Here is a 72,089-nt window from a genome sequence, read left to right as displayed (position 1 = left end):
TCGGAAGTAACTCGAATGTAATGTTTTTTTTTTAAATGTTCCAAAATGAAATAGCTTTGCCCATTCTTCAAATTTAAATAATGAATTTTAATATTTGTAGACCTATGGATTTGAAGCTATTTTAAAAAAAATGCTGCTATCTATATTAGTTTCCTATTGATGTTTAAACAAATTACCACAAATTTAGTGACTTAAATGACACACATTTATTATTTTATACAAATTTATTATCTTCTGGTGATCAGAAGTCCAAAATGAGTCTTAAAGAGCCAAATCAAAGTATTGGCAGGGCTGCATTCCTGTCAGAGGTCTCTAGGAGAGAATCTGTTTTCTCGTCTTTTCCACAGTGGACCCCTTCCAGCAGTTGCATCACTCTGAGTTTTGTTTCTGTCATCACATCTCCTGTATAGCAGCACGTGTGCACACCTTTTCTAGAGTGTACACACGGAGTCCAACACCTGTCTGTCAGTTTGTCATACTGTAGTGACTTGTGTGTTGCTATAATGCTGGAAGCTATGCCACTGGTATTTCAAATACTAGGGGGGTCATTGTGGTGGACAGGTTTTAGCAGAGCTTCCAGACTAAGCAGAGTAGGAAGAAAAACCCGGAAAGCTAGTTTGGAAAATTAGCCAATGAAAACCTTATGGATCACAACAGATGGTTATCTGATTCACTTGCTTTGCATACAAAATCAGGAGAGCTCAACTGCTAGAGGAGGACATTGTGTTTGGTGAAGTGGAGGGCCAATGAGGGTGAGGGAGATCCTCAGTGAGATGGACTGACACAATAGCTGCAATGATGGACTTGAATATACCAGCAGTCATGGAGACAATGCGGGACCGGGCAATACTTTGGTCTGTTGTACATAAGGCCACCATGAGTCAGCATCGACTCAATCGTATCTCTCTCTCTCTGTCTAGTTGTGAATAGTCATACAATTATCTCTATATTTAAGGTAGACGTGTTATGACAATATGGTATATTGATAAGTGTAAATGTTTACATCTGCGTTTGGATTGTTTCTATGAGTACATTAATTTATCTCTGTAAATTGTAATTTTCTAGTCTATTCCCCTCTCTGGTTGATTCTGGGAGATTAGATAATAGAAAAAAGAAACTAGCACATAGTGTATTCTCTCTGAGTTGTATTCTTCCTTTCAAATTTTCTACAGTGTTTGTATTTTTAATATACTTGCTATTTATTAAAGGTCCCTGGGTAGCAAATGGTTTCCGCTGGACTACCAACCTGAAGGTTAATGTTCAAACCCAACCAGCAGCACCAAGGAAGAAAAGTCCTAGAGATCTGCTTCCAGGAAGATTACAGCCAAGAAAACCCTGTGCAGCAGTTCTACTCTGTAACATGTGGGGCTGCCACGAGTTGGAACTGACTCAGCAGCATCGGGTTTTATTTATTAAAACATACAGTATTAGGTAGGGAACTAAGTTATATTTTCTATATATCAATATCCAAATTTGAGTAATAGTCATTAAATATGATTTTTTCCTCACTGTTTGCTAATTTAGTTCATAACACATTAATTTCTGACAATTTTGTACCTGTGTTTGAAATTTTGTTCTATTTCATTTCTTTTATATACCTTATATGTTATTTATTCTTTTTTCATTGTGGTCTAGGTGAAAGTTTACAGAGCAAATTAGTTTCTCATTAAACAATTAATACACGTACTGTTTTGTGACATTGGTTGCCAATCCCACAGCCTATCAACCTCTCCCCTTCTTGATCTTGGCTTCCCCATTTCCATTCGTCCAGCTTTCCTGCCCCCTCCTGCCTTCTCGTCCTTGCCCCTGGGCTGATGTGCCCATTTAGTCTCATATACATGGCTGAGCTGTGTGTGTTATTGTTTGTTTTATAGGTCTGTCTAATCTTTGTCTGAAGGGTGAACCTCAGGAGTGACTTCTGTACTGCGTTAATAGGGTGTCCAGGGGGCCATACTCTTGGGGTTTCTCCAGTCTCTGTCAGATCAGTAAGTCTGGTCTTTTCTTTATTTTATGAGTTTGAATTTTGTTCTACATTTTTCTCCAGCTCTGTCCAGGACCCTCTAGTGTGATCCCTGTCAGAATATTTGGTGATGGTAGCCGGGCACCATATAGTTGTGCTAGACTCAGTCTGTTGGAGGCTGTGGTGGTTGTGGCCCATTAGTCCTTTGGACTAATCTTTCCCTTGTGTTTTTTGTTTTCTTCATTCTCTCTTGCTCCAGACATGGTGGGACCAGTAGATGTATCTTAGATGACTGCTCACAAGGTTTTAAGATCCTAGACGCAACTCACCAAAGTAGGATGTAGAACATTTTCTTTGTAAACTATATTATGCCAATTGAGCTAGATGTTCCCTGAGCCCATGGTCCCCACAGCCCTCAGCCCAGCAATTTGGTCCCTCAGGGAGTTTGGATGTGTCTATCAAGCTTTCACGACCTTGTCTTGGACAAGCTGTGCTGACTTTTCTAATATTGTATATTGCCTCACCCTTCACTGAAGTTACCACTTGTGTGTTGTCTAGGTCTAATGTCTAAAATTTGTAGGAAAAACCAACACCTCTACAACCAAAAGACAAATAATCTAATTAAAAAATGGCAAATGATGTGAACAGACACTTCACCAAAGGAGACATTCGGGCAGCTAATAGACACATGAGAAATGCTTGTGATCACTAGCCATTACAGAAATGCAAATTCAAAACCACAATGAGACACGATCTCACCCCTACACTACTGGCACTGAAAAAAAAGAACAAGTGTTGGAGAGGCTGTGGGGAGATTGTAACTCTTATGCACTACTGATGGGAATGCAAAACAGTACAACCATTTTGGAAAACGATATGGCACTTCCTTGAAAAGCTAAAAATAGAAATACCATACAATCCAGCAATCCCACTCATAGGAACATATCTTACAGAAAATAAGAGCTGTCACACAAATAGACATATGCACACCCATGTTCCTTGTAGCATTATTCACAATATCAGAAAAATGAAGACAACCTAGGTGTTCATCAACAGATGGATGGATAAACAAACTGTGATGCATACACACAGTAGAATACCGTGCAACAATAAAGAACAATGATGAATCTGCAAAACTTCTCACAACATGAATGGATCCAGAGGGCATTATGCTGAGTGAAGTAAGTCAATCACAAAAGAACAAATACTATATGAGACCACTATTATAAAACTCATGAAAAGATTTACGCACAGAAAGAAACAATCTTTGATGGTCACTACGGAGGGAGGGGTAGAGAGGGAAAAACACTATTTCATTGTTAAAAAACAAAAATCCTTATTTTGATTTTGTTAATATATCCTTTAAAAATAAAGTTCATTATCTTTTCTTCACACACACACACACACACAAATGTTGTAGAAGGAAGGCTTTTAGTCTGTTAATGGTAAGAAAAGAATGTTGCAAAGAAGTCCTTGCAGATAGTCACTCAATGGGACCTATTAATTACCTCATTTGGCTTGAGTTTCCCCTTTGAAGTGTTTACATCCTAGTATTCCAGGCTCACAGTAATTTTTGTCCTTATATTGAACACAGATTAGTTTTCTTGGTGATGAATTCTCAATCATCAAGTTTATGAGATGATACAAGTAGAATCTTAGTTCGTTAATTTTCAGTGGGGAATAGCTCTTTCCATTGGGGGTAACTGTAAAGTTTGTGTACCTGGTCCAAAAAAATGTCCTCTGCTTGCCCCAACAATCAAGGTACCAATAACAAAATTGTTTATTGGTCATGAATAGAGAAGAAAGATGGGTAGATATTTTGACATGACCTTCATCTAAGTTCCAGGGGTACCTACTACTACTGTTCACTCTCCCAGGGAACAGCATGTGGAAGGTCCGGAACTTTGTATATATTTGATTTAATTTATCAGGTGATCTTTTATGTATTATCTTTATTTGCCAATCTAACAGAGACCTGGGAGCACTTTTCTATTGCTGCTATGATCTTTATCATGTTAAGAAAGCCACATCCTTGCTCTAATTTTAGAGTCCTTTTTTTGGTCTTTGGATGTCTTAAATATTTGGAAAACGTATATTTTTTATTTGAAAATAAACCATTTTTCTTCATTTTGCCCTTTAGTTCTAACTAGATACTAGTCAAGTCAAAAATTTTACATATCCAGTCTTTTCCCATAACATATTGAAGGCAACTAGTCAAGACATTTTACAGCCTAACAAAATTAAATTATATTGTCCCTCAGTTGAAAGAGGCATCATCACTCGAAACAACAATTCAGAAAAAGCACTTTTATCAGCAGTGGTGAGAATTTGACAAGTGATGTGATGTAATCTGGGAGCTCAGTTTTCATATAAACTGTAAGTGCAAGGTTAGGTAGATTTTAGAATAACTTAATTAGTGAACAGACTGCATTTATTCATGTGTTTAGTAAATAATTGTCTGCTGTCATTGTACTGAGCTCTGTACATCAAACATTAATTCAAAATTTATTATCTAATTACATCCATATCCAACTAGTGATAATATAATTTTTTGTTGTGCCTTTTTAAATAAATTAGGTGCCAGAACATGTCTAGGAGACTGAGTAAATCAGCCTATGCTAAAGATAAACTATTAAAATGTTGAAGCTATGTCTACAAAAAATGATAGCTTTAATTGACTCATAACCTTTCTTTCTAGCTGTAAATAGGTATCAAGACCAATTATCAATTAGTGTCACTCCTAGTTTGTAACAGTAAATCCAAGTCATGTGTGATAGAATGTCTATATGTCTAGATACTCTATGGGGCCAAGCATCTAATTAATACAAATAACATAAAACCATGAAGCTACCAATTAGAAGGAGCATGTGAGGATTTTCCTCTTCTACAACGCTAGGTTTTGTTACCTAATTTATCAATATATTAGTTTATGATTCATTCTTATTTATAGGGAAATGTTCAAGAGAAGCCTATAAAACCAGAAATTTCTGAAGGCTACAGAGTACTCTAATGGTTGTAACAGACCTTGCCGGTGCCCACTCCATATTTTGCCTTTATCACTTCAGTGCTCACTCACCTGATTTCCAATTGCCAGCTCCTGCATTTCTTCACTGAGGGTTTTCTCTGGTGCCAAAGCAACTTTTCCCACCTGTGCAGCAGGCTGCAAGTGTCAGGGAATTAAATGTAGTAAAGGCAGCCCTTAAGTATTAACTGATGATCCAAAATCAAAACCAAACCCATTGCCATCAAGTGGATTCTGACTCATAGCGACCCTGTGGGACAGAGTAGAACTGCCCCATAGGGTTTCCAAGGCTGTAATCTTTATGGAAGCAGATTGCTTCATCTTTCTCCCTTGGAGCAGCTGGTAGATTTGAACTGCTGACCTTAAGCATTAACAGTCGACCGCTTAACAACTGTACCACCAGGGCTTCCTAACTGATGGTACTAAAACTAAACCCATTGCTGTCAAGTTGATTCTAACTCATAGCAACCCTATAGGACAGAGTAAAACTGCCCTGTAAGATTTCCAAGGAGCAGCTGGTGGATTTGAACTGCTGACATTTTTGTTAGCAGCCATAGCTCTCAACCACTGTGCCACCAGACCTCCAACTGAAGTTAGCTGGTGTGTAAATATGCTATCTCTCTCATTTCTTGGATGGGTTAACTCTGAGGTGCATGTCCTACATTATGTATTCTCTAAGAGGACTGAGTTTCAATTTCCCATAGTGTTAACTGGTATGGAATAGGAATCTAGCATACTGAGATAGGAAATCTCCTAGAGAAGGAGGTAGGACTGCAGGGGAGCATTTGAAGTTAACTTGAGATTTGAAATTGAGAATTTAAAGTGAAAAAAGTCAACTCACTTGAATAATTGTTCAAATGTTTATGTGCAGACAGAGAGAAGGAAGGTGAGAGGTTTGGGGTATGAGAGAGGGAGAGCAGGACAAGATGGTTGAAAGTATTCATGAAGAAGTGACTACAGTGTTGGGTCCATGAAGCTAGAGTAGACAAGAAGAGAAGTGAAGCCAGCAAAAGGCTGACAGTGAGAACATGGTGGGAGTCAGTGACTTGGACGCCTTGATAAAGTGGAGGAATTGCAGCAGTAAGGACACTCAAGCCGGGGAGTTAGAAGGATAGGAGGAAGTAGTCAAAGATGTGAAGGTTGAAACAGAGGAATCCAGTGTATTGCCATGACAGAAAGTGGGAGGCTGAGATGGAGTAGAGAAAATGGAGATCTAGAAACTGAAATCCAGAGTGTCATGTGGCTTATCTATGTGAGTGTTTAAGTTACTGTAACTACTCTTTGGAGTTGAAGAAGATGGCTGTGAGGCAGGATCCAAAAGTTTGTGTTGTTTTTAAGCTGCCGTCAAGTCAGCCTGACTCATGGCTACCGCATGCACTCCAGGATAGGACCAATGTGATCCACAGGGTTTTTGTTGGCTAATTTTTCAGAATTATACTGCCAGGCCTTTCTTCTTAGTTCGTATTAGTCTGGAAGCTCCACTAAAACCTAATCAGCCTCATAGCAAGACACAAGCCTCCACCGACAGGTGGTTGGTGGCTGCACATGAGGTGCCTTGGCCTGGAATCAAACCCAGGTCTCCCATGTGGAAGGCAGGAAATGGCACAAGGAGAAGAGAGCAAGAGGATATAAGCAGATCACATGAGTCCCAAGGGAGAAAGGTTTTGTGTAAGACAAATAATGGTCTGAAAGTGGCATTGGAAAGCAAAGAGATGCACGCCAGTATGCATGCAAGGCTATGATTTTAAAAGCAAATATGAAAAATGGCTTCTTAAAAGAAATAAAATGCTAGTACAAGCAACTCTAAAGGTTAGATATGAATGGGAGGAAATTAAAAACATAAAAATGTTAAAAGCATCAAATAAAATTTTAAAATACAAGCTATTTATTTTCTGTTCATTTGTTCGAGGCTAGCCACCTGGTCAAGGCTTTGCCCTGACATTGTGAAGTAGTATGCTGGAGAGTAAACTCTTCAGTAAAAATGAAAAAAAAAAAAAAGAAAGAAATGGAAGAAAGTGGAGAATGAAAATATATTTCAGCAGTGAGAAAATAAAAATAAGTATTGTCCTCCCCATATGAGATAAAAATAATAATTAGATTTGATAACTTCTATTTATTTCTTACAGTCTAAAACCTTTTCCACCATACAGTTCCAAAAAGACAATGGAGATGAAATACCTAAGAATTTAAATCTAACTGGGGATGTAAAAGACTTATACAAGGAAAATTACAAAACACTACCGCAAGAAACTGAAAGAGACCTATATAAATGGAAAAACATACCATGCTCATGAATTAGAAGACTTAACATTGTGAAAGTGTCAATACTACCTAAAGCAATCTATAGATGTAATGTAATCTCAATCCAAATCCCAAAAACATTCTTAAATGAAATGGAAAAACTAACCAACTTTATATGGAAAGTAAAGAGACCCTGAATAGCTAAAGCATTATTGAAGTAGAACAAAGTAGGAGGCCTCACATTTCTGATCCCAGAAATTACTATACAGCCACAGTAGTCAAAACAGGCTGGTACTGGCACAATGACAGACACATAGACCAATGGAACAGAATTGAGAGCTCAGCAGTAAATCCAACCAGCTACGGACAGTTGATCTTTGACAAAGGGTTGAAGTCTGTCATGGACTGAATTGTGTCCTCCCCAAATATGTGTTTCAATATGGCTAGGCCATGATCCCCAGTATTGTAGATTTTCTACCATTTTGTCATCTGATAGTGAAGAGAAGGGGAATGCACAATTTGGGGGAAGGCGGCACAACATGACCAAGGTAAATGAAGACACTGGGAGGTAAGCTAGAAGAAAGGATAGCTGTGGTAAATGCTATAACATATACAATTCTGCAACAACAGTAATGACAACCGAAAATTTGTGAGTGGTTACCTAGGTAGATATGTATGCTATGTAGGTGTGGGAGGCCGTATGGCAGCACATGCACATGTAAGTGTAGGTATAGTGGTAGGCATTTGTATATTCATATTTGTATGTGTGGCACATATATTTATATATGTAATAGGGCACTTAGGGGGCAGAAATATGGAAATTTCTTAGACATATCCAAACATCTCGTGGGACTGAGTTACTGGGTTTGAAGGCTAAGAACCGTAGTCTCAGGGAACGTCTAGGTTAATTGTCATAACCTAGTTCATAAAGATAATGTTCTACATCATAGATTGGTGAGTAGTGTCTGGGGTCTTAAAAGGTTTTGAATGGTCATCTAAGATACAACTATTGGTCTCTTCCCCTTTGGAGCACAGGAGAGTAAAGGAAACCAAAGACTGAAGGAAACAATTAGTTCATGGGACTGACTAATGGCCTACGCAAACGACAGTCTCTTCTAGCCTGAGAACAGAAGAACTAGATGGTGCCCGGCTACCATTACCAACTAGTCTGACCAGGGACACAATAGAAGGTCCTGGTTAAAACAGAAGAAAAATGAGAGCAAAACTCAAATTCATAAAAAAAGACCAGACTTACTGGACTGATAGAGACTGGAGGAACCCTGAGACTATGGTCCTAAGACACTCTTTTAACCTGGACCTGAAGTCACTCCTGGAGGTCGCTTTTCAGCCAAATAATAGACTGGCCTATAAAAAATAAACAATAACACCCAGGAGGAACATGTTCCTTAGGACAATCAACTATAGGAGACCAAACGGGCCACATGTGCCCAGAAGCAAAGCTGAGATGGCAAGGAGGGCAGGGAAACTGGAAGGATGGAAACTGTGAAGGCAGGGTGGAAACGAGGAGAGTGCAGACACGTTGTGGGGATAGCAACGAATGTCTTAGAACAATTTGTGTATAAATTGTTGAATGGGAAACTAATTTGCTGTAAACTTTCACCTAAAACACAATAAAACATTTTTAAAAAAAGATAATAGAGATATATGCATCATTTTATTGCTGTAAACATAACTCTGGAACTTACAAACTGACTTAAAGTAGCATAGTAACCAAGCAAGGAAGATCACCCAAATAATCTAAACACTTTAGACTGAAACATCACCAAAAATGAATATTGGAGTTTAAAAATGCTTGTAAAACAGACAGCAAAAGAAAAATAAGTTAGACCAGAGACAGTTTGAAGATAAAGCGTATAATAATTCAAAAATAACCAAACGGGGCAAGTGTAGATCATTCAGTCATAGACTATTCATTGTTTTAAAGTTCTTTGATCCATTCAAGCTTTAGTCCTAAAATAAATTGAATAGTTCAGAACCGCAAGACAGGTTCTATTTCATTAGTTCTTAGAATTTACCATGGACTGGTACATGCTAGCGCAGTGCAACGCACAACTTAAAAACATAGAAACTCACAAAGAAGGTTGGAATTTATTAAATAAGCATAGAAAAATGTGGCAAAAGCTTTTTAAAGTTTGCTTTGGGTTTCAAAGATCCTTCCCAAAAAGCCGTGTCATTTTGGCCATGTTTGTAACTGACCGTTAAACCTCTACTAAAGTCAAAGAATGTCACATGTGTTATACCCTGGCCAACAGTCAAATTTTGGTATAACTTCAGAAATGAGTTGTGTACATAACTAAAAAAAAAAAAAAAATCATGAGCAGAAAGTGTAGTTTTTTTAACATATATAATTAAATTTCTTCCAGAACATTTCATTGAATGAAATTTATGATGCTAAAAGAATTATATACAAATGTTGAACAGGTGCCCAGGTGGAGGCATATAAATAATTCTAAATCGAGACTTTTAATGTAAATTGTTTTAGTGCAGATACAGTTACATCAGGCAACATGCATAGAAGTGAATAATATGTAGCAGATACATCTGGAAATTAATGTAAAAATTGGCTCAAGATGGCATTTTGGTTGAAATTAAACTATAAAGAAAACATTTTATGATGCATTTTTTGCCCCTAGGGACCACATCTTTAGAAAATAAGATATTCTTATAAACATTGAACACTTCATTTTAAAACCATATGTACATAAAATTAAATTACTATCCCTTCCTTATCCCTTTTGTATAAGAGCAAGCTGATCTGAGATTCAACTTGCAATACAGGTTTGAATTATGGCTATTCACTTATAAAATTGTTACCATGTTGTTTTTAGGCCTATGGGATGGTGCATAGGAGAGCAAATTATCAAAGGAGAAGAATGAAATTCTGCCCAAAGGCTGTTTATTGAAAAATACAACACGCCTGTTAGAATGGCTAATGTCTTAATAAGGTAATTTTAAAATTTAGGATTAAATAGCTGGAACATCAATGTGTAATCATAAGAATAACAATTTGATTTGAAAGCATTTTCCTAGTAAGATTGATGACTATCACTGCCGTGTTTTTCCCCCATATCTGCCATGATTTTATGTAACCAAAGGATCGTAATAACAATAGTTATTAAAGATGGCCACTCTGTCATTTGTTAGATAACCTAAAAAATACCTCTGAATGACATAAGTTATCTTAAGTTTTCTGATGATATGTCATATCAAAGTGACAAGTTCTCTATGATCAGATACCATTCTCTTCAATTAATTAGTTAATAATTATTTTTATTCCTTCAAACTCCTGGACACAGGCACATGCAAGAACGTTTCAATAAATACCTTTTGACTTTATTTCTGGAAGCACTAACCAAAACCAAACCAAACCCGTCGCCACTGGTCCCAGAATGGGAGAAAGACATTAAAAAAAAAAAAAAAAAAAAAAGACTCCCTTTAAATGACTTTATTTACACCTCTGCATTTTTTTTTCATCCTACAGACTATCAAAATTTTATGTATCCTCTAGAGTGAAAATAAGATGTGTATTGTGGCTTTTAAAATACTGACCTCACCTGCTACTACAGAGAGCAAACTAGTGTTAGGTAAAATAATTCACTCCCTGCCCCCTTTGACAAGTGTTGGAAATTAAATAACTAGCCTTAGATCTATCTCATAATACACTGGGAAATTTGAGTTATTAGGGGGAAATCATTAGAAGCTGTATTTTATTCACAAATTCAAGGCAAAAGTTTTTTTTTTTTTCCTAATTTTATTTTGTCATATTTGGTGTCACTTTAGTGATACCAGCTCATATTAACACTGAATTTTAAAAAGAAAGAACATTCTTCTACTATGTAGGAGTAAATTTACCTAGCTCTAAGAATGACCTGATTCTTTTTAGAGATTTTAACCAAGTAACACTATACAGTAAACACACAGAAATGATACATCAAAAATAGCACATTACTGAGTTTTAAAGATAGAAAAATATTTCATAATTTGGAAACTATAGATTGGAGTGCATATAAACCAAGTGTTTATTGACAATCAAGAATATAAACTGTATGCTGGTGAAAAAATTCAGCTAGAGGGTGGGATAGACTAAGAAAATGGGTTTGTCTAATACTATTTCATTCTTATCAGCACAAAATCGTTAACTGTTAAAAATTCCTGGTTGATCTCTTCAAAATGGGAGCAGAGGGCTGTTTAAAAAAAAAAAAAAAGTACTGAAGCTCAATTAAGGCTAATAATTAGAATGTTATCACTTTATCAAACAAGTCTTTCCTAACTTTCCCCATCAAACATTTAGTACATCTTCTAAAAACTTTTTTAAATCTCTTAAAAAAAATTCCTCAAAGCTTATCCACACTGCAAGCTTGTTTTCATAGCTCAGCTTAAATAAACCATTTTTAACTTAGAAGATAAGTACTACAGAGCTGGATAGAAATGAATAACACTTGCTAAAACCACCATCTCAAAATACAGTGCAGTTCCCATCTGCTTATTAACCCGTCGCCGTCAAGCTGGTTCCGACCCATAGTGACCCCCTAGGACAAAGTAAAACCACCCCATAGAGTTTCCAAGGAGTGCCTGGTGGATTGGAACTGCCAACCTTTTGGTTAGCAGCCATAGCGCTTAACCACTACACCACCAGGGTTTTCACCTGCTTATCAGGAAGGTAATTTACCGCTAGTTGTGACAACCATGTTGCTTGTTTCTATCTGAGAAATACACTTGACAGGGTTTCCGTTTGTAGATTGGAGCCACTGCGGTAAAAGAAAAAGAGTGTGATATCCTGCAACCTCACCAGTATTGCAGTATTCATCCATATTACATCTACCATGAAACACAAACTAGAATCAGAAAAGTTCTTGACTGCATAAGGAGATTTAGCTGAAGCCCCATCTAAAGAGTCAGGCTCAGACATTGCCAGTTTGCCCCAAATGAATCTCACCTATTGCCACTCTTAAGGAATTTCTCTCCCAGATAACATTTCCTAACGTGAAGTTTATTTTATCTAATGCAATTATAAGAAGCCCTGGTGGCACAATAGTTAAGCGCTCAGCTGCTAACTGAAACATTGGAAGTTCAAAATGTTGGAAGTTCAAACCCACCAGCAACACTGCGGGAGAAAAAACCTGGTGATCTGCTCCCGTAAAGGTTACAGCCTAGGATGCCCTACAGGGTAGTTCTACTCTGTGACATGGGGTCTCTCTGAGTTGAAACTGACTCAACGGCACCAAATGACAGTTCATTTATTAAAGAAAGGGTGTTTCGTAGATCGTGCCCTGGACTATGTAGTCAGACTTTTGTTTTAACTCTGGTCTGAATTTGGGGTTGGATTTTTATTTACATGGTCTGTGAAATTGATAGGGCACCTGGCACACATTTCGAATTCTTCCCACATATATGAGCACATCTTACAGTTTTAGTTCTTTTTGAATACTGCCCGAGCTATATGGCAAATCAAAACAAAGCAAGGAGAATAAGGAGATTTATGCCAATTGCAATCTTAAGGCTGGTGTTTGTATGTGACTGTGTTTTATTTATAAACTCCAGGCCACACAAATGCAAAGAAGACTCTACAGGTCACACAGGCACAAAGAAGACCTGCCTCAAGTTTTTAGTTCATGCTTCTCATTTCTTTAGTATTAATCTAAGAAAAAAATATTTGTAAATGCTAAGGAGACCTCTCCTTCTACAGCAATGTTTCTGTTTGTTTTTCTCAGTCTGCTTTCTCACTTTGTGCCACAATTTTCTTAGAACCTAGTTGTGCGTCATAAATGACATTATTAGTGTTTCGTGTGGTAGGAACTGAATCCAAATCACAATAACTGTGAAAAAGTTTGCCAGGGTTCTGACTACTTGGTATATTGCACTGTGCTGTACTTTGTGATCCTACTTCGAGCTGTGCCAGGGGAGGCGGATCCAAGGGTCTGACTAAAGTGATGGTCAGAGGAGTTCCTCACGTGGCCAATGGTGGCTGTCCCCCCCATGCTGCCACTCAGGCCCCCACCTCCACCCAGGCTGCTTAGCCCGATGCCACCACCACTCACTCCAGCTGCACTCAGACCCCCACCTCCAGCACTGCTTCCACTTATCCCAGCTGTGCCACTAATTCCAGCTATGCCAGAGCCAGAAACAACCCTCTCTGTCACGATCACATTGTGGGCATTTGATAACTCAGGGTGCATCCCCAGAGTGCCCGTCACGCCAGAGGTTGGTCTAATTACTCTTTCAGTCACTACCACATTTGAAGCCTCTCTAGGATCAGGGATGATCAAAGAGGTGGGTAGACTTGAACTAGGTGCTATTACTCTTTCTGTCACGATAACGTTTGACCCATCTCTCAGATCAGGCACATCTAACATTCCATGCAAATCAGCCCCAGAAATTGGGCCAAGCACCCTTTCTGTCACCACTACGTTTGATGCTTGTCGATTATCATGAAGGTGAACAGAGGGCTTTAGAGTGCCAGAGGTGGCGTAAGACTCTGTCATAGTGACATTGCCATAGCCCAGAGGATCAGGAATAGGTATAGGATGCTGCGCCCCAGGTCCCGAGGGATAGGTGCTCTCAGAAATTACTGTGGTAGTGCCAAAATGTGGTGAAATTGGTGGGTATCCACCAGTAGCGGGCTCTGTTCCCTGCTGAGGGCAAACTGGTTCAGTATGCTCAGGTGGCCATGAAGGATCAAGGTCTGGATAGGAATCAACTCCTTTCCCCAGACTTATATCTGCCAGCTTCTTAAATTTAGGCCCCAGTGTATCCAAGAAGCTATCATCCAAGTCTTCTCCAATGAAGCTACAACAACCCACGGAGCCAGCAGGGGAACCTACACCTTCGATGTCATATATGAGCAAACAGTCATTGGATGGGCGACCTTCGTCTTCATCTGCATATGCATATGCTTTCTATATTTGTAGAGAAGAGAGAAAATGAAATTAGGAATACATATTTAACGATAACAGAATAGTCTTTACCATTATTTTTTTCTTCCAGAACATGACCAAAAGAGAATATTTAAAACCAAATTCTATAATCTACTAGAGATGCTTAAAAACATCACTATATAATTACTAGAAAGAATTTGTTGGAAAATATTTTAACCGTAATTCTGATACTACATTTTGATTTAAAAAAAAAATTATTTGGATAGTACATATGGACACAAAGAGTATAAAGAAATCACAGGAATCATTTTTCGGGTCCATTAGAAGGAAGTATATAAACACACCAAAGTCCAAGTAGACAAAATTTTGTCTTTTTTTTCCTGTATAAAAGATAGTTCATAGTTGATTTGAGTTCATTCAGGGTTATGTTTTCTTCCCTTTACAGGAGTGAACATGATAGTTCCGTGCGGCTTTTTTAGCAAAACAGCAGGAAAACTTGACCCTGGGTCTATGTCTTTTGGATTCAAAATTGAAGATGATCAAAGGCAATTTTTAAAAGTAGACTCTCCTTCACTTTAAGTGAAAGTCCACACACAGGTGCACTTCTGTTTCATCTTTCTTGTTCATAATATTGGATTGCAAACTTTCAGGTTCGGTAACAGAAAGAGCCTGATATCAAATCAATTCATTGTGTCATTTCATTAAAAAAGTATTTATTGAGTCCTTATTGTTTTCCAGGCACCCTGCTTGGATCTTGGCTAGGCAGTAACGAACAAAACCAGATGAAGTCCCTCTCTCAGTAGGGCTTGCATTTTATTAAGATGAGACAGACAATACATAAGCGTATACGGTCGATTTTCATCCTCCACACTAGTTATGCTATGTAAATTTGCCATAAACACTGAATTAGTGAATATTGAACCATTACTCCTGGGGGAAATATAGGCTGGGGTCCTATGAGCCTCTGATCACACCATTTTTGCCAACTGACCAATACTTAACTGTGTTCGTTGTATGTTTCTGTTTAAAGTTGATTCTGACTCATGGCAACCCTATAGGCCAGAGTAGAACTGCCCCACAGGGTTTCATAGGCTGTAATCTTTATAGGAGCAGATCAACAGGTGTTTCTCCCATGGAGCCTTTGGGCGGGATCTTTAGTATATATTGTTCATTTATTAACCTTGAATTCATGGCCATCGGCACTGTAGCACATATTCTAGTTGAACAAAGCTCATCTAATATAAGGCACGTCATAGCCTTCTTGTACTTAGGAACACTAGACAGCACTTCAGCAGTGCATTTGAGGGCCGTTTCAGAGAGGGAAATAACCAGAAAAAAAGCACAAAAATGCAAAATACGTGGTACCAAATATACCACACACACACAAAACACTTTACCATAAGAGAACTGAAACAAAAAGAGAGAGTATTGCCTTGTTTGATCTCAGGTGGAAATGTGCCATATTAGGTGGCTCAAATTTTTCTCTACTCTGTAAATGTCTGTGAATGACTGCAAAAGAGCTGAGAGTATTGGTTTTGGGAATGGCTGACATTTTGGTTAGCAGCCGCAGCTCTCCATAGCTCTTAACCACTGTGCCAACAGAGATCCTTATGGCACAGAAGTTAAGAAATTGACTGCTATAAAAGCAGTTCAAATTCACCAGCTGCTCCTTGGAAACCCTGTGTGGCAGTTCTACTCTATCCTATAGCATAGCTATGAGTTGGAATCGACTCAATGGCAACAGGGTTGGGTTGGCTGGACTTTATGTCAGGAGGTGATAACTACAGGGTAAGGGGATACACAGTGAATGGGTTGCTATTTTAGATAGGGTGGTTGTACAGGCTGAATAATAGCCACCCAAAGATATCAGGCCCTAATGCTTAGAACTTTTAATGTTACCTTGTAAGAAAAAAGGATCTTCGCAGATGTGACTAAGTTAAGGATCTTGAGATGACATTACCCTAGATTATCCAGGTAGGGCCTAAATGCAATCACAGGTGCCCTTATAAGAGAGAGGTAGCGGCAGATTTGACACGGACAGAAGACTACCCACACACAGAAGATGGTAATGTGAAAAAGAAGGCAGAGATAGGGGTGATGTAGCCACAAGCCAAGGAATGTCAGTAACCACCAGAAGCTGGAAGAGGCAAGGAACAAACTCTCCCCTTAACCCTGTGAAGGGAGGGTGGCCCTGTTGACAGCTTGATTTCAGCCCAGTGATACTAATTCTGGACTTTTGGCCTTCAGAACTCTGCAAGACGAAATTCCTGTTTTTTTTTTTTTTTTAAGCCACCCAGTTTGTGATACTTCCTTACAGTAGCTATAGAAAACTACTACAGTGGTCAAGGAAGGCATCTCTGATAAAGTGAGATGTAATCAGAGGCTGGAATGAAGGCACAGACAAGTGAAGGACAAGTGTTCCAGCCAGAGGGAACTGCCAGTGCAAGAGCTTTGAGGCAGAATTGTACTTTTCATGAAAATAATGTTCATATATAGGGACAGGGACATGGGTAGAAAGTATTCTTAGGGATTTGAGCAACGAGCCTCTTATTATTTATCTGTTTTTTTTTTTTTTATTTGAAAGGCTTTAGCTAATATTTTTTCAAAGTATCAGCCACCTTCTAAATCATTAGGGGAATAAATGAAATTTTAGGTCAGAATGTAGAAGGCCAGAAACGTATTTGCAGTTGGCATCAGAGAGAGGAGCTTCCAGAAGCCTTGAGTATCGCATGTTGCATAACCCTGGGGATGGCAAAGTCAGTTCACTACTGCTTCTTCTCCAGGCTTCACCCTCTTTCCATCACTTGCAGCTGGCTCTTGGAATGTTTTGGGAATGTATGTACAATGCCTACTGAACCTGCCCTTATTTAACGTTTACTATGAGCCTGGTTAAGAGTGACGGCTGCTAATCAAAAGATCTGCAGCTGGAATCCACCAGGTGCTCCTTGAAAACCCTAGGGGGCAGTTCCACTCTGTCATTTAGGGTCGCTATGAGTCAGAATCGACTCAACAGCAACGGGTTTGGTTTGCTTTTTTTGATGTGCCTGGAAACCCTATGGGGCAATTCTACTCTATTTCATAGGGCTGCTATGGGTCGAAATCAACTCCACAGCAGTTGGTTTTATGAATCTGGAAAGGAGCCCTGGTGGCAAGTGCTTGGCTGCTAAACAAAAAGGTTGGCAGTTCCAACTCACCAGTCACTCTGCAGGAAAAAGATGTGTCAGTCTGCTTCTGTAAAGATTTACAGCCTTGAAAACCCTGTGAAGGAAGTTCTACTCTGTCCTATAGGGATGCTGCAAGTTGGATTGGGTTTGGTTTGATGTGCCTGGAAACGAGCTAGGTACTGGCAACATAAATGCAGATAACATATGAACAAGGCACTATATGAATAGTAGTATAATCTAGCAGATGTCAGCAATGTGATATATTCTGTATAATGTTTGAACAAAGTACTGAGCATTTACAGATAAGGAAAAGCTAATCCTCTTTCAGGTGAGAAAGTTGACAGTAAAAACTTCAAACAGCAAGTGATTTTGAACTCCGTCTTGAAAGATGAGTAGGAATTTATGAGAAAAATGATGGGATAAAAACATTCCAGGAGGGATACCACATAAGCAAAGGCATGGAGGTGAATAGATTGGCTTGAATAAGGCAAGGATACTTGGCAAAGTAAGCTGGTAAAAAGGAATACTCAGAAATGTGGAGGAAAGGGTTCAATTTCTGAACAACTTCAATTGTCATGTTAAGAAGTTTGGACTTCATGCCACCGATGGAGTAGAGCTGGGAGTCACTGGCAGTTTTTAAATGGGGAGTAAAGTGCTCAGGTCAGAGTTTTAGAAAAATTATTCAGCAGGAACGTGAATTGTCGCGGGTGAAGACTAGAGCCTGGCACCTAGGTAGGAGACTACTGCCAAAATCCCACTGAGAAATTGTGGAAACCTGGAGTGGGCGTGAACATAGAGAGGAAGGGATGTGGCTAGGGAAGAGACCTTACCTGACAGAAGTAACTCTCCATGAAATTCATATTCAGACCTCCTTCTCTACATTCCCTCATAGAATTTCTTCTTAATGTTCCAGAATATTCTTGGCATATCTCAGGCCCTCCAGACGTTTTAACTCCACTCGTCACTTCAAATCCTGATGCTCTTTCTCCTCCTCCCAGATCTTGCATTTCTCTGGCACAGTACTCGTTTGTGTAAACTCCTAAAAGTGTTGATCAAATTAAATTTATTGTCTCTGGTATATTGTAAACAAAAATTAGTAGCTTATTTTAATGCATGCTTTCTTCATTTGGAAACCCTTGTGGTATAGTGGTTAAGTGCTACAGCTGTTAACCAAAAGCTTGGCAGTTTGAATCTGCCAGGCCCTCCTTGGAAACTCTATGGGGCAGTTCTAGGGGCAGTTCTACTCTGTCCTATAGGGTTGCTATGAGTCGGAATTGACTCGAGGGCAGTGGGTCTGGTTTTTTTTTTCTTCTTCTTCTTCTTCAGTTAAGGACACATTTGTGAACAAAAAAAAAAAAGAAAATGAAAATGACATACAAAGAAAGGAGATATAAATGTGATGTTGAGTTCAAAATGCTATTATTAATCAGTGTGTTAATTTGGTAAATATTTATGCAGAGGCTAACATGCTGCTCTGAGAGTGAGAAACTGCACAGAAGTGACAAAACCTATTCCTTAGAGAGTTTGATTTCAAATTGGTGGAAATTGGGAGAGAGGAAAAATATGCGGATTCTAAAAAAAAAAAAAAAATCAGAATACCTCAACTTATTATTATAAGCACTGAGCAGCTAGAAGAAGGCATGAACACCACTGGCACTCAGAGAAGAGGCCATTGGTATGGTGATGGGAAAGGTTTTCATGGAGAATCATGGATTTTCACTTGGATGTGGTGGGCGAGTTGAAGATGGTTACAATATTCAAAGTAGATGAGGTAAAATGATGACCCGACCTATGGAAGTGACATGGACAGGGAGAGTGATGAGAATGGGATAGGTGCCCTATGACCTTAATATTTTAAGAACTTTGAGTTTAGGGACAATCTGTTTTTTATACTTCTATGAGAATTTCTGGAGTCTCTGGGTGGTGCAAATGGGTAAGCACTTGGCTATTAGCTGAAAGGTTGATGGTTTGAATCTACCCAGAGGTTTCTTGGGAGAAAGTCTTGGTGATCTACTTCCAAAGGATCACAGCCATGGAAAACCCTAAGGAGTGTAGTTCTACTCTGAAACACATGAGGTCACCATGAGTTGTAATCAACTTAACAGTAACTGGTTTGGTTTTATTTTTTCCCTCCTGGTGCCTATCACAATGCTTTTATGGTATAGATACTTAGCAAAGGCTTGTGGACTGAATGAAGGGAAAATGAGTAAATAAATACTGGTGGATGTGATGATGTGACAAATCTTGACAGCTGATTGGGTGTCGATAACTAAGGAGATAGAAGAGTCAATGATGAGTTTTGCTTCTGAGGTGAGAGTATTTAACAAAAATATATACAACAGGAGGAGGACTATGTTTAAAGAAGAGCCTGCCCAATTCTTCAAATAATGTTCAGTTTTACCAGTTAAAGACAATCCTACATATGTTGCATTTTAAAGGGTTCAGTCATTAGAAAAATGATTACTAGTTTGAAAAAGAATACACCTTCTCCTCACTTATCAACTGTCTCATTATCCTACATTTCCTGTTTATGACAATAGGAAAAAAATCTACTCTCTGAGTATTTTGTGCATTAAGAGTGTAAGTCTGCCAATAACAAACAATGAGGCACATGAGAGTAACATTGGCTTTGATGGTTAAGGTTATGTGTCACCTTGGCTGGGCCGTGATTCTCATTGGTTTGGTGGTGATGTAATGATTGTAATTTGGCAGTTATGCAATGATGTAGTCATCTTCCATTTTGGGATCTGATGTGATCATCCTCTTTTGTCACATAATACTGATTTCACATAATGACCTGGTCTTTGGAACCTAACCATGTTGATAAGTGAGGAAAGGGTGTAAGAAAAAAGTAAAAGAATCAATACCATTTATTTTCCTTGAAAAAGGTAAGACAGTACAACTATTTTCAATGATATGAGAAGTGTTTTTTTTTAAATTGTTCTTTTTATTAGAGTGGTAGTTATCCATTTATTGTGAAATTCTAATTGCGCCTTGGGTAATGCCCATGAATTGGCTTCAACTTCATTTTAAGGCAAGCTGTATTTGTACAGTCTTACCCATGCATATTAGTACACTCTTACCCTTGCACCCCTGTGCAAGGTCCAACTCCACAACAATCGCACAGCCTCTACTGAGAACTTTGACTTTTTGGTAGTGCTTCATTCACTTGTTTTAATTTTAGAAATTGGAGAAATCTTTTTTAGATCAACACGTATGCTGATGCAGAGAATTAATGCAATTATTTTCTTTGCCACATTAAGCAGCTACAGTTAGAGTGATTTTGGATTATTAAATGGAATAAGGAGGCAGATTCAAGCCTCAGTAAATGAGTACAGGCCTATTTTAATTGAAGTGTACTTTAATTCCAATTAGCATTTTTTTTTTTTTTTTGTAAATGACATTTGCTCTATTAGACAAAAAGCCTTGACCAAAACTGACTTATGGATACACTTCAGTACTTCTTTCCTATTTATAGAGGTCCCAATGAGGTCATACAAGAATTAAAATGATGGTAGGTTTTTCCTTATCATTTAATTTGAAAATTAGTTGCTTAAAAAAAAAATCATTGAAAAAATAATAAGGAATGTAAAGAGAGAACAGAGATCCTCGTTAGTCACTTGAGCTGTTAAAATGAAAAAACAAAAAAAATTTTTTTCTTACCTGTGTTGTCAACACATTCCATTATATTTGCATTATCAGGTAGTGGCTGTGGCACGCAGATGGTGGTCAAGTCCTAAAAGATAGGGTATGTTTTCCCATTGGTAACAACTCTTTTCTTTCTATAGTCGTACATTTGGTTTGTTCTCGAATTGCCACAAATCTCCCAGAAGAATACTGTTTAGGAAACTTTTGAAATCCATTGAAAACCTGAACCTCATTTAGGAAGCTTTCCCTGGTTACTTTCATCTAATTTTGATGTGCTTTTGATTTCTCTTCATTTTCTCTATAAGCTATTCCAGAACAAAGAGCAGCATGGATGGTGAACCGATTGCTAACAGCTTGGTTCATGTGTACGACTGAGGTTAGGTGAGTACCCATGGGCATTTCTTACAGATTAGCACTTACTCTGAGTTCAGGCTGCGGTCCTTCAACCCCCCATGAATGAATTGCTCCATCTGAACATTCGGGAACAGGCTCAAAACCGGCTCTGTCACCAGCGGCACCTCCGCAATCACAATAGGTCAGCAAAAATGGAACCACTAAAGGTGGAAGGATTGGAATACCAGAGTTAGCAGTGGGCCCATATTAACACGATAACCTTTTTTTTTTTTTTTTCTCAGAGCTACATTAAATTTGAATTCCTAACTCCATTTGATTCTACAATTATGAAAGTTTTAGAAAGCAAACTTAATGATGATTAGACACCAAAATAAATGTGAGCTTCAGTAGACTAGTCTGTAATCAATTTTAATTTGGTGTATTCAAATTGGAGCCATGGTGGCTCAATGGTTAAACTCTCAGCTGCTAACCTAAAGGCTGGTCGTTTGAATCACCCACTGGGTGCAAAGGAGAAAGACCTGGCAATCTTCGTTCGTAAAGATTATAACCAAGAAAACCCTATGCGGCAGTTCTGCTCTGTTAATGAGTCAAAAATCTACCCAGTGGCACACTTACCAACAATGACAATATTCAAATTACAAATAGTAATACGCTATTTGAACAGATAAGTCTTTTTCCCTGCCATGAACCAGGAAAAGATTAAAGGAGAGAAGAAAGCTGGAGAGGCCAAGCGATTAGTTTGGATCTTTGTGTTCCCACCACCTGACTTTCATTTATGCTCTACCTTTCCTTTCTTCATTTCAGCTGTATAATCTTATTCATACTACATGCAATTATTCTCTATGAAGCTGTTATTTTTCTCCACACAGATATCATTTCTTTGCACGAATAGGGAACATCACACTGCTTAACTGAGTTCTTTATTGTTTTGTGCAAATTTTCAGTCTCTAGCTTCTTTCTCTTTCTCTCCTTGTACATAAATATATATACATGTGTTTTTTTCTTTTTAAGGAGTCCTGGTGGTGCTCCTTAAAATATGAACTTGGTAAATGGTTTTGAATGAATGGATTGACAAAAGAAAGGATTTGTAAACAAAAGAAAAGAAGAAGGAAGTAAGAAAAAAATAGGAAGTGGCATAGGGTGGAAGGAAGATAGTAAGACTAGAAATAAGGGAGAAAGGGAGAGAGAAGAAAAGGACCCCATGTATTTTGCTTCCTTGAAAATCTAGGCTGAGGGAAAACTTTAAATCTAGAAATGTTTGATTCTAATTTGGCTCTCTATATATGCATATACTTTTATTAATCACACTATACAAAGGTAGCCCGTCACCAATATAAAGAACAAACCCAAAGGGAAAGTCTTGTATCATTCACAGTAGAGATAATCAGCACCTGAGTAATTAAGTTACTTTTATAGAAGACTAAATTTTAAAGTTTTAAAAATTTGACTAATAATTAATAAGGCTAATAAATTGAAATTAGAAAATTATCTCTTCTTATATGTATTTTATGTAGTATTCCGAAAATTTGACAGCATTTTTTGTATTTTTCTGGCTTTGATTCATTTTGATAAGAATGCCTTTTTTTTTTTTTTAAATAATAAAAAAAACCTTTTCCCTCTGTCATAGATATTTGTGGTCATTATTTCAATTTATTATGAGCCCATAAGAATGAATTCGTATTACTCCATCTAATTTTTTTTCTGTTTCTTGAAATATATTTTAAAATATGAAAAAAGGGCCTTAACTTTAAGCTGTGTTATTTGCTTGTCTTGGTGGTTTGGATGTATTCAATTTTCATCAAAAAGATCAAAAGGGTGAAAACATTATTTAAAATCAGAGAAAATTCCAGTTTACTAATAAATTTAGTGAAAAATATAACTTTCATGACTGTTCATGTATTAAAAGAAGTTAGAAAAAATATTTCACATGCAAGCACTCTGGCTTTGAGTATCTTTGTGTGTGGGTTTTAATTACATTATCTCTGCAGTATCCTCTGATACTAGGATTTTAAACTTGAAAATGGGCTCTCCATGAGTTGGAGTTGGCTTGATGCAACTGTTTTTTGTTTTTTTTTTACTTTGATTTAATTATAATGTGGAGATTTTAATCTTTGCGCTTATTTTCAGGACTCCTCTCCTCATTCTTCAGAGTCTGTGGCACAGGCTAGGGCTTCTATCCAAAAAACCCAACCTGTTGGCTCAGGGCAGTTCTAACTCATGGCAAATAAAGTAGAACTGCTCCATCAAGTTTTCTTGGGTTGTAATCTTTATGGAAGCAGATCTCCAGGCCTTTCTTTTGGCGCACTACTTGGTGGCTTTGAATTGCCAACCCTTGGATTAGTAGTCAAGAACAAACCGTTTGTGCCCCCCCAGGCATCTGTAGGTCCACTCTAGTGAGCATAAAATGTGCTAAATGAGTCTATGTGTGGTATTTCTTTTTCACCATCAAAGCAGTGTTGTGAGGTAAGTATTATTTCATAGATGACAAAACTGAGGCTCATAAAGGTTAAGTAACCTTTTGGAAAACTTTAGAAGCTGATGTTAAGTCCCAGCTCATTTGATTCTCCTTTCATTAAGTTATACAGTCTTAAAAAAAAAAAAAAGCATAGCATAAATTCTCTTCGTAATCCAGCCCCCAGCTATCTTTCTAGTCTCGTCTTTCACTACACTGCCTTTATTTCTTCCACATTCAAGTCCTTTCTTTCAATACTTTGCTCTCTCACTCTTCTGTGTTTTGCCTTTTTTTTTTTTTTTCTTTCTTGTATGTGTTCCCCTTCTTTTGTCCATCAGGCTAAACTCACATTCATCTGTTAAAATCCAGCTCAGAATTTACTTTCTCTGTATAGCCTTTCCTGACTGTTTGAATCATTTCCAATTGTCCATTTTTCTCAAGAAGCAATTTGAGTCGGCCTCTGTTACAGCACTTTCCCATTCTACTGAGATTGACTGCAAACAAGTGTTGATCCTCCACTGGCCTATAAGGGGTCGAGAAGTCTGACTTTTTTTGTAAGCCCAGCGCCAAACACAGAAATTTGTTGGTAACTACATGAAAGCAGAATTTGTAAAATACACTTTTTCAAAGGATTTGAAAACTTATCTCCTCACCCACCATTTTTTTTTTTGCACATATAAACAGGATTGTTAAAGTACTTACAGCCTAAGAGCAAGAATCCCAAGATGAGTAGCCCAATGCCAGCAGGACCGAAATGTACATTATCATTAGGATTTCTATTTTGATAGGTAGCTGTTGTGTGCCCGTTTTGTCTGTCGGATGGACTCATGGTGTCATAGTCTGTGGGAGTATACAGTACTCCTGTGCCCGAATCAGTACCACCTCCAGTACTACTTCCAGTACCACCTCCAGCACTTGTAGTGGTACTGATGCCACCAGATCCTCCCCAGCCAGAACCTTCAAGTACGATAATAATTGTGCCAGTGCAAGTTCTCTGAGAAGCATCTGTAACAAGGTTCAAAATGGAAGAAATGTTTTATACATTTAGTTGAACAACACAGAGCTATTTTCCTTTTGCCTCCATACTATTTTAACGTCTTTATTTCCACCAATTCAGCAACTCCCCAGATTGTCCCTTGCCTGTAGTTCAATTTTTTAAATCAAACTACTATGAATATTGGAGTTCCTGAAAAGCTGTCTCATGTGATGAGAAGCCCAAACGGTAAGTGTCACGCTGTATTTTGAGCAGCAGTGTCTTATGAATACAGTGAAGTCATTTTCAGACACTTGGTAACTTGCCCACTTCTCTGTACATTGACTGCCCACTTCTCTGTAGATTTTCCTTGATGTTTTATTCTTTCATTTTCGATTGCTGTTTTACTCTGCTCCGTCTTCAGTTCTTGTTTATCTCTTTCCTTCTATGGGACTGACAGAATCAACAGGACCAACAGGGGCATGGCGGGTCATTTCTATAAAAACCTCCTAGTGATGGAACTAGCATACCCCCAAACTCAAACCAGCAATTTGAATAACTCATAGGAGAGGGAATTGGCTTTTTTGGTGGTGGTGGTGGGGGGGACCTTATTGCAATAAGAACTCAAAGCATTTTTGTTTCACAAGCAGATTTCCCAAATTCGCTTTCTACCTTGTCCTTCAAAGTTCTCGTACATTAATGTTTTTGTTGACTAAACACAGAGGGAGGTGTATTTGTTATATCTTACAACCTAATTGCATTACACTTTCTTCTTGTTTTATCTAACCAAGCAAGCAAGCAACCAAAAACCAACCAACCAACCAACCAACCAGTATTTCAAAAGTAGACTGATTTTGAGTACATCCTATACAAAAGGTAGCACATCAAAATACATCTAAATTTAGATAAGTGGGTGCCTGGGGCGAGGGCGGGGCTGTGGTATTGACTGCAAAAGGGGACAAGGGAGCTCTTTGGAGTGATGAAAATGTTCCATATCTTCTTTTGGTGGAATATTCAAAATTCACCAAGCTGGACACTTAAAAAATGAGTTTTTTTTTTTTTTTCTGGTATGTGAATTATACCTCAGAATTGAATAGGAAACACATTTGAGTCTATATTTGTGCCTTTATCATCTCGTAGTAAGATGGTCACCATGATAAGCTAACACGTAATCACGTCTTCTACAATTTAGATGAATTTAACAAAAAATTACTATATATGGAGAAGTGATAAAGAGATATATTTAGATGAGAAAAATTACTCAGACCGATATTAAAAACACATTGCTACAGTCATTCACCCTAGATAAAGTAAGTCACATTCCACATGTTATTTAAATGGACACTAAGCTACTTGCATTTATATTTTTCATTCAGGTTCCCCAAATGTTTTCTCTTAAATTGCCATGACGGGGATTCATTCTTCACATCTACACTATCTTCTTTCAAAAGCATTTGAATATTTGATAATTCACAATTAGGAACTCTTCACTGCAGAAGAATCATAATACTGAGAGCTCAAGGTGTGATTTTTTTTTTTACTTCTTCAGAGATGAGGCTTCCAAAATCTAGCGTCTGTTATTGTAAAGTTTGTTTGCCAAGACACACTGTTAAGCTAGAAATTTGTCACGACTCTGAGGCTCCAGTTGAACTTTTGTAGACATAATAATGCTTAGTTATAGTGCAGGAATGACCTTGATAGGAACATTATCTTATCTGTAATCTACGTGCAATTATTATTTTTTATGCAGTTATTTTTATGTGATTATTTCTGAACCAATTTAAGAAAAAATTCTTGACAACTTTTTTTGGAGAGACTATCTTCAATTGTTTTGAGCCAGGTAGATGGTTTTTGTAACATTTTAAGTACTCAAATCTTTTAAATATTAGGCAATTCTTATCAACAAAGATGTTTACTGGAAAAATCATCGTATCACTTTTGAAAGGAAATGTGAGTAATTTTTTTTTTTCCCAAGTATACACTCTGGCGGCGTAGTGGTTAAGTGCTACAGCTGCTAACCAAAGGATCAGCAGTTTGAATCTGCCAGGTGCTCCTTGGAAACTCTATGGGGCAGTTCTACTCTGTCCTATAGGGTCGCTATGAGTTGGAATCGACTTGATGGCACTGGGTTTGGTTTTTTTGGTTTATACGCTCTGCTACTTTTGTCTATAAACTCGGGTAATCTAGAGCTACCTTTTGCCCAACTAGAAGGGAAGAGAACTAAAAAATATTATGCACATACTGTGGCACTTTAAATGTATCATAGCATTTAATTTTCTCAAGAACTTTCTAAATTATTATTATAATCAACCTTACAACTATTACTAGTAATATGGTTTATTGGATTTTTTTTTTTTTTTGGCAACTTAAGTAGGTGGATATTATATATAATTTGAAAAGTAAAGAATTATAGAAAGAAGCCAAGCAGAAACAGAAAAGCAAAACCAACTTCACACAGTAGCACTACTCAGGGACAACCCTTACTGATATTGTTAAGTATTATTTCTCGGCCTTATTTATAAAGCCCAAGATTTGCTTATTTATTTATGTTAAAATGGATGTGATCATATAGTTCTTTCCATTTTATATGTACTTTAATAACATTCTTTCATGTTTTAATAAACTTTTCATTAGCATAGTTTCTGAAGGCTGCCTCATTTTCTATCAAGTATACTATGGTTTACATTACTCAAACCCAAAATTAAAATTGCTGCTGTTGAGTTGATTCTGACTCATAATGACTGTATAGGACAGACTAGAACTGCCCCGTAGGGATTCCAGGGAGCAACTGGTGGATTCGAACTGCTGACCTTTTGATTAGCAGCTATAGCTTTTAACCACTGGGCCACCAGGGCTCTAACATTACCCAGTTATCTATCATCAATTTTGCTTTCAATATTTAATTATTAAAGACAGTGTTGTAAATAACATCTTTGTGCATTGAGCTTTATATATTTATGACTTTTTCCTAAGGATGTATTACAAGAAGTGGAATTACTGGGTAGAAATACATAAATAATTTTGTTCAAAGTAATTGTTTTTAATTCTATTTTTAAAGATGTGAGCTCTATTATCTGACTTTGTCCAGTGGTATAGTCCTAGAATCTAGCACATAGGCTGACATTTGGCTAGGACTCAATATATAGCTTCGGAAAAAATCAATAAAAACATCCTAGAATTGTGTAACAGAGATCACATCTAATATTTATCAGCAAAAGATTGCATTTTTTGATGACAAAAGGAATGCTTTCTGTTTGCTGTAGGCCTAACAATTGTGTAAATGAAGGCTCCAGCTCCCCCTTTTTGTGTTCATTTAAGCTTAATGTTGTGTGTAAGAAAAGGAGAAAGCTGATAACTACCTAAGATAATTTCAGCACTGAATCAGAACGACCTTTATCTATGGATTCAATCAACATTTCTATTTGTAATATACATTTTAAAAACTACATTTTTTTGACTGATTCTATAATTTCGTGAAAATCCTAAATTGTTGAATGACTTTAAATAAATGCTATTTTACTTTTTAATCTGTAATGCAAGTGGAAACTGGCAACCTCATTTTAAGACAGGGCAACATAGAAAGAGAAAAACAGAAGGAGGAAGAAAGGGAGGGAAAGAGACGAGGAAGTGAAGTAGCAAATATTCCTTAATAGAATTTGTCTTGGGAAAATTTCCTATTTTAGTGAGTAAAACCAAAACTGGTTGCCGAGCCTATTCCTACTCACAGCAACACTATAGGATGGAGCAGAACTGGCCCATAGGGTTTCCAAGGCTATAATCTTTAGGGAAGCAGACTGCCACATCTTTCTTCTGGAAGTGACTGGTGGGTTCCAACTACCAACCTTTCGGTTAGCAGCCGAGCACCTAAACACTGCACCTTTAGGGCATTTCTTTAGTGAATAATAATAATAAAAAAAGATGGTTCTAATTTAATTTTGGTGGTTTTGAAAAGTAATTTAAACATGCTACTTTTAAATTTTTACTTGAACTTGTACATCAAATTTCTAAAAAATTATGTAAAGGTAAGTAAGCTTGACTTCTGAGCCAATTAGCACAAAATGTACACTGTTGTTGTTAGGTACTGTCGAGTCGATTCTGACTCATAGTGACCTATGTACAATGGAAAGAAACACCGTCCGGTCCTGTGCTGATTATAATTTTAAAACATAATTTAAAAATTTCAACTGCTGATGTTAATAAGAGCTAACATTTATTGAATGCCAGCATTCTCCTAAGTGCTTTACAGGTCATAATTCCTATTGTTTCATGTTACAGAAGAGAAGACTGAGGCATAGATGTATTAAACAACTTCTCTAACATCCCATAGCTAGTAAGTGATGGTACAAGATACCAATCCGGTCTTATCCCAGAACTCTTGATCTTAGCCACTAAATTATACTGTTTCTCATGATATTAAAGATCTGATATTACAATGCCCAATATGGCAACTTTTTTTTTGGAAAAAAGTTATTTCACTTAAACACTAATAAAAAAACTAAAATAATTAAAAAAAATTTAATACTTAGTGTATATATAGCTTCCTCTAGAGGAGAAAAAATTACATTGATGTCTTACCGTCTATAGATAGAATTGTTCCTTGGTATTTTCCCCCAAGCATATCATATTGTTCCCTGGTAACTTGATTTACCAAAGTAATTGCACCTGTTCTTGAATTAACAGCTAGCAGGTTGCCTGGATTAGTTCCCATTACATATCTGTATTTTAAAGAAAACAATGCAAATTAATGTCAGCTACCTAAAAAAAAAATTTCAGTTATAAAATGTATTTTTTCAATCAGTATTTGTAACCCTTGAGTATAGTTTTCAATTATTACAGACTTTTTTTCCCAGGGTCATTTAGAGGTTGATAACAACTTAAATGTAAGAAAACAGAACTACTGGGCAGCCGTTTCTGATAGAATGTCTTTTTATGCCCACTTGGGTGTCAGAATAATCCTCTGATGCTTTTAGTCTTATTTTCCTCTGATTTCAGTAGCATCAGAACTACGCTGGAAGACCAGACCCTGGGAGTTCCTGGGTTGCTGCTAATTCTAATCTATTCTCTTACCAAACAAGTTACTTCTTCATCATCTTGCCTTTCACCCCTCCCTGTTTCCACTCCCCCTGGCCACATACACACCAACTTTACAGGACTGCTTTAAAATCCCAAACCGTGCCTCTATTCTGTTCTCTTTCTTTATTCTCTTTTCCTCCTCATCTTTGACTTTTTTGTTTTCCTTCTCACTCACATATGTGTTAAACAAACACTCGTTAGACAACGCTTCTATCTCAGGCACTGTGCTAAGCTCAAGGAATGAAACTTGGGCCACTCTATGAGCTCACACCTGCGGGGTACATATCAGCTGCTCAGTAATGGTGGTACAGGGTGATAAGAGCTATAATAGAAGTATTACACGGTGCAGCTGTTATTCTTGATCACAAGCACACGTGGAAACACATGTACACATACACATGCGTTTTCATGATCAATTAAAAATCTTTGCACTTAGAGAGTTTTAAAGTTATGTAATATAGTTTCTCCTTAATATAACTAATTTTCATGCTAAAGTTATTGAGCAATATTAAGTGGAATTAAAGTGAAGAAAGACACTGAAGTAATCTAACAAAATTTAATTGATTCCAAGCTAGGCAAATTTGCAGTGGGAAATCCTGTAAAACATTCCAGGCGGAATAACCATGGCGTGTGGTAATCAGCAAAGTGAGCAATAAAATATTTAAAACCCAGGAGTGTCAAAACTTTCAAGGTGCAGTATTTTCACATTTTACATCTTTACAGTTTTATACCTTTATGTTGTACATCTTAAATCTTGCACACAGTTTTGTTTTCTTCATTTAAACACTAAACTAAATAATAAATAATTCCATAGTTAGTCCTTTTTACAATTAAACTAGTTTCAAAAATAATGAGAAGTATTTTAATTTAGATACTTAACATTTCTAAAAAGAACATATGTATTTAAGTTCAATATGTGGTGAAAATTAGTTAGAAGACGTCAGCCTTACCTGACAGTTGTTGAAGGCAGGCCTGTGTCCAGGTCAGTGGCTACGAAGTCTCCCACTCTATAATCGGCTCCCATTTTACTATTTACAACATACGTCTTGGAGCCTGGACGGAACACTGGACCTTCTATCACATTTTCCACCGTCACCGAGACTGCAGTTCCCGTGACTTTATACTGAGACATAACCGAATGATGGAATTCGGCTTTGTTTCTGACAGCAATACTTAGTTGCACATTCTGCATCGCTTCATAATCCAGGGGCTGGAAAGTAAAGAGTGAAGTACTTTTATAATAAGAAGTAAAACACTCCAGAGAAAGAGAAGTTCTTGGAAAATGGTAAAAAAAAAAAAAAAAAAAATTCTTACTTCCTCTTTCTTTAATTAAATGTAAATCCTTAGAAGCAGACAATCTGTTCTTATTTTATCTTTAATTCAATATGAAACAAAACAAAAAAACAAACCCACTGCCATCACGTTGATTCCGGCTCGTAGCGACCCTATAGAACAGAGTAGAACTGCCCCATTGGCTTTCCAAGGAGCAGCTGGTGGATTGGAACTGCTGACCTTTTGGTTAGCAGCCGAGCTCTTGACCACTGCACCACCAGAGCCCCAACTGAGGGCGGAATGGATGAATAATTTTCTAATGTAACATAGCCGTTTGGGGTGAAGTGCAATATGACCTAGGTTCCCCAGTTGGAATTGCAGATGGTATTGTGGAAAGAATGTGAACTTCACAGCTAGAGAAACCTAGGTTTGGATGTCAGTTGTACCACTTAACTAGCTGTAAAACCTTGAGCTGGTTATGTACTCTCTCTGAGCCTCGATGTCCTTATTTTCAATATGGCCATGGTATAACCTAGTTTGCAGGAATGTTGTGAGGGATAGGTTAAGGCATCTGTACCGCCTTAGCAAATGGAAGCTACAGGCACAGTGGCACTTTATGAAGACAGATGAGCTGGAATCGACTCAGACAGCCAATGAGTCAAATGAACACACATTCCTATGGAGACAGGAGTCCTCAGGAATCTGTTTCCCAGGGCTGTTCTGAAGGAAGGAAATCGCTTAAGAGGGATTACATTTTACCATAAAAATGTATATTGCATAGGCCAGATACAATCCATGCACAGTTATTGCAGGTTAAAAAAAAAAAAGCTAATCTGCAAGTCTTGCTGCACAGGTTGAAACCTTCACTATCAGCTCCCTAGATGTCGGACATTTTTCTCACATCTCAGAGGAAATTCTCCCTCAGGTAAATGTGGTGGGTCATTAACAGAGGGTCAACGCAGGAGAACTCTATTGACTGGGACCGAATCTCTGGTCAGCTGCCACATTGAGATGGAAATGGGATAAGCCTAAAATTATAGTAATTTAATCTTAATTTTATAAAAACACAATGGAGTAATAAACTTTTAATGGACATGATGAATATTCTTGGTGCATAATAATTGACCTACAGTGTTGACATGCACACATTTTTAAAGCTTCTGTAAATCTGCTTTTGATAAAGGATTCTTAAAACATTTAAAACAAAACTTTAGAATTAATTATAATTTCTTTGTTGTAAGCATAAAATCAGATTCTTGTTCAAAAATGCTTTCAATTTATTTGATCTTTTGTGGAGTACTGTACTGACAGAAAAGACTTTTAAGTTCAAGTCCAATGCTTGTTTTCCTGAAATTATTCGTATGTATAAAAGGCTCTATAAAAAAAGCTCTGCATTGGGCATCATTTTAAAGCACAGTTCATTCTTATTCTTTCGCTGACTCAAGTTTCTGCAATATTAACATCATCTTATTTTAAACTTAACATTTCAAAACAAGACCAAGAAAGCAGAAGATTCAGGAGAATTATATCATACCTTAACAACCTTTAAAGTTCCCACATTGGTTCTTTCATTCATTTCGATTTCAAACCAATTTCCCTCATTTCCAGAGACAAAGAAAATTACTGCTATCCAGTTATCTGAGTACTCCTCATCCAAATCAATTACTGTAATCTGGAGTAGGTCTGAATATAGAGCATTTTCTTGGATACTTATGGAATACTGAAATGAGAAGTAAAAAATATCAACGTAAACTGTGCGAGTGAGAGAAGAACTATACTAGACTTACAGTAGAATGTTTATAGTTACTCATTATTTAAAAAAGAGATTGGTGTTTATAGTCTCATTTTCATTGTTCAAACTATTCCCCCGCTAAGCATTATATAAACTAACACAGGTAGATGAATGTGTCTATATTTGGACTGTATGTGATTAAAGATACATCTGCAAATAGAATTGTTTGTATGAATGTAATGAATTTAAAGTTATTCATTTCAGGGACAGATACTTACAGAAGACTGTTGCATGTATGGGATGTTATCATTGACGTCGAGTATTTTAATGCTGCATTCACACTCTGCTGATACACCATCTATCCCTCCATCTCTGTCTGAACCTCTTACAGCAAGAGAATACTGGCTATATTGCTAAAAATACACAGAAAAGCAATATCAAAGTCGATGTAGACAGTCCTTACTCTGTCTCGTACAAAGTCCTTTAAAAACGTTGCTGAATATTGACAAAAGTCTATGATGGCGATTCGATTCAACTAACACAGAATACTGAAAATCCACAAATCCCACGTGATTCGATACTGAATGTTCTACTTCCATGCCCAACAATGCTCATCCAGCTTCCTATAAAAGAAGCAGCACTTTTTAAAGACCTCATCCCTTTACTCATAATGATATGTCCAGGGATTGAAAAAGTTTACAAGGAATGAAATGGACCAGAAAGATCAGAAGGGGAGGGAGGATGAACAGAATTGTAAGGGATTCGTAGAGACATCTTGAGCTCTCTCCGTGGACCCCAGGTTAAGAATATCTGCTTGGGTGGCTTCAAAGTGACTGCAGGTCTCTTTACTTCTGACATCCCTTTCTTTCTCAGAGCTCTTCACCACTGAAGCCTTTGTGACATTTAAGGAAACCCATTGGACTCTTTAAGAAACTTTGAGGAAGAAAAAGCTAAGTAGTTAATTTTTTCTGATGATAATTTTTAAACAAGTAAAAATGTGATTTAAGTTTAGAAATGGATGGCATTTGATTTGGATTATTAAATAGTGTTAAAAATAACGTTCATATATCCTAAACCTAGGCGTCATTAGCAGTGAATTTGTCATTTTTAAATAACTATGATAATTAAATTAAAATTTAGTTGAGTATAAATTCGTACACAGTAGTTCCTTGCTTATCTAATGTACCTGAAGTGCATACATGCCAGCTACATTTTATTTAAAGGCGATATTTAAAAAAAAAAATAGAAAAGATATGTTAAATTAAATGATGGAACTCTTGGCATAATAGAAACCATGTAATGCTGATTCTAATCTGATAGTCACCACTAGCTATTTTCTTATTTGTAAATGAAAAGATTGCACAGGATGTTATTTCATTTCTATCCATCATTCCGGTCCTTGATTCATTTCCCAAAGTCTTCAGTGGACTGTTCATAGGTATTACACAGGAATTAAAAAAAAAAAAAGTTAATAAAAGAGCTTAGAATATGCTGGGTTGAATAAAGATGAGCAAATTTCTTAGCCTGTAGAAGTTCTTGGGGCCTCTACCACGCTCATATTGTGACTTGCCAAGATAGGGCTAAAACATCAAGTGTTTCTTAAACTTATTTCATGATAGACATTTTTTGTGAAAGATGGAGCTTCTTATTTTAAAATAATATTTTGCGTTTTCCATGAAAGTTTACACAGCAGGTTAGGTTCCCATCTGACAATTTCTATACAAATTGCAAATGGAGCTTCTTGAGGTTAATGCTGAATTATTACATTTTACTGTTTAAAAGTAGTAAAATATTTTGATCATTGAAATTCCATCTACCTCATGCATATTTTACGTACTCTCAGAATATAGTTTTCTTAAATTGAGGTAAACCCTAAGTAAGATTAAATGGAAAATAACTGCATGAAATGTACTTAAATTCTCATTTTTACATTTAAGGTTATTTCTTATGTCATTACCATTATGTGGAAAGATTATATATCTAAAATTAAAATATATTCATTCTTTCTCATTTTCTCTTAGTCACTGTGATTAGAATCAGTTCCTTTGAAACAAAACAACCGTGCAAAGAAAAAAAAAGATACCTCTCTGTCTAGAAAGTTATTCATTGTTCGAATTTCTCCAGTGTATCTGTTGATAATAAACATTGGTGAATCAGAAGGTTCCTGTCTTATGATCTTGAAGGCTATTTTTGAGTTCAAATTATTTGGTTCATCTGCATCAGTAGCGTTGAGTATCATCACCAGTGTGTCTAGAAATCAAAGAAAACAGTGAAAATCGACAGTTTACCTTTGTCATAGCATATCACCTTGCCAACAGGTTTTAGGGTTAGCTGGTCTACATAGGGTGCACTTTAGCAGCTTTCCTCTGTGCTCCTTCAACACATCAATATCTTACCTCCTTTCTATACTTTTGCTTTGATAAAGATATCACATTTTACCAGGAATCTAGACATTACTGATAGTTGAGGAACAAAGGAAAAGTACTATTCTGGCTTTCAATTTCTTGTCCTAATACAATTTATCTTCTTCCTTCCCACTGCTGTGGTGAAATTAAATATTAAGACAGGACAACTCTTTCCCAGGTAGGTAGGTAGAAGGTGCTAAACCTTAGCCTTGGTTTCTACATGTGTAAAGGTACCAGCCTCACTGAGTTCACGTGAGAATTAAACAGCTTAACAAGGTGATATACTATTACATACAGTGTCTATATTGAAGACTGCATGCTTAATAAATAAACCAAGCCAAACCGAACCCATTGCTGTCAAGTCACTTCTGACTCATAGCGGCCCTATAAATAGTATATATTATTACTTTTCTATTTTGCTTGGTCCTTAGTAAAGGGCTAGGTTACTTTTGTAGCTACATACCTTTTTGCCTCTCATATTTGATGAAGGACACTGGAGAACATGAAAAGCTTCTAGTGTTCATAAACTAGAGTACTTCTCTACACTGAACCCTTTTTAAGCCTAATTGTCCTTTCTGTAGTTGCAAATGAACCAGGGCCTATTTACTCATTTCTGTATCTGTATTCATTTCACCATTTTTTTGTATGTGCACTAGGTAATTAATTAATTATGATACATTCATATAATGAAGTGCAATACAAACTTAAAGTGAATGAAGAAATTCCTATATAGTATAAGGAAATATGTTCAAAATATATTTAAAAAAAATGTTGTGGAATAGTACATAAAAGATGATCCCACTTATGTCCAAATCATGTTTATATATGTTTATATGAAGAATAGTATTAGGGAGAACAGAGAATGGATACCCATTTCCTTTACTTCCCATATTGTGTGAATTTTTACAAGTATTTTAATAACTTTTTTTAAAGTTCAAGAAATTGGTACAATGTTTTAAGGAGTAAAAGTAAAATGCAAGGAGTTTTCAAATTTACAAGAAATTGCACTTAAAGGTTAAAAGAAATGATAGCAAGTTGAGGTTTTGGATTCATATTAGAAACCATCTCCACCGTTTTAAATGTATTTAGTGAAATCTGCTCTGGTGTTTTAGGCAGTTAATATACTGCCTAATGTATTACACTAACTGCCTATAGGTAGTTAGTATAGTATATTAGGCAGTTAGTATAGTACAGTATACTAACTGCCCCTCCTAAGTGACAATATTTATCAGTTAAAATGGTGTCATTTATAGTAGTCCATAGATGGCAGTCACTGTGAGTCAGAATCGACCTGATGGCGGCAGCTTTGGTTGTGGGTAGAAGGCAATTGTACCATCAGGTTGTCAAAGCCCGTGCAGGTAAATGCTTTAGTCATGTAGGTTTTCAGGTGGTCCTCAACTAGCAACACTTGAGAGACTATCAGCTTGAAATATGTACTATGAACTAAACAGGATTTGGTTTATAATGCATTCTGAATACAAAAAATCAGTGACTTGAATGAAAAGCAAATAAAACCTATATTTATTAAATTATATATAAATCAAAATGAAACAAACCGTTGCTGTAGAGTTGATTCCGACCCTGTAGGACAGAGTAGAACTGCCCCATAGTATTCTCAAGGCTGTAATCTTTAGGGAAGCAGACTGCCACATCTTTATTCCCCAGAGCAGCTGGTGGGTTCAAACCTCCGGCCTTTCAGTTAGCAGCAGAGTGCTGAACCGCTGTACCAGGGGAGAAAATCTTGTATTGCATTTATTTGTTTTCAACAAAAGCTCTTGGAGATTATGGTCACGAAATAGGTTGGTTGGAAGTGATCTCGACGAATAACGTGAAGTAGTTAAATTAAAACCAAAACAACAGTATTAACAAAAGTGGATGGGATTGCTCTTCCAAACAGTCAGGTTGGGAGGCTGAATTCTCAGCCTGATGGCGCTGTCATTGCTGTGCAAAATACTCTTGGAATTTCTCATTAGGAATTGCCTACAGAGCTAGTGTGTGAGTGACATGAGAAAATCCTCCTCGCTACTTGTCTCTTGTGTATGACAGATTGGAGCTGCTACCATAAATCCAGAGAGGGCCATTCTGAGTTTATGATTTTTCAAGAATAGATTCAAAGGCATATAAATATAGACATGGAACACACTTACAATGAAAAAAGGAGTGACCTCTCGGTCAACTACGGATGCTCTGCATGCTTTCCCATAGCTTCTCTTTTACATTCATGATGTGGTACCTTGACATAGTGTAGCCTGCAGCTGCCTGGCTGTTAAGAGTGATCTGGAAGCCAACATACCCTTGTTTACTTAATAAAGTGGATTACTTACTTGCATTGGAATTTTCTTCTATTTGTCCTACAAACGTAGACATAGAAAATATAGGAGGATTGTCATTTATATCCAGAACCCTGACTCTGAGCTCAAGAGGCCTCTCTAAATCTTGGCCCAGGGAATTCAGAGCCCTACAATAGATCTAGGAGAGAAAAGAGAAATAATTATACAGTGCAACACATATTTATTCCCACTTTATGCATTATGCTGGACACAGTGGGAAACTGAAGGGATAGTTAGACATAATTCCTACTGGAAGATATGCATAAGCAGTGCTTATAATCAATAAGGAGGAGCAAACACTAACACAAAACAATTTGAGAAAAGGTAACATGGTAAGTTCTATAAAGGAAGACAAAAAGAATATTATGATTTCATAGGAGGATATAATGACTGAAATAGATCTTGAAGGAGAATTTCAACAAGTGGAGCTGGGAATTGATAGAATGTTCCAACTAAAGGGATTCATGTGAGGAAAGAAACAGAGTGATGAAAAGGTAGTGCTCGAAGTTAAAAATTGTGGCTGTTGGGAGGTTTGAGGAAGTGGTCGAGGAGAGTCAGATGAGGGATTCAAGGAAATGTTAAGCATTCTTAAGCTAGGTGGTGGCTACAAGGGTGTTTGCATTATTATTTTTTCTTAAAGTGTACATAACTACATACTTAAAGAGTACTATTTTACATACACACGTTTTACATAAGCTATATATTTTCATTGTGCTAAACAGAAAAGCTGGGTTGCTGACTTAGATGGTTTATGTAGAAACATTGTGGAGGATAAGGTAGGAGTATAGATTTGGAATTGAAGACCAAGGAATTGAAGTCATCTGAGGAATGAAGACAAGCTGCATGAATGAAAGTGGCAGATACAGACTACTATTTGAACATACCTTGGCTAAAAATGGATTAATGGGGTGTTAATAGAATCTCTTCTACTACACTATCAAAGAAGGTTTTCTTTTTTTTATTTTTAACTTTTTATTTCAAGTGGTAAGAAGTGTTGGCCATAATTATGGAGATGGGGGTGGAAACAGCCAACAGAGTGAGCGGAAGAGAGATGAACAACAACAAAAGTTGATGGAGTAAGGCCCTAGAAGAAACAAGCAATTATTAGACAATGGAAATCTCTTGGGATAAGCTGTGGGGGGAAAAGCAGAAAAGTGATCCTGCTTTTGGAGTTAATGCAAAACATTTCTGAGCTGGAGGAGAGAGAATTAGTTGTAGGAGTTTGTGATGGATGGTCTCAGACTTTCTAATAAAGTTGGCTAGGAGGTAGAGGGTTGAGGGTTTGAAGAGAGAGATTACTTAAGATTTGTGACAGCTACTGGGAAGAATGGCATAAGATACAGCTAAGGTTGAATGAAAGGACTTCCAAGCCACATTCAGAACTCAGACGAGCTTGAGCAATGTGAATTTATACTAAAGATATATTCCCTAAGAAAAGATTCCCCCGGTCATTCCACAATCATCACATGGCATTGGAATTAAATGGGGCCAATAATCTCAACTGAATTAAAGAAAAAGGAGTAGAACTTAGGTACTGCCCTTCCAAACAAATACTCTAGTTTGCCAATGAGGACAAGCCAGAGGGTAGTATTTTTACTTAAGACACTTCAGTGAAATATTGCTCTCTGTTTCTCAATCTTCTCTCTTTGTATTAGGGCAATTGATGCTTATGGATTAAGAAACAACTAAAAATGCCTAAATATTGAGGCTCTTGAATCAAATTAAGTATGATCTGAGTTTATGATTTTTGAAGAATAGATTCAAAGGCATGTAAATATAAATATAGACATGGAGCTCACTTACAATGAAAAAAGGAGTGACCTCCCGGTCAACTATGGATGTTATATTGATTTCACCCGTTTTTTGATTAATAACAAAGATCCCATAAGGTGGTTGATCAATTCCTACTCCAGTGATGCGATATGTAACTTGCTGGTTTGCAGCACAATCTGAGTGAATCTATAAAAGGAGAACAAGAACAAGCGAAAATATTAGAGAGCAAATAAAGAGCATCATGCTTAATATACAACAGCAATCTTTCATGAGAATTATTGTATATGACGCCCCTGTTATCAACTGGGAAATGTTTTCCAAGATAAATGTAATAATTACAGCTCTAGTATTTCCAAAGGTCACTGACAATTCAGTAAAAGAAACTCAATTTCTATTTCTACTAAACAAGAGAAAACTAAAACAATCCATCTCACTGAGGGTTTCCCTCATTTTCATTGGCCCTCTACCAAACGTGATGTCTTTTCCAGGGACTGGTGTTTCCTGATGTGCTATATGCATCATTCATATTACTATTTCTTTTTCATCTGGAGTTTGAAGTAACACATTGTCCTTAGTGAATCAAAGTTAACTTTATCTGAGTGTCTAATTTTTTTTTTTATTAATTCTTTAGTGGCTTCAATTTTTTGTAATCTGAGTGACTGTAATCCTGATCTGTATCTTAACTTTTCAGTAAAATATGGTCTTTGCTCTTCTGAAAAAAATCAGGACAGTTTTAATTTTTTCCCTAAGATTTAAAAGACAGGTTATTTTGAAACTCTGGCACCCATCCGTTCTGATTTGCAATTTTGTGCTTAGAGTTGACGCTTACTTTGGCGATTGGGTTTCTCTTTGAATTGTCTTCACCTTCACGAATGGCTGCAGCGAACTTGATCCATTCACGTTTTTGCCTTCGGATTGAATGCCATTTGATAGTGCCATTTTTAACGTTGTAATCTCTTACCTAGATTGGGCATGATAAAGTAACAGTATCTATTAACTTTTATAGATAATTCTCATTGTATTAGAGATTTTGGAGGAGGGGTAATTATAACGTAGAAGGAAAAGATATTGGTGGTTTTGATAATCTACTAATTTCAGCCTTATATTAATTTTACCTATAAGGGCGAGTTTTTTTTCAGAAAATATATTGTTACAAATAATTTTCATTAAAAAAAATGGATTTGCTATATGTTACCTGGATTTGAAATTCACTGTTAACTTCCACCACCACCTATAAAGAATAAGATAATCACAGTAGTTAATTTTTAATTGAATGCTTTAAAGTTCACATTATCTGATCATTAAGAAAAGATCCAACAGTAGTCTTGTGAGCCATTGGAATTATTTGAACAGTGGCAGGAGTGCTAAAGAAGAAATTCTGCCCAAGATGGCAGGTGGCACTCATTTACCTCTCCAGTCTGATCATGGTGCTAAGAATTCCTTCAGTTTTTGCCTCTCCATTTGCTCTTCTTCTTTTTATTACTTTTCTTTTTAAACCTCTTTTCATTCTTAGCCTGTAAAGATGGTTGTTATCCTATGAGATAGGATATTTGAAGCTAGAACCCAGGGGAAATGAGGATAGGAAACTCAGTTCTCTTAGTAGATCTTCTGCCTGCAGAGCTGGAGATAACTTTTTTTTTCTTTTTTTATTGTACTTTAGATGAAGATTTACAGAACAAACTAGTTTCTCATTAAACAGTACACATATTGTTTTATGACATTGGTTAACAACACCGTGACATGTCAAGACTCTCCCTTCTCAATCTTGGGTTCCCTATTACCAGCTTTCCTGTCCCCTAGAGCCGGAGATATTCTGATACTACTCAACGATATCCAACAATAAATTTTAATGCTAAAAGATTCCACTATAGTTTCAGCATCTGCAAACCATAGGTGGAAATAGAAAAAAAAAAAAAGTTTTGGAGCAGAAAAAGGATATGAAGCAGAAAGATATTAAAAAAGCTACAGAATATTTGTTTCTTCACTTTCCAAATCTAGATGGAAGATTTTCTGGTATTCTTAAAAATTTGAAGGTGATAATTTTTTAAGCTGTTTTTGAAATATGAGAATAAACACTTCTAAAATTAAAGAAAATAATTCCCTTTGTGTAAGAAAGAGCTTATATTTGACATTTTCTTGTTAACAGTAAATAAAATAAACAAAAAAAAAAACCTCCCAAACCCAGTGCCATCAAGTTGATTCCGACTCATAGTGACACTATAGGACAGAGTAGAACTGCCCTGTAGAGTTAGTTTCCAAGGAGCGCCCAGAGGATTCGAACTGCCAACCCTTTGGTTGGCAGCGATAGCACTTAGTCACTATGCCATCAGGGTTTCTAGTAAGTAAAATAGATGGCATAATTGCACCCTACCACAACAAGCAGAGGAAATTTCAGGAGCACAGGGAAGAGTTGCTGGGTAGGCAACTTGTCTTAGTCTTTTCTCCTGAATCAAGCAATTTCCTTAGTCAAACAGATGTGCCAGTGAAGCAGAGCTCTGCCTAGTTTTAGCTTTGGCCTTATCATTGCACATAATTTTTAATGATAAATCAGGATAGTTTTAAAGTACCAGTAACTTAGATGTTATTTCTAGAACCGTCTCTGGGGAAGAGCTGAAATGATGGTGAGGCCAGCGTGTAATTCTTGCTCCTTGTGATCTCACTGAGCCCTTTTTTTCTACTTTCATGTTTGTGGCTGTGGGAGGGGGTTGGCGGGGTACATTACTTGTCTGTTTGGGAGTTATTTCTTCACAGCTACAGAATTGTGCTCTCACCTGTTATCTGTATTACACTTTCCTCACTGCACTGAGGTGTTCATGCCTGCTGTTTGTTTTGGATAACTATGGCAGATGACTAATGAACCTTTCCAAATTTATGAAGATGTGTCATTCTTTTTCCCATGAGAAGTAACTTAGGCAGAAGACCAACTAGGTTTCACCATAGACTCAGGCTCTCAATGTATTGGTCATGAAAAAAACTGCCAAGTCAGCTTCAAAATGTGGTATGTTCGCAGAACGCTTTGTCTTTTGTTCAGAGTCTGGCGTACATTCTGAAAGAAAGTCATTTTTGGCTTGGAAATGCAATATAATAAACTAAAAAGAGCACTGGACAGAGTTGGAAAACTTCAGTGCATTTCTCACAGTTTTCTCATTTATAAAATGGAAGAAGTAGAGAAAATTACCTATAGGTAACTTTTCAGTTCTAACACCAAATGCCTGTGTGAAGTAGGGAAATACTGGATATGGGAAGGGCATTATAAAATTGTGGGTTTAAAAAATTACTCTGACAGAAATTGGCGGGAGTGGTGGGAAGAGGCAGAGACTACAGGCCACAAGCTGTTGAGAATCTTCTGGATCAAAACAACTTTTTCTTTGTGGAAGGGAGTGCAGTAAGCCCAGCTGCAACACTGAGCCTGCTCACTCCTTGTACATTAGGCAACGCCCTGTAGGATGAGGAGAAGGTAAACCGGAGAGGTGCAGCAGGAGCAGACAGGAAAAGATCCAGGGAGAGATACTGTGTGGATAGAACTGACAGGGCTTGAGAGCAGATGGGATGTGGGAGTCCAGATAGGGAGGAATCCCAGGTAATGGCAGTTTTAAACTGGGTGACGGGGAATAAGGAAGTAGCAGAATTAAGCCAGGTAGGACACACTGAGATGCCAGGAAAATGACCAGGTAAAATTGCTCAGCAATTTGAAATATATCTCAAGAACATGAACAGAGTTTCAGGCTAAATACAGAAATTTGAGGGACATCTGCTCAGATATGAGAGTGGAAATCAAGGGAAAACTTGAATCAGGAGAAACTAGAGAATAGAGCAAAGAAACAGCCCGTGGCTGAGGATGAAACAAGGGAAATTCCTACATTTATCTAACTGGAAACAGCAGCAGCAAAAGAGAAACAGAGAGAAAGAGAAGAAGCCATCAGAGAAACAGCAGGAAAAATTAATGCAGTGTCATGAATGTCCTGAGAAGGAAGAACTGAAACACAGATGTGATGTGAATGAATGTCAGATGATACAAAAAATTATAGCAGAGTGAATCCCAAGGAAATGCTGAGGTTTTTGGTTTGACCTTCCAGAGAAAACTTTCAGTTGCATGGAGTGACAACTTGCTTGACCGATGGAAAGGAAGAGAACATACAGATGGTGACTTTTTCCAGAAATTTAGTGATAAAGGAAACAGAAAGATGAGGTGGTGGAATTAAATGTGGTAGCATTCAAGGAAAATTTTTGGAAGGGGAAAGTCCATGGATTTTTGAAAGCTGAGAAAGGAAAGAGATTTTGATTTGAAAGAGGAGAGATGATACTGGAGGGGGTGTTGGGATGGAGACGCAGGAAGGAATCGACAGAAAGAAAGGACTTCGAAGCAGAGGGCAGAAGGGAGGAAGGACAGAGAGTAAAATCCATGGATTTGGAGAAAGAAATTAAAGGACATCGTCTTGAATGATTTAGACCTTGTCCCTAAAAAGAGGGCGAGGTCATTTTCTGGCAAAGAGAGGAGTAGTTGGGTTCAGAAATATTCAGGAATTTGTGTGTAGAGACCGTGATGGAGATTCCCTTAGAGATGAAAGTAGGGGCTGTCTGAGTGTATCTCAGCTCTCCTACCCCACCATGGGCCTCAGTTTCCTTATCTGTACATAAGACTAAAGCCTCTCCTAGTTCCTAAACATCTATGAAAACTGAGAGCAATTCACCTGCAGTGCAGCCCCAATGAGTTGTCCCTTCACCTCTATTTTAGGAGTCAATCCATTTATTATTATTATTATTTTTTAAAATACACAGGACACAAAATCGCATGCAAATTTCAATAATTTTCTAATTATAGTCATTTAAATCTTTTTCTTTTGATATTGAAGTTTACCATTCTTTGCATATAATGAAAATGGACTTGAGTGTAATAAGTAATTTTTATAATGAAAATGTCTTGCATTTAATAATCTTGAGGTGGTATTTCACAAATAGTTACTTGGTAGTTTTTGTAAAGTATCAAATTTTAATGTATTTGTTAACTCTTGTTATAAATCACAAGAATGAATTTGAAGCCAACTTAAAATATTGTAATAATTTGCTTCATTTTAAAATCACTGTCTTTCCTTCACACTGCTTCTGACAAATGACATCAGTCCAGGGTTGACAATGCCTTAATGGGTTGGTTTCTTTTACTTGTTCATTGGTTTATTTACTTAACAGACATGTATTGAATGTTTATTATGTGGATCCAAGCCTAGATTAAGGCTTTTAAAGGGCCTAAGCAGCAAAAATATTATGGCTTAACCCCTACATGAAATGCTAAGTAAGTGTAACACTATACCATAAAAATAAGCATTTGGGCAGTCCAACACAATTATTTCTATGTTTAATGCTTTGATGATTTTTTTTTGGAGTGTGTTGGGGAAGAGAAATATAAAATACCCCCAAATTCAAAATTCCCTTCTGGTGTCTCTGCTTTGTGTGATTAGATGCCTATCGAGAAATCTTGCACTGGCAGAAGTCATTATGTTTGAGAAATTCAAAGGTGAATCAGACACAGAACCTGCCCTCAAATAACTTATAGTCAGGTGATTTAATGAGCAACAGGTAGCCATTAATTTGTGGAGAGGTGGTTTCTCACTCCAACTCAAACCAGTTGTTGCCCAGTTGATTCCAACTCATGGCTAATCTATGTGTTGCAGAGTAAAACTGTACTCCACAAGTTTCTCATTAGACAAGTGTAAACGGCTGCACTCCTTTCTCATAGACTGAGGGAAAGGATGGATCAGCAGCTGATGGTGTTTGACCTGCATCAGTCCATTGAAGGAATTTTCATGCCAAGTGTGACCTGCAAGGGTGGCATGACCCAACACTTTGCTAGGGCCTCCCCTCGGTAGACAGGAGCACAGTAAGCCTATCTGTGATGCTGAGAAGGCTCCCTGCTTCTGCAATAGGCGATGCTCTGTTAGGACAGGGGGGTACTCAGCGGCAATGGCCTTAAGCATGTATCATGCAGAAAGAGCTATCAGCAATTAAGTGCTCTAGGTATAGACAAGAGTGTCACTTTTCTATTTTCACAAGTCTCATTGAACAGGTGAATCTTGTCCTCAGGGTCAGGCCGTTTGTTTACCAGGTCAGAATTTCCTGCTCCTTTAGATACTTCCAATGCCTCACTAAAATAGGGATGACAAAATATTTTTACTCTGTGGTAACTCAGACCAACTGATAGTGGCTTCCTGAAGTGCAGTTGTTGAAGAGGATTCTGAGGCCTCCTCTGGGCTCAACAGGGAGAGTGTTTTGATCTATCAGGAAAGTTGATACCAGAGGCAGGGCCATTCTTGACCAAAATGCTTTTTGACTTAGGTTTGATAACTGTCTCATTCCTGTTTGAACCATACAGAATGCTCTCATCATGTATTTGTTACATAAATTAAAGTAGTGATTTTTATAGAGGTCAAAGATTTCTTTGTGGTGATGAGAAATTTGCAGTGATGATATGCTTGTGTTTTTTTTTTTTTTTTTTTTGAAAAGGTGAAAGAAGATGCTGATCCTAAATTTGGAGCGAAATAATAAAGCATCTAAGAATACTGTATAGATGGAAATTAGTATGCTTAAAGGCAATTTATAAGTTTCACTTACTAGGCATACTGCTTCCATTTTCTATGAAATATTTTATTGAAAAGCTAATTTCTATAATGTATATCACTATAAAACATGTACAATAAGGCATAAATTTTGAGTTAGAAAAGATGGTGAAAGAGTTCTCTCTTTTGCTTCTCTTCTGTTTGGTCTGTACTAATTTGTTAGCCTTTCTCTTGCTCTAGGCATCAGTGAACACAAGTATGGGAATTTAAGATGTCTGATTCAAAGGAATTGATGGGCTGTATAATAATTTTTTTTCTTCTGTGTATTTTAATATGAGTGCTGAGAGATACTCCTGCTTGTATCTTAGAGAACTGCAGCTAAGTTCGAATTACAGTTAGTTTATCAGGGGGCCAGAGGGTTTTCTGAAAGGAAATATTAATCCGTGGAAAGTGGAGAAGATAGGCTAGTATGACAAACTGAAGAAATCAGATCATTCTTGGTAATAGATGAAAAATATTGTTTTCTTGTTCTTTGAACTTAAACTGCAGAAGTTTGTCTTTATAGAGAAAGAGACCTTGAGATCTGAATTGATTTGAATTGGACCTGGCAAATGTGTACGTCATTTTCAGAAAACATTAGAACCACAGAAATTCTACTAGTTCTATTTTGCTTTCCGCAATGACCATGCCAGACCTTTTAGTATAGTCATAACCATTCATACAGATTTCTTATATTTGGTGCATAAGGTAAGATTGCTCTCTAGCTTAGAGAAAATACATTCTAATCTCTACTCCCATATCCCCTCCCCCCAAGTACAATCATTTCACAGAAGCAGTAAAGGAAGAAAAATAATTGCAAAACCAATAAAATTTATTTGGCTTGCTGTGTTATAGCAGGTGTAAGCTATTGCCTGTCTGAATAATGAGTCATGTGGCAATCTTTGTCACTATAACAGAAGCTCCTCCAGCTTACTTCTCCCTGATCCAGCCCACTAACTTTAACAAGGTCTAAAACCTTCAGAAATATTGAGCAGACTATACAATATGCTTGTAAACAGATAGTAGCAGCTCTCAAATGGATTTTCTTTAAAGTTTAATGTCTTAAAATTTAGATGTCTTAAAGGTTTTAATAATTGACCAAATACACTTCCTAACAAGGGTTTTCATTGATCAACTTTTAGCACTTTACACATATTTTATAAAAGCAAGCATTTATAGTGAGGTTAACAATGGTAATGGAAGAGTTTGTACAGTAGTGGTTGTCTTTTGCCAGGGCTGGGGGTGGGGGAGAGGGAGAGGGGAAGTATTTTTAAAGCAAAAGACAGATTCGATAACTTCAAACAGCAATTACCAAAATCATCTGGTAAAATCAGTAGTAAAAATAAATTGTGGTTTGTTAATAAACCTCAGAAAATGAAATGTTTTACAAAAAAGTTATGATGCCCATGTGAAAATGAAAAATTTTCATTCATAATAGAATAAGTTCTTTGAGAAATCATTCTCATAAGGGGTATGAGAAGCTTGTGATTGATTTCAAGTAAAACATGGCAAAACAAAAAACTATCCAGGCTCAGGAAATATGAACATCCAGAAAACTCTCTCCAAAGAGAGAAAGTTTAATAAGAATACATGCTTCTGATAAAAGGATACATTTTACTGAAGAGTGACTAATTAGGAAGTGGCTAGTAAAAGGAAATTTACAGGATGTCATTAGTGAGAAATAATCATATAAATCAAGAAATAAGGCCTATCTTACAAATTCAATGAAAGTTAGTACATATTGAACAAACTATAATCAATCGAATCTACAGTAGGCCTAAATGGATCAAATGTATATGAAATTGAAGGTAAAAGCATTTGATTATTAGTGCACAAATGCTCATATATACAAATGGCATACTGTATAATGCACGTTGATTCCTGCGATGTTCTGAGTTATGATATCAACTTATCCTAAAGATCCATTGAAGAGTAAATGGAATAGGAAAGTTTGAGGGACAGCTAAAGTTACCAGCTTATTGATGCTCATTTATAACTAAATTGACCGATTATGACCCCTCTCAATTAAGGAACTGAATTTAAACTAACCACTGTACCTTGAATAAAAGAGCTAACTTGTTGTTATACAAACCCAACATTCCAGTTCAAAAATTAAGCAAGTAGAAACAAATATGAACCACGGCACTGCCTCTGCCAAGTTGGAGAGTGATTTACCTGGCATCTGCCTTTTTGGATTACATTAACCTTACTGTGAGAGAGATGGCTCTTTTAATATTTTCATCGTAAGTAAAACTGATGTAATACACGGGTGTTGCATTTAGTATCAGCTCTAAAAGGAGAAAGGTAATAATGTGGTAAGGGGGGCAGTGGCAAGACTTTTCATTACATTTGACCATCAAATGCACGATTTTATGTCAGTTATTCCTTACTTTCAGTTCGGTAGCAAGAACAAGTATAATAATAATTACACTTACTCCTTAATTATAGCCATTCCTTCACCTACTATGTCATTTATACATCTCTTATACCACTATTTTTTTTAATTAAAAAATCTTGTTTTAAATAAAATCAGTTTAGCAGCGTGGTGGTTTTGGTATTAGCCTTGTGGATCCTAACCACATATAGAACTGAAATTGTTTGGATAATAACAACAGTCACAAACTGCTATGATTTTAATTTATATGGATCCTATTTTTGTGTTTTAAAAATTATCGTGAATTTTCCCTCAAAGATACTAAAGGAATAGAAAAATGTTTAACTTAAGATTCAGGACATGCCTGTAATATATAGCTTAAAAGCCTACCTGCAAAAGAGAATTTGAACAACAAAGTGCTACTAAGTACTGATATGGATTTCCTATCCAATATTTTCCCAGCATGACTTAGCACGGACTTCAGTCTCAGAGATGCGATAGGATGAGTTGACATTGATGCATTAATATGATCTAGAGTCTTCAATTAAAGAGGGAAGCACTAGGTAAAGATCTAGTTCATAAAATCACCTTGTCATTAACATGAACTTTTAATGAGTTTAGGTGAGAAGTAACATTAAATAACATTTTCTAAAAAGTTCTCACTCATTTTCAATGAGAATAATTCTGAAGGATTTTTGACAGAGTCCACTTACCAGAAAAATGAACAGCACAGCAGCTGTTCTGAAGAAGTGCCAGTCCATCGCTGCTGGGTTCTTTTACATCCGAGACCAAGGAGTTTTGTTTGTTCTTCTCTGTTCCTTTGCTTTCCCCCACTCAGCTGGTGTCTGATTAAAATGATTTCTCAGTAGATGTTCTTACATGCAGGCTTTGAGGTGTTTCTGCCTTCCTCTGGGAGAAGGACTGGCGGGACGTATAACCAGTCTGGATCCCCACCCTAAAAACTTGGGCTGGTCTCACTGAAATGCTTGACAAGATCATCATTGCTCCCAGGTAAAAGCTCTGGGACACACCCTTCTTCCAGCCGAAACGCAGCTCTCTATGGGCCAGCGAAGAGTCATTCCTCTGAACGTTTTCACTAGCAGGCATTTCAATCGATCAAAAGGATAAAGAGTTGTACAATTATTAGGGGCTTTTCACCCTGTGATTTATTTACTGGTCATTTTGCTTCTTCCCATATTAAAAGACAAGTGCAGTGTGGGTGCTTATATTATTGAAAAGGGATTATTTGGTCCATGGTCATAGCCAAACCCTCAGGTCACAGTAGAAAGATTCAGTTATTTTCTAACTAGTCTAAGGTGTAGAAAATTTGCTAATTTTGAGAGTGGGATTTTTTTTTTTTGGATTTATTCAAACAAGGGAAATTATGATACTTGCATTAATAAGGTTGTTTCCATAAATCAAGTTCTCTTTAAGTGACCAGCCTCAACCCAGCAAAGCCTCCACTTTCTCTGTGAAGGAATATTTTCTCCTTACAATTATTTTTCTTTTAAAGATTCTGCTCTTTTCAAATGCAGTAAAACAAAACTTAAAATATCACTAAGCTAAATTAAAAGTAAACAAAATCACCAATTAAAATCCTGTTTATAATTTTTGAGACAAGGTTCAGTGCCTGAAATACTAATGGAAACATGGAAAGCTGCTCTTCAGGTGAGGTGGGTTAAAAGCCAATGACTATAGCCATATCCAGAGCCAAGAACCGGGATAGTGAGCCAATTAGAACATGGGGAAAACACTGAAGAAATGGCTGCCCACATATGCAAATAGGAAATTAAATGCAGCTCTGGGCTTTGTGAAAATAGTGACCTTCATGAGGCAGTGTTTGAACATGTTCTTGGAATATTTTCTTCTCACCTGTCAATGTCTCGAAATATTGTAGGTAGAAGAAAGCCTGCAGATACTGTGTGCCTTCAGAGTTTGAAGTGGCAGTCTCGAACAGGAGACAGATCTAATAAGATGCTGATCACGGTCAAAGGGCTGTTAAAAATGCCTCAGAGAGGAAGGGTATCTCTGAGGGACAGAAGTTCTCCAGAGTGCCATTATTTCACTACAAATGTGTGGCAAAAAATATTACTCAACAGCTGTTTGAAATTTCATGCCAACCATTATGGAGCATGGAGGGAGGGAGATAGGCTGCCTATTTTTACTTGCAGTGAGTAAGAATGTTTAAGATAAAATTGGTTGATATGAATAAATAAAATGCAAGGAGATGCTCAGGTCAAATTTCTCATTAGTCAGATATGATAGAATGTGAGTGTCAACCTATGACTTAGTCTGAGCAATGTATTAGAAAGACTCACTGGGCACCAGAGAGGAAAAGATCAATACTCGCAGCTTTCCAGTGGCAAGGAACTGTTTTATCCACCTTGGATTCTGGGCATTGTGCTAAGGTGTACACAAGTCCTCTTCATCCATGTAATGACTCTTCTCCAAGCCTAACTCTAACTCCACCCCTAACTGAATGTCCTGCACCAACAATCCCAACCAGCTAGAGCATTCCTAAAGCAACAACTTCACCAGCAACTTTCCAGGGAGGAGGTGTGGCAGAATCCCGATGTGGCAGAGCAGAGGTGTCCTGACAGCCAAATGTGGTTAAAAAAAAATGTGGTTAGTGGCTACCAAACTGAACAGCGCACAATGAGCAAATGTTCTTTATGTGCGCTGTTCAGTATGGTAGCCACTAACCACATGTGGCTACTGAGCATTTTTTTGTTTTGTTTTGTTTTAATAATTTTTATTGTGCTTTAAGTGAAAGTTTACAAGTCAAGTCGGTCTCTCACACGAAAACCCATATACATCTTGCTACACACTCCCAATTACTCTCTCCCTAATGAGACAGCACGTTCTCTCCTTCCACCCTCTCTTTTCGTGTCCATTTCGCCAGCTTCTAATCCCCTCCACCCTCTCATCTCCCCTCCAGGCAGGAGATGCCAACATAGTCTGAAGTGTCCACCTGATCCAAGAAGGTCACGCCTCACCAGCATCCCTCTCCAACACATTGTCCAGTCCAATCCATATCTGAAGAGTTGGCTTCGGGAATGGTTCCTGTCCTGGGCCAACAGAAGGTCTGGGGGTCATGACCAACCGGGGTCCTTCTAGTCTCAGTGAGACTATTAAGTCTGGTCTTATGAGAATTTGGGGTCTGGATCCCACTGCTCTCCTGTTCCCTCAGGGGTTCTCTGTTGTGTTCCCTGTCAGGGCAGTCATGGGTTGTAGCCGGGCACCATCTAGTTCTTCTGGTCTCAGGATGATGTAGTCTCTGGTTCACGTGACCCTTTCTGTTTCTTGGGCTGGTAATCGCCTTGTGTCTTTGGTGTTCTTCATTCTCCTTTGATCCAGGTGGGTTGAGACCAATTGATGCATCTTAGATGGCTGCTTGCTCAGTACAACTGGACTAAACCAAAAGCGAAGAAGTTTCCTGAATAAACTGAATGCTTCGAAGGCCAGCGTAGCAGGGGCAGGGGAGGGGACCATGGTTTCAGGGGACACCTAAGTTAATTGGCATAATAAAATCTATTAAGAAAACATTCTGCATCCCACTTTGGAGAGTGATGTCTGGGGTCTTAAACGCTAGCTACTGAGCATTTGGAATGTAGTTAATATGATTGAAAAACTGAATTTTTATTTTGTTTTAGTGAATGTAAATTTATATAACCATGTGTGGTTGGTGGCTACCATACTGGACAGTGTAAAGGGCTTAGAGCATCATTGCTTTTATTATCTTTTCTCTTACTCCAAGCCTTAACTCTTTGCTTTCTGTTAAATTCAAACCTCTTTATTAAATCCACACTATTTTTTTTCCTTAACAGAGAGAACTATATCTCTGCTCCAGTTTCCAATCAGCACCTTTTAATTCCTTTCCCTTTATGGGCTCCTTTATCTCTATGGAAACCCTGGTGGCTAGTGGTTAAGTGCTACAGCTGCTAACCAAAAAGTTGGCAGTTCAAATCCACCAGGCACTCCTTGGAAACTCTATGGGGCAGTTCTACTCTGTCCTGCAGGGTCACTGTGAGTCGGAATCAACTTGATGCCAACAGGTTTGTTTTTGTTTATTATCTCCATTGGTTCACTCCCTTTTCCCGGCTCCTTACTGATCCTATTTCCTATTCTGATTAGTCAAGACACTGTAAAATATACACAACACAAACCCCTCTGATTTCCAAATTCACATTCCTCAATTCTTTTTTCCAGTCCCCTCATCTGTAATGCCACATCACACTGTCACCTAACTAAATACCCCATCTCACTGAATGCAATTTCTACTCTGAGCATTGTTTAGTATGTGTATCTTCACAAACATACCAGTAGTTTTCATTTCATGGAAATTTTATAAAATTTGAGTGATTTTCTGTCCGTGGAATTTCCCTGGCAAACTGACAGTGCTTTCCACAGGAATCAGAATTCTCCTGGGAAGAGGACTTTTTCCTCCCTTGTAAGGTGCTGCCAACTCCAAAATATCATTCCAAGTGTCCACATTTCTGTATTTGTTCACAGCTTGGATACTGTAATACCTTCTTGAAAAACGAAATAGCATCTTTAACTAAAGTTGATGGATTCTACTGATGTACAACTTCTTCAGAGCACCAATAGCGTGGGCACACACACTGCAGAGAAACCCTTTAGTTTATGCTTTTATGTTATATGTGAACCTCTAATTTCATAAATATGATAAAATATGCATGTGAAAGCTGGACAATGAATAAGGAAGACCAAAGAAGAATTGATGCCTTTGAATAGTGATGTTGGTAAAAAATATTGACTATACCGTGGACTCCCAAAAGAATGAACAAATATGTCTTGGGAGAAGTACAGCCAGAATGCTCCTTAAAAGCAAGGATGGTGAGACTGCATCTGACGTACTTTGGACATGTTGTCAGGAGGGATCAGTCCCTGGAGAAGGACATCATGCTTGGTAAAGTAGAGGGTGAGCTAAGGAGAGGAAGACCCTCAACAAGACGGACTGACATAGAGGCTGCAACAATGGGCTCAAGGATAACAACGATTGTAAGGATGGCGCAGGACCGGGCAGTGTTTTGTTCTGTTGTGCATAGGGTCACTGTGAGTCAGAACCAATTCAACGGTACCTAACAACAACAATAACAGTTTCATAAATGTCTCTAAATTACCCTGATCAGCTCCACATATTATTTCAAAGAGAAACAATGGATGAAAGATTAAAAACAAACAAATGACAACAAAAACCTTAACAATAGAGGAGAATTTGAGGCAAACAAGTTAATAATAATATGTTGTTGCTGCTGGGTACCATCCAGTTGATTTTGACTCATAGCCACCCCATGTGACAGAGTAGAACTGTCCCATAGAGTTTTCCTGGCTGTAATCTTTACAAAAGCAGATTACAAGGCTTTTCTCCCATGGAACCACTGGATGGGTTCGAACTGCCACCTGTTCAGTTAGCAGCCAAGTGCTTAATCACGTGTGCCACCAGAGCCTCTTTAAGAATAACATAAATGAAAATATTTTGTATTTGGCTTTATATTAATGTATTGATTCTAATATTGTTCACATCGTTTAAAATCAGAGTATTCCTCAAAGTCAATGTTATACACATACATAAAAATGTCTGGGAGAGGGCTTCTGTTTTAGATTAAAAGAATTTTCTTTTAATATATAACAACCAAATATATTAAAACAAAAGACAAAAAACCTATTGCCGTCAAGTCGATTCTCATTCACAGTGACCCTAGAGGACAGAGTAGAAGTGCCCCATAGTTTTGAAGGAGCTCCTGGTGGATTTGAACTGCCGACCCTTTGGTTAGCAGCTGCAGTACTTAACCACTACACCACCAGGGTTTCCACCAAATAATTAAAGTCCTGGTTTAAAAAAAAAAAAAGCCTTTTGGAGATATATCGAGAAATTTAATTAGAGAGCGTTAGAGAATTATTATAAAGTTTATTAGGTTATGCAATAAAATGCTTTTATTTTTGAAGATTTAGGTTAGTTATGCAGTAATATGTTTTCATTTTTAAAGATTCATGTTAAAGTAGTTGGGAGTGAAATCTCACAATGAAAGCAATTTGCTTTATAATAGTTCGGTAATCAAATAGATGAAGTAAACATGGCAAAATGTTAATAATTGTTAAAACTAAATCATGGCTATATGGTGTTCTATTTTTCTGTGTATTTGAAATTTTTAATAATAAAAGTAAAAATAATGCTATAAAGTAGAGCTTGGCAAACTACAGCCCATGAGTCAAATTCAGGTCACTACCTGTTTTTGAAAATAAGGTTTTATTGGAACACAGCCATGCTCATTTGTTTATGTGTTGTCTATGGCTGTTTTCACTCAACTGCAACAGCAGACTTGAGTAGTTGTGACAGATGCTATGTGGCCTGCAGAGCCTTAAATATTTACTATCTGGTGCTTTAGAAACCTTGGTGGCATAGTGGTTAAGAGCTAGGGCTGCTAACCAAAGGGATGGCAGTTCAAATCTACCAGGTGCTGCTTGGAAACTCTATGGGGCAGTACTCTGTCCTATAGGGTCACTATGAGTCAGAATCGACTCGGTGGCATCGGTTTTTTTTTTTTTTTTTCTTTTGCTGCTTTATAGAAAAAGTTTGCAGACCCCTACAAAATATGACTTATTTATAAACTGGTTGATTTTAGGAGATACTGCAAGATTGATCTCAAGGGTTTGAATAGAAATCATGATGACTGAGAGTAACCACCATAAAGCAAATAACCGAGAAAAAGGTGGTCTTCATAATCAAATTATATTTTTAGTTCCATATTTTCAGAAAAATACCTTAACTAACTAGAGTAACCTACTGCATAACCCTCCTGCTTCTCTTTTAAACCAGATCCAAAGAAAACCTTAAACTCATTTTTCTCTACTTAATTCTAGAATAAGAGTGCAACATCATCACATATTTATGTACTTTTCTCTATATTGAAAGAATATTTAGGAAAGGGGAAAATCTCAACTGATTTTGAGAACCATGGGCTCTATCTTAACACTTAAGTGTATTATATGAGGGTTTAGCCTCATAGAATAAGAGCAGGAAAAGAGACTAAGCTAGTCTGTGCTTTAAAACATTAAAAAAAAAGTCATTCTAATTGAGCATCCAACTGGGTGCTAATTACCATGTTGGGCACTGTTGAATGCTCAAAAAGACTTGAACTCCACCCTTAAGGAGGTTATCCCTTAACTGCAAACCCACTGAAGCAGACAGAAGTATTGGTACTCCCTCTGAAAGTCTGCTCCACTCACACACCTACGTGTGTTAGCTACAGCCCAGTGCTCTTTTTTGGATTTCATGTCCAAGTTCAGTCCTTCCTTCTACTTAAAATAATTATCATCAGTTTATTCTGCAACCTTTTTTTTCTCTACTACATGTGGTGCACTGTAAAGGGACAAGGTTTAAAAAGGCGGAGACAACATGTTCCTTGTTTTCCAGGTGGCTCCATGTTAGTTGGAGTGAGACAGACAACAGATTTTTTTTTTCCCCAATATGCTAAATAAAAGCATGCACAAAGTCCTTTGGGAACCTTCAGCCCAGTTCTGTTGGAAGTGAGGTCAAAGAATTTTATACTGCTAATTTTTTTTTTTAAAGGCTACACATTTATGATTTAATAGAGTCGATTACTACAATGTGTGATTTCTTCTTGTTTTCTTTGTAGCTTACCTAAATCCCTCATGTTATGCTTTGAATTTCATACCCTCTTTTGTCTCAGATTTGCCTTTCCGTGTTCATTTTTGCTGTGACAAATCCTCTCTAGCCTCTTCATCTTGCATTCCCATGCCACTCTTCTAACTGCACCTTTGTAGCCAAACTCTTCCTTTGTAATCTGTTTTATGAATATTTTCCGGAATAGTCTCTCTGAAACATTGCTTTCCTTACATCATGCCGCTTCTTAAGAAACCACCCCAAAACCAAACCCAAACCCACAGTAACTCCGTATTTCCTCCCACATTAAAATGTCTTTACATTGCAACCCTTTGGGAGAAAATTAATGTCTCCGTTATTTACTACATATGGTAGAAACAGTGCCATCATCCTCTTTTCTAAAGCCATAAGATTTCCTACCATTGCCTTTCATTTTTGAAGACCCTGTTTTAATGGTGATACACCAATATGTTCCAGAGTAACAGTGGCAACTGATATTTGTCTAGACTATTTTCCATTTCAGGATATATATATACATAGTCTATGAGCAGGCAAAAAGTTGAGTTCATCATTTTCAGAAAGTGTTGCTTCACTAACATTTCTAGAGCTCTGCTAGGGACTGTGCTAGTTGTCTGGGGAGATAAAAATAGACAATAGGAGTTCCTATCTTTAAGAATGCTATAATTTTGACTGGATCTCCAAGGGGTGATGAGGCTTCTCTTTTTTACAAAGCACATTGACATAGGTGCTGTAGAAAGGACTACAGTGTTTTATAAGCTCCTGCAAAGGAGAAATAGTTTCTGCATTAAGGGGAATTGGAGAAAGTTCATGGAAGAGGTAGATGTTGAGATTTTAAGGATGATTCCATTTTCAACAAATAGAGCTGCAAATAAGAAAGAAGGCAGAGTGTCAATGTCATGCTATACAAAATATAGTGGAGGGAACTCTACTAGATTAAAGGAGACTGAAGAGACATAAAAAACAACAATGTTTTCTCCTTGATTGGCTTATAGAAATAAATAGCTATGAAGGAAATTTTTAAATTTTAAACATTTTAAACTGTTAAAACGCAAAGATGTCACTTTGAGGGCTAAGGTGCACCTGACACAAGCCATGGTATTTTCAATCTTCTCATGTGCATATGAAAGCTGGACAATGACTAAGGAAGACCAAAGAAGAATTGATGCATTTGAAATATGGAGTTCGAGAAGAATATTGACTATACCGTGGACTGCCAGAAGAACAAACACATCTGTCTTGAAAGAGGTATAGCCAGAATGCACTTTAGAAGTATGAATGGTGAGACTTCGTCTTATGTACTTTGAACATATTATTATGAGAGACCAGTCCCTGGAGAAGGATATCATGTTTGGTAAAGTAGAGGATCAGAGAAAAAGAAGACCCTTAATGAGATGGGTTGACGCAGTGGCTGCAAAAATGGGCTCAAACATAACAATGTTTGTGAGGATGGTGCAGAACTGGGTAGTGTTTCCTTCCGTTGTACATGGCGTTGCTATGAGTTGGAACTGACTTGACAGTGCCTATAAACAGCAAATAACAAAGGACATATTTGGGGACAATTGCAAATCTTCAAATTTGGGTATTTTGAGCTTTAGAAAAGATCATGTTTTTAATGTCCATGCTTCTAAATATTTTTAGCACCAATATACACAGAACAAAAAGCATGAGAAGTATAAATTATTAAAAAAATAAAATGTAATTGAAGCAAAAATTTTAACAAAGACTATAAATAATGTAGGTTGCAATCCAAGATGAAGATTTAGTTGTAATGAGTATTTTTGCATCAAGTAAAATAGCATAACATGCTCAAAGAAAAAAAAATACAAAAGAAATAGAACTAAGAGATTTTAATTTATATCTTTTCATCATTTGCAGGTTATAAAAATATGATTCTGAAAATGAATTAAACAAAGAAAAAAATGGAACAATTTTATTCATGACCATAACTGCAAAAATCTGAAATAATATATTAGCATATCAATTAGACAGTGCATTAAAATAATAATAAATCATGACCAAATAGAATTCATTCCAGGAATGCAAGGTGGTTTAATATTAGAACAATTTATTAGTGTAATAAGCTATATTAACAATTCAAATTTAGAAAAAAGATAATTTTACATAGATGCTTTATAAAGGCTGTTATAATTCATCATTTATTTTTAAATTAAGGAATAAAATATAAAGAAATAGGTATGTCATTAACTTGATAGAAATAATATGTCATGGAAAAGTCCTCCATCATGCACAATGTCAATACTTTAAACACATCCCCATTAAAATCAGGAAAAAGGTCCCATTATTATACTACTTAACATTTTCTGGAAGTAATAGCCAGATAAATATATTGGAAGGAGCAAAAATTATGATTATTCATAGTTCATAAACTTTCTTACATGAGAATTCAACTGAAACATTATTGCAAACAACATGAATACTTATTAGCGTGGCTGAAGACCAAGAAAACCAAACCCAGTGCCATCGAGTCGATTCCGACTCATAGCGACCCTATAGGACAGAGTAGAACTGCCCCATAGAGTTTCCAAGGAGTGCCTGGTGGATTCGAACTGCCGACCCTTTGGTTAGCAGCCGGAGCACTTAACCACTACGTAGGGTGGCTGAGAACCCGGTTAATAAGCAAAATTCAGTAATATAATTGATTATCAGGAAATATAATGAAAGTAATATATTCCATTCATAACAGCAACTCTAAGTCCTCATAATGAAAGTGAGAAGGAATGTGTAGAACCTGAGAGATGAAAATTTTAAAATTTGCTGAGGGATGCACAGAAGATATGAGTAAACAGACACCTTGCTTTGTACAGAAAAACTCAATATTATACAGAGATTCCAAATTTTTCTTTAATTTAACCAAATGATTTCATATTTCATGCGGAATAACAAATAATCAAGATGAGAAATGAATGAATGAAGCCAAGCCTGCCAAGGCGTTAATTAAATATCATAACACTACAGTAATTAATGCAGTCTGCAGCTGGAGAATGAATAACAGGACCAATAAAATAGATTAGTGAGTCAGAAGAGGCTTAAAATGCAGGCTATGAAAAGATCTCTAATCTGAAATAAAGACGACTTTTCAAATCATTGAGAAAAATGTACATAATCTAAAAAATGCTGTTGAAGCTTGTAGTGAGCCACTTAGAACAAAATTATTCTACTCTTGATACCAAAAAATTTCAGATGGAGAAAATATTTAAATGTAAAGAAAACCAATTTTAGAAAAAAAGAACAAAGCAAAATTTTAAATAGCTTGAAGTGGGAAATGCCTACCTAAATCCAGAATGTAAAGGACTGATAAATTTAACAACAAAAAAGAAAATGTCTATATGACAAACTAGCAAAGGAAAAAAAGGGGTAAACTAGAAAAAAGATTTATTACACTCATAACAAATGTCTAGTGTCCATAATATATGATAAACTCTTGCAAATCTGTAATTAAAAGTTGATAATTCAAAAGAAAAACAGGCAAAGGGCATAAATAGGCCTTTCACTTAAAACAACATAAAATAGTGAATAGGCAGAAGGTGCAACCTAAGCCAGAATTAGATATATAAGTAACAACAACAACAAAAAGCCAAGTAAAAATATTTCATGCACCAGATTGGTATTTGATAGTAAACACCTTACATAATAACCATTGCTGGTGAGAAAGTACAAAAATAGACAACTATCTACTTGACTGAAAGTAGAAGGGTAAGTTGGCCTAGTGTTTTGGGAAGACAATTTGACAGTAGCTAACAAATATTTGCAGGAGAAAGTTGTGGCAGTCTACTTCCATAAGGATTTACAGCCTTGGAAACCCTATGGTGTCGCTATGAGTTGAAATTGCCTTGACCGCAGTGGGATTAGGAACAAAGTATATAAATAGACACACCTTTTGATTCAGCAATTTCTATTTTATGACTCTAGCCCCAGATACAGTGGTACAACTAATTAAAGATACATGTACAAGGATGTTCATTACCTTGTTGTTGGAATAGTGAAAAATTGGTAACAACCTAAATGTCTATCAGAACAGAATTTGTTAAATAAATTATGGTACATTTATACAGTGGAATGAAGAGTGAGACAGATCTCTAAATTATTGATATAGAAAGATGTCCAAGTTAGAGTAAGTTTAAAAACCAAGATTTATAAAAATGTGCACAACATGAATGCTTTTGCAAAAAATATATGTGTACACACATTTTTATACACGCATAGAAATATTCTGGAATTATTTACATGAAACTACTGGAGAAGGAGTCATGCATTTAATTTTGTATCCTTCCGATCCATTTCCCTAATTTATCATTGTTATTGGTTTTAGGTGCCGCCTAGTCAGTTCTAACAGCGACCACACGCACAACAGAAGGAAACACTGCCCGGTCCTGCACTATCCCTACAAGTGTTGTTATGTTTGAGCCCATTGGTGCCATTGTGTCAATCCATCTCATTTAGGGTCTTTCTTATTCATTGCCCAGCTTTCACGTGCATATGAGGAGATTGAAAATGACATGGCTTGGGTCAGGCGAACCTTAGTCCTCAAAGTGACATCTCTGCTTTTTAACTCTTTAAAGAGGTCTTCTGCATCAGATTTCTCCAATGCAATGTGTCATTTCATTTTTTGAATGCTGCTTATCTGGGCGTTGATTGTGGATCCAAGTAAAATAAAATCCTTGACAACTTCAATATTTTCTATTTATCATGATGTTGCTTATTGGTCCAGTAGTGAGGATTTTTGTTTTCTTTATGTTGAGGTGTAATTCATACTGAAGGCTGTGGTCTTTGATCTTCATCAGTAAGTGCGTCAAGTCCTCTTCACTTTCAGGAAGGAGGGTTGCATATCAGGAAGCATGTCACAAGTTGTTAATGAGTCTTCCTCCGCTCCTAGTGCCGTGTTCTTCTTCATATAGTTCAGCTCCTCTGATTATTTGCTCAGCATACAGATTGCATAAATATGGTGAAAAGATATAACCTTGATGCACACCTTTTCTGATTTTAAACCAGATTTATCATTCTGGCCAACCCCATTGCCTTCAAGTTGATTCAGCCTCATAGTGACCCTATAGGACAGAGTAGAACTTCCCTATAGGGTTTCCAAAGAACAGTGGTGGGTTCGAGCTGCCACCCTTTTGGTTAGTAGCCGTAGCTCTTAGCCACTACACCACCAAGGCTCCATAGGCCTTTATTTTATAATAAAAAGTGGACATATTTTAAGCTTCATAACTGACTCCCTGGTGGAGTGTAAACATACAGTTTTGGTGTAGTAACTAGAAGAGTCCATGTAAGAGTCCAGATGAAGAAAGGCAAAGAGATAAGGATCAGAGATATATATGTGAAAGTTGCCACTTTAAAAGTGATGAATGAAGTTGGATAAGTGGATGAAATTATTAAGACAGAGCATGAAGAGAATGACATGAAAATATCTGAAGAGAAAACTTGTATGTTTACATTTGATGGCTAAAGAAGAAGCATTGTAAAAGAGACAATGAAGAGGTGGTAGAATTGGCTCAGTCAAAGGTAATTTCAATTAAAGGAGGAGTTTCAAGATGAAAAGGTTCCAGAACAGACATGAAGATAGGAGAAAAATAGAAAGAGCATAAATGTTTTCCTACTGTCCTGATTTTCTTTCGTACTCTGTAGCTGTTTCTTACTCTGTTTCTGTTTCTTAGCAGGCGTATTCTTCCCTATGTATTCACTCAGTGTGACGCTCTATAAATCTTGGTCCTACATCCCTTCTTTCCTGTCTATAGTCTCTCTCTACATTAATCTTAGAGTTCCTGAGTGATATAACCAGTTAAAGCACTAGGCTGCTAACACAAAAACTTTGTGTGTCAGGGTAGAATTGTGCTCCATAGGGTTTTTAGTGGCTAATTTTTTTTTTTCACAAGTAGATTGCCAAACCTTCTTAAGGATGCCTCTGAGTAGACTCAAACCTCCAACCTTTCAGTCAGCAACTGTGTGCATTAACCCTTTGTACCACCCAGGGGCTCCTATATGTGTGTGGATCTGTACAGTCCAGACTTTTTTCTGAACTAAAGACCCGTGCATTCAAATGTCTTCTGGATATCTTCTTTCAGATGTTTCAAATATTATCTTAGGCTCATTGTGTTGAAGGCTGGTGACCTCCCTTCAAAAAGGATCTCCTCACCTTCACCGAAGTCCATTTCCGAGTGAATAAGGTTGCCAACTATCTAGTTGTGCAAGACAGAAGTTCAAGAGATATTATCGACACCCGTCTCGTCTTACCTTTCATTTCCAGTCCATCACTATGTTTTATTGATTTTATGTCTAAAATACCCCTCAAATTCACTCCCTTTCTCCATCTTGACTGTCATTATCTTAGCTAATTCCTCAGCTGGATTGCTGTTGTAACATCCTAGCAAGCCTTCGTTCATTTTGGTTACACTCCAGTCGGTTTACTACACTAGCACTGAAAAGAGCATTTCAAAGAACAAACCTGAGCATATCAAAACCAAACCCATTGCCATCAAGTCGATTCTGACTCGTAGAGACTTAATAGAATGGAGTAGAATTGCCCCATAGGGTTTTCAAGGCTGTAATCATAAAGGAAGCAAACTGCCACATCTTTCTCCCATGGAGCAGCTGGTCGGTTCAAACTGCCAACCTTTTGCTTAGCAGCTGAATACTTAACCACTGCTCCACCAGGGCATTCCAGAACTTTTAGTATAAAGGAGAATGGAAGTCCTTAGTCTGGGGTACAAGGCCCTGCATGGTGTGACACTTACCTACTCTCCAGTCTTAACTTGTGCCACGTTGTATCCATAATAAGCTCTCAGGGCTCTTGGACATCAGCTTCTTTGGAGTTATCATATTTGCAAGTTTACATGCATTTGTGTCACTGTTAATCTCTATCATACCCACTATATAGTTTTGAGAATATGAATTATGTCATTTTTGATGCAAATTGTATTCCTGGAAACTACTGTATAATAACACTCAATATATATTTTTAAATTAATGAATGACGGAAAAGTAGCATTTCAAGAAGGAAGGATGTGTGTTTCATGCCTTGTTGAGAAATCTAAGAAGATGATTGTAAATACTAAGAAGTCAATGAATTTGAAAATTGGATGAGTACTGGTGAATCCCAGATGCACCTAAAATAGCATGGAGGTGGGTATTGAGAAGAGCATGCAAAGTGATAGATTACTACAAGAGTATACAAATCGATAGAGCAAGTGTGGGGTTATGTTCTGGATAGGGAAGGAAGTGAGGAATAGATCCCCTATGTAATTAATTCTAAAGAAATGTTGGGTTCAAGAGTTTGGAGGTCTCAGTGGTAAAGGACAGATGGAATAGAAGGAAAGGATTGAGTTTTCTGGAAACATTGTAGGTGGTAGTCCTAAAACTTGGTGTGTTAGAGTTTAAATGTTTAAAAATGGAGCAATTTCACAAGGCTCAGGGTGTGGCTATGGGAACTGGTATTTATGACTGCATGAACTGTACTCTTAGATACCATATACATGTCCCCTGCGAAGTTAAAAAGTTTCCTGAAGTTGGGAACCATGACTTGTTCCTTTGCTTACCGGATGTTGCCTATGTCCCAGTATATGCCCAATAAATATTTTACACTAAACTGAATGAAAGCTGTCTTGCATTTTCAGAAATTCTGCCTCCTTAGTCCATATAGCATTTCTCCTGATTCTGTGTCTCACAGCTCTCTCTCCCATAAGCTCTACTTCATCATTATAATTTCTTGAAAGAATAGTCAGTATTTGCTGCATTTATTTCCTCCTAACTTGATCTCCAGCAGTGATTCCGGTGTTGTGCATTTTTCTACCACTGGAGACTTCAAGAATTAGTATTTTCAGTCACAGTCAGTAAAGAGTGAATTTTTTGGCAATTGGGACAAAAGTTACAACCAAAAATCTGGGAACAGGTTTTTAAAACATGTTTCTGGTTCTTGGGAGGGTTTTTCATCTCAAGCAACTGCAAGCATCATCAAAATTCCATGATATAATCAGCTAGGTACTATGAAATGTTGATGACTAACCGAGGAAATGCACAGGCAAGCAGTCAAACTTGTATGTTATGAGTCATGAAATTGTGGACTTAGAGGCAGTGAGAAGAACGCCCAGAAAAATCTGCATACATTGAGGGATTATTGGTTGAGAAGTAAGTATAATAGTAAAGCCTAATTCTATCAAGAATCTTTTGTCAATATCATCACTTCTAACTCAAACCAGTCATATCAAGGAGTAACTGCAGAATTTTTAAAAAGTCTTTTACCATCAAAAATATTTATTTCCATCTTTTTTTTTTTTTTTTTAGAGGTATTAGTTCTATGGTAACAAATGCCTTGCACAATAAATGAAGAGTATATAGAATACTTCCTCAAAATGTGCTTAAAATGTGGACCTTTAGGCCTTATTTTACACCTACTAAATCCACGTTTCTGGGGAGTGAGGCCCAGGGAACTATATTTTCAGTAAGTGTCCAAGGTGGATTAGATGGACCCTAAGTTTGAGAACCTCTGACATAGGCTTGGTTAATAAGATTTTATTCATAAAGTTTCATGGTGCATATTATTACAACGGTTACAAAATGGGTAGAAACATGGCAATTCTGGGAGCATTCTATTCTTTAAATCATAAATGCCAGTTTATGATATTCTTCTCAACGGAGCATAACCTGAATGTTGCTGTGAATTAGGAGAAGTTACTTGGCATAGAGGAAGAGAGGACAAACTTTGGAGTCAGCCAAACCTGAGATCAAATATTGGATTGTGCACTATGTGACATTGGCCAAGTCAACTAATATCCGTGAGCCTTAGTTTTGTCATTTGAAAATGGAGATTATAAAATCTATTTGATAGGCAAGAGTTTATGAGAATTAAATGAGGACATGAGAAAGTATGGTGGAGTTTATGTAAGGAAGGTAGTTCGATAGAGATGAAATGAGCATGGGAAGGGAAGTGATGAGAGATAGAAGAGAGATCTAAGTAGGAGCCAGGTTATGGATGGTCTTATAGCCATAGGGAGTCATTTGTGCCTGATGATAATAACTTTCCAAATCCTGCAACGTTGCCTCATAGTATTTAGTTTATTGAAGATGTCTAAGTAGTTCTTCTGCTCTCTTCTTGAACAACCTCAGCCTTATTTAACCTAAGCCTCACTATCTAAGGATCCTGAAGAAGGTGATGGGAACATGGTTTCAAGAATCCTTGGGAACATGGAGGGAAAAGAGGAAGTGTTAATCTTCTTTCCAGCTAGAAGGGTGGCCAAGTGAGAACTTGAACATTTTCAGGAGAGGCTGCCAGGGTGTCAGGGAGACTTACACTCACTGGCACTAAAGAGGCATGCATAACACATATTTATTGGGCACACACTATTTGAAAGGTGCTGTGCTAGGATCTGAGGATATGAATATATGAGCTAAGTGTGCTGTTAACAACACATAGTCTACTGGGGGAATTTGGAATCCCTGGATGGTGCAAACGGTTAACACACGTGGCTGCTAAACGAAAGGTTGGAAGTCTGAGTCACCCAGAGCCTCATCAGAAGAAAGACCTGGCAATCTGCTTCTGAAAAATCAGCCATTGAAGATCCTATGGAGAACAGTTCCACTGTGACACACATGTGAATGCCATGAGTTGACTCAATGGCAGCTGCTTTGTTTTTAATACTTATATAAAAAAGCAAATTAAGACCTTATGTGACTATAAGACTAAACTATAGTAGAAGTTTGTACAAAATGTTATAGGAGAAAACACTAGTCTGCTTTAAAGAGCAATAAGGGGCTTCATAAGGGAGTTAACATTTGAGGTGGGTTTGAATAGAGTGTGGAGGATGGCAGTAGATGGAGATGGAGGGAAGCACATTCATCCTAGAGGGAATGGATTGTGCCAAAGCTACAATGAAACAAAGCGTGAAGAGGAAAGAGACAGCGCTTGGCCAGTGATGGCTCTTGGGTTAGCTCTGCTGTAACTGACCCTACCTTAATTTACTCCAAGAGGAGAAACAGGCAAACTTCCTTTTCCTGCTGCCGAGTGGGCTCCAGAGGGCCTCACAGGGATGGCATGCCATGTGGGTTATCATTCTTTCTTCCCTCCACCCTTCCCTATTCAGGATACACCCCTGCAGATGTCTTTCCGATCATCACTCAGTTGCTTATATCAACCCACATCAGAACCACTCTTCTGAGGTCAAGTACTACTTCACTGGTTTTTGTTCAACAGTTGGCTTATGTTACTTATCCACAAGGCATCTTAGGATGCCCCATGACTACTGCTTCTCTTCAGCACAAGTTGAGAATGAGACCACTGATGGGAAAGCTTCATGTCCACTTTATTTATACAACCGGAATCTAAGACACTTTCTTAAATGCTAGGTGTTCCTCTCCAAACATTTGTTTAACAATTTCCTGTTGCTGCTTATCTGCTATGTATCTTCTTTCCAGAGAATGATCTCACCTGGTGTGGTCTGTGTGTGTGTTTGCTGCAAACTCCTTACAATATACTAAAGATGCCCTTTCTCTGATTGCCTTTTGTTTATTGTCAAGACTTTTGGATGTTGGAAAAAGTCCTACGTGGCTAGATATCTCATTGTGAAATCTCAACATGCCTTTCTCTCTAATTGTTGAAAGAGGGCTTTTGGGCATTGGATGAAGCCTGATGCCAGTACCCTTGACAAAAAGCACATTGACCTTCAGTAATTGCTTCCTCTTTAAAGAGAGCATTTCCCAGAAGGCCTTCTCTGTTTCAAAGTGTGCAAATAGGGCCACACCCTTATGGCATGGCATGGTGTGAACACCAGCAGGAATTCTACCTGCTCTTCAAAATTCCCTTTCCTCCACCCCACCCAGATGTCAGCAAAAAAACCACATGGTGTGAGAATACCTATCAGTTATTAAGGTAGAAAAAAGATCCCGTCAGTGGAATGATTGGAGAAAAGCATGAATAACAAGTTTATAGTGGCCTATCCAATTTGAATCCTTGGAAACCCAAAGTAGCAGTTCTACTCTGTCCTATAGGGTCACTGTGAGTTGAAATTGACTCGATAGCAATGGGTTTGATTTTGGTATACAATTAGTGAAATTCAATAATTGATTTATTGGTGCAGTATTCATGAATTGAGTTCTTCTCATGGATTAGATGTTATGCTGTGTTGGGGGTATAAGATATCCTCAAGGAAGTCCCAGTCCAGTCAGCATGATGCCTTCATGCAGAAAATGACAGCATCATTTTGTCATTATATTATTTATTTTTCTTAGATCTGAGGAGCCCAACCTTTAAGCCAAGAGCTATGGAGGGCTGAAATAATTGCAAAGAGTCTTTGATTCTTACCCACCATTGTCTGCAGACTAAATAATTGATAGATTCAAACTTACGTATTCTCCGTTCATCATTTAGAGTAAAAAATAATCCTTCCACATACTTATTCAAATTTTAAAATATTTCCTGTTTCAAATAGGATAATTATTTATAAAATACAATAAAAATTTAAAATATAGATTAAATTAACAGATAGTAACTTCAGTCATTGTGTATTTTCTTGACAGATATTAAGATGAATATTACAATCTAGTAAAAAGTTTTTAAATAACCAACCATATAAATATTTAAAAGGAAAATCTCATACTCCAAAAATAGAAACCACCTGAAAACTACTGACCATTAAACAGCTTACATGAGTGATCCTGAAACATGTTAATTTTAAAATGAGCAGTGAGTAATTCACTGATACTGCTGCTTTTTTTAACCAAGAAAGCATTTTCCAAGAGTTTTTGAGATTTAATACTATTTTCTCTATATCCCACTAGTGTTTACTGAGTGCCTAAAACTATATGCTAGTACAGAATATTGCGTAAAGACCCTGTAAGTTGTTGTTAGATTAAGCATTTAATAAGATTTATGGATACATTAATTTCTCTGCAAGTGGCGTTAGTTGCTGTTGCATTGGCTCGTGTTGACCTTACATATAAGAGAACAAAATGTTGCCCAATCCTGCACCATCTCCCATGATACTTGATTATTTGTCTGAGCCCAGTCTGTTCTTATCATTATCATTAACAGTCATTTGTGTTCCAAATAAAATGTTTTTGACCCCAATAATACGGTCTTCAAGCTAGAATGTAGAAAAAAAAAAATGGATGTGGCAAAAATGGTTTATTAATTACAAAAATTGGGAAGAAACTTAGATTTTTCTCTAATCCTGTCCTTGGAGTGATGTTTGAATTGCCCTCTTATATCACATGGTGCGTGGGAAACTGTTAAAAAGTTGTTTAACTTTCTAAATTTCAAAAATTAATAACCATATTGAAATGATTCCTAATAGTATTGCTTTATATTCAAAATAAATAGCAGAATATACATACTGATATTGAAAACATAACATCAAACCAGTAAGTCTAGTGATGTGATTATCTGCCATGTCCATTTTTCTACAATAGGCAGAAAGATTTTCACGTTTGATGAAAATAGCCAAAAACCTTCTTAATTCCTAAATTTAAAACATATGTAAGATAAAACATTTGTTTCTTTTACACACATTACAAAATGAATCTACCACCATCTTTTGAAACAACTGTTTTTATGGTCTTTAAAAAATATGCTTTATTTAATTTTCCTTGAATTTCAGGATGAAGTGGCACTAAAAGCTAAAGATTACCAAGGCTTTGCCAAGACATATTTTTTTTTTTTTGGCGTTTGGTGTCACGTCTAGATCAAGCCAATACTTGATGGCAGTGAACAAATTAGTAGGTTGTGACTGTCTAAACCATCGTTTTCCCAACCTAACCTGATTTTTGTTGTTGTTGTGTGCCCTCAAGTCAATTCTGACTCATAGCAGCTCTATAGGACAGAGTAGAACTGCCCCACAGGGTTTCTAAGGAGTGGCTCTTAGATTTGAACTGCCAGCCTTTTGGTTAGCAGCCTGAGTTCTTAACCGCTTTGCCACCAGGGCTCCTGACTGCTGAAACATATACTCAATTAAGGATCTGTTGCTTACTAGGGGCTATTAACACATCAAAACGGTATTTGCAGAACTGGCCAGGAACTGACCTTCCAGAGCTTTGGGTAGTTGATGAATCGTGAGGTCTGCAGAGTTTCCCAGACTGCCACCTGAAAGGAGTATTGGGACAAAGTGTGATGTGCTGTTGTTGATGTTTGTTGCCTTCCAGTCTGCTTTGACTCATGGAGACCTTATGTATAACAGAACAAAATATTGCTAAGTCCTGCCCTATCTTCATGATCATTGGTATATTTTCATCCATTGTTGCAGTGATTGTGTAGTGCCTTCCCGTCTAGGGGGCTCATTTCCCTATATTGGACAATGTTCAGTTCTGATCCATAAGGTTTTCATTGGCTAATTTTCAGAAGTAGATTACCAACCAGGCCTTTCTTCCTAGCCTGTTTTAGTCTGGAAGTTTGGCTGAGACCTGTCCACTATGGGTGGCCTTGCTGGTACTTGAAACACCAGTGGCATAGCTTCCAGATTCATAGCAACATGGAAGATACCACAGTATGACAAACTGACAGACGGATGGTGGAAGTGTGATGTATGGTCACCAATTTCCCTAAGTTGGAGTGAATATTTTCTTTATACATATAAGTCCTTAATTTCATAATGACTTCAAACAGAAATATGTCTAGAAGTTGAATAGACTTTCTTTTACTGGTCTTTCTTATATTTGATCTTCTAGAGATCCCCCTAGGTATAACCACAACCATAAAAGTTAGCTCACACTGGGCTTGCGATGCATGTACATGTTGAATTGGAATAAAACTTGTGAAACTTGTGAAGTATTTGACCATTATCACCTGTCCACTGCTGTCTTATTATTATCGTAACCAGCTGCCACAGTTGTTCTATATTGCTATTACTATTATCTTGCTAAATTAATAGGTGTAATAAATGTATGTTCTCAGCAAGAACTTGTTCAACTTGTTTTTTTTCTGAGCAGGTGTGCCATGTTCAAGTAACCTCACAATTGTTCTCGTTATTTCTCTGTACCAATTTAAGTTAATCAACATAGAAGTCAGTTTTGAAGACAAAGCGTTTAAAATACTACAAAGATGTGAACACATGAAGAAGATAACATACCTCTTTTTAAAGGCCCACATCATTTGTGACATTAAAAATGAGTTTTTTTATGTTGACAGTATTCAAGGAAACTTGAGGAATTTTATATAAGGCCTTCCTACCATTCATTTTTAAGCCAACTACACCTTGAGCAAAGTCACCACATCTCTGGGCCTCACAGTCCTTTCCCATAAAGTGGAAATGTTATGTTAGGTGGTATGAGGTTCTTCTGGCTCTAATAGTTTATGACTCTAGGAAATTAATATTTTTTAATAAGTACTCTTTCTTATGAATTTATGAGAAAAGGAAATTTGGAATTGCATTACAAAAAGCTGCACAGTTGGTTCTTCCCTGATGGTTTCTTGCATGGAAAACTTTTCTATCCTAGAGGGGTGCAAATTATTACCTTTAAATACCCTGGTGCCTCCCACACAGTATGTATGCAATATATTTTTAGAGAGATCGAATCACAGATTTGAAAGTAACCATGGCTGTGGTCTAGGGCTAACACTTCACTTCACATACAGGACACATGAGGTCCTGAGATGGCAAAAAAGACTTATTCAAGAACAACTCAGGTCTCCATTAGTGCTCCTTGGCACATTGGTTTAGCCTCTCAATGAGAGATTCCCTAAGTTTAGCTGTGTTTTAACACAGAAAAATACCATTCAAATTAAAGATGGAAATGACTTGCTTGGAAATTAGGATGACTGATAAAGATACTATGCAGCATTCCTAGACCTAAAGGGATCAAAAAGACTTATGTCATTTTCACAATTATAAAAAGAATGAAAATTCCGGCTGATAATCTAAATACAGGACCAATTGTTTAAATATAGGACCCAAATATTTATTTATTTATTTATTTATTTATTCTGTTTAGAGAAAGAATTTGATATTTATTCAGTTTTCCAATGCTCCTGATTTTAAATTTTGCCTGAACACTAGCACATGGTTCTAGTTTCATGGGGGTGTATTTTTCAGTTGTTATTCAATTAACAGTGATGGCATTCTTTTGTATTCTACTTCTATTGATCTGCCCTGAAATTGATAAGAAATTTACTAAAAGCATTTTATATTTAACTGGAAATATATACCAACTCTAACACCAGTTTATTGCATTAAAATAACTCATGCCATCTTCAAAATTGGAAAGAATGCGTGTGTCAAATATGAGTATTTACTGCAAATTTCATTTCATAAGGAATAACATTATAAAGTTAGTGGATGGAGCCAGAATCCAAATAACCTATGATAACCTTTACATTACTCATAAATAGCAATACTTTGTTTTGTGAGGAGTCCCTGGGTGATACATATGATTAACGTGCTCGAGCCCAAATGGTTGGAAAGTTGAATCTATTCAGAGATACCTCAGGAGAAAGACCTGGAGATCTACTTCTGAAAAATCAGCCGTTGAAAAGCCACGGAACACAGTTCTACTCTGACACACACAGGTCTCCATGAGCTGGAACTGATTTGATGGCAACTGGTATTTTGCAATGTAAATGTAACCCTATGTAACAATTTAAACTTATATATGTGTAATGTAGGGAGGCAGGGTGGTAATCATGGAATGTGTCAGCTTGGGTCCAAATCCTTTTCCTGTCATTTCCTGCCTATGTGGCCCTGGCAAGTTATTTAACCTCTCAGTGCCTCAGTTTCCCTATCCGTAAAACAGGGCTAATGCTAACACCTATCTCATAGTGTTGTGAGAAAAGCTATGTGATTTAATACGTGTGCCAGGAACAGAACAAGTGTTGAATAAGTGGTAGCTGTTATTATTATAAAGTAACAAAGAATAGACACATAAATAATACATTTCTAGGTTTTTAAATGTGTGGTTGAGTTCACGTAAGTTAACTATGTTGATGTATCCATTTTTCTTCTCTGATATGTTGCATTAATTTATATTTTCTTTGGTGTCCATGTGTCTGCACTGGGCGAGAGTGTAAAATATATTTCTTGCAACGGGTTATGGTGAAAAAGAAGAGGATTGAAAGTGATTGTCTTAGAGCATCTGCTTTCCTTCTCAGCTTCCTCCCGAAAGTTACTTCAGTACTGCCTCAGTTTTTTCCCCCGCCAGTGGGTAGTGAACACCATGGTAAAACTG

General features: G+C 37.1%; 1 protein-coding gene across 2 annotated transcripts; it reads right to left on the bottom strand.

Moving 5' to 3' along the window:
• Positions 1–12,946: 12,946 nt before the first annotated feature.
• DSG1 (desmoglein 1) lies at positions 12,947–49,020 on the bottom strand. Of its 2 annotated transcripts, XM_049900732.1 has the most exons (16): positions 48,973–49,020; positions 40,491–40,526; positions 40,125–40,256; positions 39,326–39,481; positions 37,517–37,661; positions 34,871–35,037; positions 33,066–33,200; positions 32,590–32,775; positions 30,734–30,993; positions 29,286–29,425; positions 24,674–24,742; positions 24,440–24,643; positions 21,352–21,485; positions 20,947–21,019; positions 18,114–18,322; positions 12,947–14,140 (listed from the first exon to the last, which is right to left on the bottom strand). In XM_049900732.1, the coding sequence occupies exons 1-16, from the start codon at positions 49,018–49,020 to the stop codon at positions 13,088–13,090; spliced, it is 3,147 nt and encodes a 1,048-aa protein (XP_049756689.1). In that variant the 3' UTR covers positions 12,947–13,087. The 2 variants fall into 2 exon arrangements, with proteins under 2 accessions (XP_049756689.1, XP_049756688.1); XM_049900731.1 differs by having other exon boundaries at positions 24,440–24,742.
• Between the last annotated feature and the right edge of the window lie 23,069 nt (positions 49,021–72,089).

Source organism: Elephas maximus, chromosome 11, assembly GCF_024166365.1.
Source record: "Elephas maximus indicus isolate mEleMax1 chromosome 11, mEleMax1 primary haplotype, whole genome shotgun sequence".
Lineage (NCBI taxonomy): Eukaryota > Metazoa > Chordata > Mammalia > Proboscidea > Elephantidae > Elephas > Elephas maximus.
This window is presented reverse-complemented; position numbering and strand designations above follow the sequence as displayed.

What these genes read in the sequence shown, in the direction of transcription:
- DSG1 (XM_049900731.1), bottom strand. Translation starts at nt 49,020, where the DNA reads ATGGACTGGCACTTCTTCAGAACAGCTGCTGTGCTGTTCATTTTTCTG. An exon ending in ACAGTGAATTTCAAATCCAG is followed by an intron (nt 40,257 to 40,490) that starts GTAACATATAGC and finishes TGCCCAATCTAG; the next exon opens with GTAAGAGATTACAACGTTAA. An exon ending in AGGTCACTCCTTTTTTCATT is followed by an intron (nt 37,662 to 39,325) that starts GTAAGTGAGCTC and finishes TTTCTCTCCTAG; the next exon opens with ATCTATTGTAGGGCTCTGAA.